General features: G+C 35.8%; 1 protein-coding gene across 2 annotated transcripts; it reads right to left on the bottom strand.

The window, feature by feature from the left end:
- Positions 1–26,952: 26,952 nt before the first annotated feature.
- Positions 26,953–46,136, bottom strand: LOC110657606 (uncharacterized). Of its 2 annotated transcripts, none has more exons than XM_021814875.2 (10): positions 45,966–46,136; positions 45,812–45,870; positions 45,679–45,719; positions 45,519–45,550; positions 41,923–41,951; positions 28,433–28,469; positions 28,169–28,216; positions 27,802–27,878; positions 27,374–27,447; positions 26,953–27,296 (listed from the first exon to the last, which is right to left on the bottom strand). In XM_021814875.2, the coding sequence occupies exons 1-10, from the start codon at positions 46,047–46,049 to the stop codon at positions 27,277–27,279; spliced, it is 501 nt and encodes a 166-aa protein (XP_021670567.1). In that variant the 5' UTR covers positions 46,050–46,136; the 3' UTR covers positions 26,953–27,276. The 2 variants fall into 2 exon arrangements, with proteins under 2 accessions (XP_021670567.1, XP_021670565.1); XM_021814873.2 differs by having other exon boundaries at positions 28,160–28,216.
- Between the last annotated feature and the right edge of the window lie 25,953 nt (positions 46,137–72,089).

The following is a 72,089-nucleotide window of genomic DNA, read 5'->3' on the forward strand; positions in this document are numbered from 1 at the left end:
TGACTAAGTTACTACATAAGAATGTAAAATTTGACTGGAATGACAAGTTCAATGCCAGTTTTGAGAAGTTGAAGGCTAAGTTAACAGAGGCACCAATGTTAACACAGCCAGTAACTGGGAAGAACTTTGTGGTCTACAGTGACACCTCTCATAATGAGCTAGAGTGTGTTTTAATGCAAGAAGGAAAAGTGGTCACCTATGCTTCCAGGCAGCTAAGTTCACAGGAAAAGAACTACCCCACCCATGATCTGGAGTTAGCAGCAGCAATTATCTTCGCATTGAAGATATAGAGGCACTACTTGTATGGTGAAAAGTGCTACATATACATAGACCGCAAAAGTCTGAAGTACTTGCCAACCCAGAAAGAGCTCAACCTTCGACAGAGGCGATGGATTGAGTTCCTGAAGGACTATGACTATGTGATAGATTATCATCCTGAGAAGGCAAATGTGGTTGTTGATGCTTTGAGCAGAAAGTCTATTGCAGCATTGAGATCCTTGAATGCCCACTTATCTTTAGCTTATGATGGAGCTATTTTGGCTGATTTGCAAGTAAAGCCAAATCTGCTATAGCAGATACAAGATGAGCAGAAGATAGATGAGAAGTTAATGGCTATCATGGGCAAAATCACAGAAGGGAAGGAAACTGAATATGAGGCAAAAGAGAATATGTGTTTGTACTACAAGGGAAGAGTATGTGTACCAGATGATGGGGAATTGAAGACAAGTATTCTGAAAGAGGCACATAACAGTGTTTATACTATGCACCTAGAGAGTACCAAAATGTATCATAACTTGAAGCCTCATTACTAGTGGCCTAGTATGAAGAAGGATATAGCTGACTATGTGATTAGATGCCTGACATGTCAGCAAGTCAAAGCAAAACACCAAGTTTCATCAGGTTTGTTACAGCCTATAAGCATACCTGAATGGAAATGGGATCGAGTCACCATGGATTTTGTTAGTGGTTTACCTCTCACCTAGAAGAAACATGATGTAGTATAGGTGATAGTAGATAGATTGACCAAATCAGCGCATTTTCTACAAGTCAAAACTGACTACTCACTGGAGAAGCTAGCAGAATTGTATATCAGTGAGATAATCATGGAATCCCAATTTCCATTATATCTGATAGAGACTCGAGGTTTACATCCAGACTTTGGAAGAAGTTTTAAGAAGTCTTGGCCACAAAACTCCATTTTACCATGGTTTTTCATCTTCAAACGGATGGACTGTCAGAACGGGTGATTCAGGTAAACTTTAAAAACTCATTGAATTATTATAAATATTAAAATTAAAATGATAATAATAACATGAAGTATGTGGTAGGTCCTTGAGGATATGCTAAGGAGTTGCGTTATTGAGTTTGAGGGAAGTTGGGACAGATACCTCCCACTGGCATAATTTACTTATAACAATAGCTACCAAAGTAGCATTCAGATGGCTCCTTATGAGGCATTGTATGGGAGGAAGTGTAGAACACCACTGTGTTGGACAAAACTTAGTGAGGATAAAATTGTGGGACTAGATCTAATAAAACAAACTGAAGAAAAGGTGAAGTTGATAAAAGCCAATTTGAAAGCTGCCTCAAACAAATAGAAGTCTTATGCTGACTTGAGGAGAAAAGACATAAAATATGAAGTTGGCAACAAGGTATTTCTCAAAGTATCACCATCGAAAAAGGTATTGAGATTTGGGAGAAAGGGTAAGTTAAGCCCTAGGTTCATTGGCCCATATGAAGTCATTGAATGTGTGGGTCCAGTGGCCTATAGGCTAGCTTTACCACCAGAGCTAGACAAGATCCATAATGTGTTTCACGTATCTATGCTAAGAAAATACAGATCAGACCCTTCACATGTCATATCAATGGAAGAAATTGAAATACAACCAGATTTGACATATGAAGAGGAACCAATAAGGATTCTGGCTTGGGAGGTGAAAGAATTGAGAAATAAGCAAATTCCACTCATGAAAGTGCTTTGGAGGCACCACAACACTGAAGAAACAACCTGGAAAAGTGAAGAGATGATGAGACAGCAGTTCCCTCAACAGTTTGCAATAGGTAAATTTTGAGGATGAAATTTTTATTAGAGGGAAAGAGCTATAACATGCTCAGTAGTCTGTACATTCTACTGTCCTGGTGACTAATGTTTGTCCAGACAGCCAGAATATCTGGAACTATATTTAAGCTAGAGTGAGGAGCCATAAATAACCTAAATAATGACAAGAAAAATTAAGAAAAAATTTAAGAAATAAAATACAAAGAGTTTAAATGAGCCGAAGCTACGGCGATGGGTAACCCTAATGGGAAACGACTGTGAAGACAGTTAGCCAACCTAGACCCATGAGAAACCGTGTGAAATAATTATTTAGGACTTAAATGAAGGATTATTGAGGTTTAGATGACAGTAGAGTATCAAGAAAATTATGTCAATCGATACAGACAATTTTAACTTGATAAACAAAACGAATGGCATTTTGGTCATTTCACCCTTAGAGATGATTTTTAATCAACTTGTCCATTTAAGTAAGTGAGGTTTATGACATAAAATATGAATAAATGTTGATGAAAATTTAATTAAAAATGAGTAAAAAAAAAAAGAAGAAAGAAAGATAAAACAAAATGAAATTAAATTAAAATTATTACCTAAGCATGATGTAATGATGATGCAATTAAAAATTTTCTAGCCAATCAAATTTAGACAAGCCTAAGTATAAAAGCAAAATGGAGATAAATTAAATCAAAAATCAATTTCTTCTTCTATCTTCCATACTTGGCCGAACCACCTCCATGGGAGCTTTCTTCCATTTTCATCTCATCTAGCCCAATTATCTAGCTTTTCCCACCATATTTTCCCTAAATTCCAACATTAAAAATTATCCTAGAGTCTTGCTAAGGTGTTTGGCTACCAGAAATTGAAGAGAAAGTAGAGATTTGAAAACCTTGGGAACTTGCTACAAGAGGTTAGTGCCAATTCTCACCTTTCTCTTTCTTTATTCATTGTTAGGGACTTAAATTAAGCTGCAATTTGTTGAAATTAAACCAAAATATGCATGTTAGGGCACCCATGAGTTTTCTGCAGCCATGGATAAGAGATGGTCTTGATGATTTTTAATTGAATTAAAGCTGATTTGGGATGAGTTTGATGAGTATACATAGATTAGAACTTTAATTTCTATGTGAAGTATGAGATTGAGACTTTGAGAATTTGGGTTTGAGCAAAAATTAGGGTTTTACCAAATTGTTATTGCATTAGTGTTCTTAAGGTCTATTAGTGACCATTTGACATAGTTTGACCTTAAAATAGAAGTGATTGTGGTATTGAATTATGACTTGGAGGTGCTGCCCTTTTGTTAGAAATTCTGGACTTTGAGTCCAGTGGGTTTTGAGCAGCCATAAGTTGAATTGTGTAGCTTCAATTGGTGTAAGGCCAATTGAAGATAAAACTAGGGACATAATGCCACATTTTTCATGAAGAGACTCTACCCAGAAACCAACACAAAATGACCTAAAATTTGTTTGAATCTGGGTAACCAAAATCTGGACCTGGAAAAATGACCATATGAATAGTGATTGTTTAAATAGCCATAACTTTGTGTAGAGAGGTCAAAATGACCTGATTCTTAAACTCATGGAAAGCTTATATATAATAGAACAACTTTCATGAAGAACAGAAACCCAAATTCTGACTAAAACCTAATCAAATTGCTAACCAAAATTAGCTCATCAAAATTGCCAGAACCAAAGTTTGCCTAGAAATTCTGGACATGGACCAATCCGGCCAGTTATGGTAAAAAATACCATAACTTGAGCTACAAAACTCCAAATGGAGTGATTCAAAAAGTTAATTAAAGTAGAGACATTAAGGAACAACTTTGATAAAGAAAGTTTAGCCAAAATCCCACTGTAGATTGGTCCAATGGAATAGTAAACATAGATGACAAAATCTGAAATTTTGAAATTATTTCTAGAAAGCTTTGAATTGCAATTGGCAACTAATGCCAACAAGTTTATAACCCAAAATGTGGTACTCTTATAAAATTAGAATTTGTATACCTATTAATTATGAAATAATCAAAGATTTGTATGAATAGTAATGTGAATAGTAACCACAATAACATCAAATGCAAAGAACCAAAACCTAACTTTGCTAATATGCCCTTGTATGCCTAGTATGATTGGTTTGGATAGCTTGGCATGCCAATAGGGTTTTGACTACAGTACTACCTATGGCTTCGTGCCATTTCATAATTTATGGCTCTTATTTCCATTTTGTGATATTATGGCCTTTGGCCATTTTGCTATTCTTTGACATACACAGCTTTATGCCCAACTAATTTTATTGCTTGCTAGCCATTCTGTTGCACACCTAGCAGACACTATGTGACCGATGGTGTGACGGCCCGAGGTACTTAGTACTCAGTGTTAGTTTACCCATTTATCCAGTCCAGTCAATTTATATAGGCTGCTTGGGCAAATAAACAAAAATAAATAAAAATAAGTCTTAAAAATTTACAGCTAAATAATAGACATAAAAACCACTAAATTATGAATATTATAAAAAGTTACCAAAAATTCACTCTGTGTGAATTATTAGCATAATTTTCTTGTATTTAATTATTTAGTTTATTTTTATATTATATTGGAACCATTAAGCTTTTTGCTTAGCGCGTCGCTTTTTGCCACGCATAGGTACTGAAGACCAGGAGCAAGAGCCCAGTAGACCATAGACTGGGATTACTGTGAGAGTCCAGATCTGCACTTGTGTCTGGTGTCACTTCTTCTGCAGTGCATTTTGTTAGGACCCGCTAGGTTTGTTAGTGATTTTGTATTTTATAGTTAGACATTCATTTTCTCATGTAAATTATGAACTTATGTAATTATTTGTAAATTATGTAAATTAATAAAATTGAGTATTATATTTTTGAATGTGACTATCATTTTATTTATTTATGTATGAATGAAATTTGTGAGTTTGAATAAATGAGATGAAGTATTGGAATTATTAAAAATTTATGTTATTGAGATTATATTATTGAGATTTTAAATAGGTGGGATTCGTCAAAATTGTGAATAATTTAGGAAAAACTCTTTCAGTTTCTCTGGTTAATAAATTGACCCCAAATTAATAAAATATAATGTGAATACTGGGAAATGTAATAAGATAAGTTAAGGCACTCCGACACCGAGTGTGACATGCCTTGCTCAGTTGCAGTGTAGATGAGTATGGGGTGTCACAAGGTGTACCAGGATCAATTCCTATAGTAAGAGAATTTCTAGATATGTTTCTAGAGGAGTTACCTAGGTTGCCACTTGAAAGGGAGATAGATTTTGAAATTAATCTTGTGACTGGCACTAGACCTATATCTATCCTTTCTTACAGGATGGCTCCTATAGAGTTATAGGAGTTAAAGGAGCAATTGTAGGATTTAGTTGATAAGGGGTTCATTAGACCGAGTACCTTTCCTTATGGTGCTTTTGTTCTGTTTGTGAGGAAGAAAAATGGATCCCTAAGGTTGTGTATAAACTACAGACAGTTGAATAAAGTGACCACAAAGAGCAAATACTCTTTTCTCGGTATTGATGAGTTGTTTGATCAGCTAGCATGACTAGTTATTTCTCTAAAATAGACTCAAGGTTCGGATATCACCAGTTGAGGATCAAGGAGATAAATATTTTGAAGACTGCTTTTCAAATCAAATATGAGCATTATGAGTTTCTTATTATATCGTTTGGGTTAACTAATGCACCAGCTACATTTATGGATCTTATGAATAGGGTATTTAGACCTTATCTAGATCACTTTGTGATTATCTTTATTGATGACATGTTAGTGTATTCCAGAAGCCCCGAAAAGCATGCACAGCATCTAAGAATGATTCTTTAGACGTTGAGGGAGCATCAGTTGTATTCAAAGTTTTCTAAGTGTGAGTTTTGGCTAAAAAGCGTATCTTTCCTGGGACATGTAGTGTTAGAGAAGGGAAATGAAGTGGATCCTAAGAAGATTAAAGTGCTGGTAGATTGGCCAAGGCTAACTATAGTGACTGAGATCGAGAGCTTCCTAGGTTTACTGGGCTATTATAGGATATTTGTGCCTAATTTCTCCAAGATGGTTTCTCTTACAACTAGGTTAACTCAAAAGAATAATAAGATTGAATGGAGTGATCAGTGTGAGGAGAGCTTCTAGAAACTTAAGGAATGTTTGATTTTAGCACAGTGTTGGCTTTGCCTTCAGGCAATGAAGATTTCATTATTTACTATAGGTTTGGGATGTGTTCTTTTGTAGAATGGTAGAGTAATAGCTTATATTTTGAGGTAGTTAAAGAAGTATAAAGCTAATTATCCCACTCATGACTTAGAGATAGCAGATGTAGTCTTTGACCTAAAAATGTGGAGGCACTATCTATATAGGGCTAAATGTTAAATTTTGATGAATCATAAGAGTCTCTAGTACATCTTCAACCAAAAAGAGCTGAATCTTAGACAAGAGAGATGGGTAGAGTTGCTCAGTGATTATTACTGTACCATCCAGTATCATCTGGGGAAGGCAAATATTGTTGCAAATGCCCTCAGCCAGAAATCATTTGGCAGTTTAACTCATATATCTATAGAAAGGTAGCATATCTTGAAGGAGTTGCACTAGCTGATTGGAGAAGGGTTGTAGCTGGAGTTATTAGTTAAGGGTACTTGGATAGCTCAAATGAAGGTGACACCAATTTACTTAAGATAAGTAGCAGAGAGGCAACACGAAGACTACCTGAGCTGATAAAGATAGCTAAAGTAATGCAAGCGGGGGAGACATCTGAGTTCCGATTTGATGAGAAAGGAGTGTTAAGATACGGTAGTAGGTTATGTGTACTAGGTGATATTGGGCTCAAGGGATACATTATGAGAGAACCTCATAATGCTAAGTATAACATCCATCCTGGAGCCACCAAGATGTATCAAAATCTAAAGGTGTATTAGCGGCCTTTCATGAAGAAAGAGATTGCATAGTTTGTGTTTGCTTACAAAGTCTGCCAGAGAGTGAAGTTGAAACATTAGACAGCCACTAGTAGACAAAAAAGCTGTCACACCCCGGCTTAGTGGGCCCCAGCTCAAGCCCCTCTATGGGTGGCCATCTTGCCGGCGTACCCCTCTAGAGCCGCTTTGGTGGAGTTCAATCCCTTCGCCCTGCAGAGCTAGGATTCGAACCCATATCACCTCACGGGTTTGCTTCGCCTCTTACCAATTGAGCTGCAGCTCAATTGGTAAGAGGCGAAGCAAACCCGTGAGGTGATATGGGTTCGAATCCTAGCTCTGCAGGGCGAAGGGATTGAACTCCACCAAAGCGGACAGTACCGATTTGAGTTGCATCGCCGGCCTCTAGAGGGGTACGCCGGCAAGATGGCCACCCATAGAGGGGCTTGAGCTGGGGCCCACTAAGCCGGGGTGTGACAAAAGCTATGCAAATCTCCATAAAAGTGAAATGCTTTTCCAAGAGGGGGATATAGTGCTTCTAAAGGTATCTTCGATGAAAGTTGCCATCTGATTTTGGAGGAGAGGCAAACTAGCTATGAGGTATATTGGACCATATGAAGTGTTACAAAGGGTCGATACTATATTTTATAAGCTAGCCTTGCCACTAGAAATGGAGAGGATCCATCTGGTGTTTCAGGTGTCTTTGTTAAAGAAGTATGTGGCAAATCCGAACAAGGTTATAAGTGAACCCAACATAGAAATTTTAGAGGATCTTTCTTATGTCAAACGACTGGTACGGATTGTGGACACATAGATAAGGAAGCTCAAGGACAAGGAGATACCAATGGTCAAAGTCCTATGGAATTGCCATAACATGAAAGAATGCACGTGGGAGACTCGTGATTCCATATTACAATAATATCCTCAACTGTTGTAGGTATGATTTGTCTATATTATGCTTTAAGTGTTTATGTTGTTATGTGTTTTTTTTAACATTCGAGAATGAATGTTCTTAATGAGGAGAGAATGTAATACCCACCATTTCTTGACATCAAAATTTCTATTGTAAAAGAAATATTCTAGCGAATTCAAAGATTCTACCAATAAGAGAATGATGGTAAAAGTGTATATATATGTATGTGTGTGTGTGTGTGTGTGTGTGTGCAAAATGTATTTAGGAATGAAAATATTTTAATGGTTTTGACCAAAGAAAAGCTTTTAAGAGTGTTTTGGGCAGAAGAACTTTTAGCAGCGGAAGCATGGACTTTCGGCAGCTGAAGTCCCTTTTTACTGTTCAAATCCCTTTTGAATAAAATGGACTTCATTAGTCAAAATTATGATTTCCAGAAGCCAAAAGTCCCTCAACAGTGAGGGTATAAAATGTCAATAGCTTGTCTTTCTATCTAAAGGTCTTCTCTTTGTCTCTCTTAACTTTTGAGACATGCAAAGGGTTTTTTAGGAGATTGTCTTGGCAATTTCATGTTTTGAAGCTTGATTCTTCTTCGGGGAAGCCTGGTGGAAGTGGATTGAAGTTAAGATCACATTCACCTTCTTCTCAATTCAAGAAAAAAGGTAAGTTCTCTTGTCTCTTGATCTTTTAAAAGGATCTAAGTCTATTCTTGCAGGCTAGGTTGTTGGGTGTGGTTGCATATGGGGTTGAGAAGTTTGAATTCATGAAAAAATTAAGAAAAAGGGGTTTTACATGTTGAGGTTTTGGATGAAAGTATGTATTCCATGTTGTGTTTTCATAATTTTATTGTTAAATGAGGTGTGGTTCTTACTTTCTATCAAGTTTAAGTGTTTATGGACCTTGAATGGTTAGTTTCCTTAGTTAAACCTAAGGATTTCTTGAATTATGGGACTCTTGAATTTGCATGAACCTCAAATTTAGGTTTCCCTTTATGCATGTGTATTTGGAACTTGTTTCCATTGTTTTAGGCCTTAGGAATGTGTTTATAGGTTTGGATTGTGTTTTTGAGCCTTGTGGTATGTTTTAGAAGTTTGGGAGGAGAAATTCTGTAGGTTTTTTACTTGGAAATCCTAGAAATTTCTAGGTTTGACTACTAAAAATTATTATTTTGGTAGTTAAAGCATGCAGTTTCTAGGGAAAAATCTGGAGAAATTCTAGGTTCGACAGCTGAAGTCCAAGACTTCGGCAATCGTAGTGGCTACAGCTCGAAATGGGCACCCAATGTTCAAAGGTTTGGCACCCAAAGTCCAAGACTCCAGTAGCCAAACTTAGTTCTACCAGCTTTATTTCTCCTTTAGTTCTAAGGTTCTAAAACATGATTTTATGTTTCCTAATAGCCTAGAATAAGATGTTTGATATGTTTATAGAGTTCTAGAGCTTCGAATAACTCCTTAGGTTCCTATATATATTGTCACATCTTACCCCTCCATAAGGCATAACATGTTCCCGTAGTATACATAATGAATTATCGAACTTCGCCTACTGATAACCCATTAAATACACTACAAGAGATTTTAAACAATTTCTTATGTCTTTTTACAGTAGTGAGCACTTTTAACAGGTTTTAAAACCTTTTACTCAAAGTTAAATTACATAACAAATTTGCAATATCAATAGATTCTATAAAAATTTCAGCAGAGTGCCGTCTGTATTTTGAACAAAACAGTTCTTCAAAAACCTGTAAAAAGCACTTCCAATATATTTGTTTCAATCCCCAACTCCAATAATAGTTCAACTCAAATCAATTTTCACAACCCAATTCAACTCAATTTCAGCAATTTCAACAAAAATAAAACACAACTAACTAAGTAATTTAAAAGCTGAGATAAGATAATTATAATACAATATTGATAGGCCAAAATATAATTTACAACTTTATTTGTACAACTTAAGTTTATAACTGCTCAAGACCAAGTATAATATATATATATATATATATATATATATATATATATATATATATATATATATATATATATATATATACAGTTCACATACATTACAATAAAATTACAAGGAAGTGGTATACTCAATATACCCGGCAAAATCTCAAAAGTATAGTACAAGCAGCCTACTCTGCTGCTTTATCTGTCTGTCTACCTGCAACAGCAATGAAAAAGCTATTGTTGAGCCAGTGCCTCAGTCGTGCACAATATTAAGAAAATGCAATTTAAAACCATAAACCATAAATCTCTTAAACTGTGGATACTTAAAATCATAATTAATTTCAAAAGACAGAGATTGTCATAAAGAATTAAATTCCATTTCACAATGTCTCAATAAATACTAACAAATCACACACACAGCTTAATCATTATTCTAAAGTCCAATTCGTCCCAAAAGCCAATGGCTAATGAGGAATAACATAGCTAGCTAGCAATTATATGAGTACTCATCCTATTCATCCTCAACTGGCACACACCTCAACACTTCAGCCAGAGAGGGGATTCAAAGCCAATTCATCCCACTAGACAAGCTAGTGAGGAATTCAATCAAATATACATGATAGTTGTGGTTTCAAACCATTAGCAATATTTTTCAAGCAATAAGTATCCATCAAATTTCATTCAAATAAATTTTCCACAATTTAAGCAATAACATATAAATTGTCATAATTTATTTCTAGTGAAAATTCAAAAGAAATAACTGTTGTGCACAAACCTCTGATGAGTAGCCTATTGGCCTTGACTCAGTGGTTCTTTCCCCTTCCCCGAGTCTTTGCTAACTGAAACACACAATTTAAAGTGTTTTAGTACTCATTTAAATTATTTCTAATAATAAGGTTCAATAATTAAATTTTATTAATACTATTACTTTCATTAGTCAACCTATAATGTTGACCTTTGATGCACTCTAAGTGAGTCAATTTTAATGTTCCCAATCTGTCACATTTTATAGTCTCTAAGTGTTGGTATATGTTACCAATTTCATTTTAAAGCTTATTGCATTTTATTACCATTTTCCAGATTTTATATGCTAGATTGCTCTAACTAAATGTCTTATTTCCCTTAGTTTTTAGGTTCTGGTCGAAAGAGCAAAATTATAGATTTATATCTTAGTGACATTTTGGCACTAATTGCATATCATTTGGAGTTTTCTGGACCAAGTTATGGTCATTTTGCTATTGCTGGTCAAATTACTTTTTTATTGTGAACTTAGGTCATTTTTAGGTCCTTTTCAATTCTGGCAGATTTTATACCCGAACTTGTGCAAGCATTTTGACTTGCTTATGGTCATTTTTGGGTTTGGTGGTCTTAACCAAAATTGTAGCCCATTTCTAAGCTTTCTAACGATATAAATTTCAGGTCATTTGGACCTGTGTACAAGGAGTTATGGTCATTTTCGTAAATACTGTTCAATTGGTCAAATTTCAGGATTACAATGTTACCAATCCGGATTATGTCAGTTTTCATGTCACTTTTCGGACAAAATTTAGGTCCACTTTCTCCATGAGAGTTGGCCTATTTTGTGTCTAGTTTTACCTCCAATTGGCCTCATACCAATTGGGGTCACAATTTCACACTTACACTCAATTTAGCTACTGCCCTTGTATACTTCCCTCAAGACCAATCACATACATTTTTACTTGGTAAATCTCATACCAATTCTGGTTTGGTATGGTACCAAATCCATTCCTCACTTCACATTATAGTTAATTTGGGCAGTATATAACCAATTGACAATACACCAATTACACTTCCGATTCATAAAATCTAATTCTAATAATATATACACATAATCACTCCTAACCATTACATATAAATTCACTACTAAATTACATACACATTTAGCAATCTTTAAGATCACAATTCATCAAATAACTTCATGAATTCAAGCATTCATCAAGAAGTCTCAAGGCTGCCGAATTGCTCCAAAATGCAAAAGTTTCCCATAATTGCTTCAACACCAATTTTTCACTTGCTCAATCATCACTTACACAAGAAGTTAACTTGCTAACACCATAAATCACATTAATTAACATTAATTCTCCACAAATACATCTAAGAATAGTTCATTAAATATACAATTCCATGGCTTTCCACTTAAGCAATTACACAGAAATTTTCAAATTCAAAATCAATTTCCAATTCAAGTACTCAACTTCAACATACACCTACAATTAACCTACTAGAACTTTTATTTACTTCAAACATCATCAATTCCCATCAAATTCTTGTGAAAACAATTCAAAGCCCTTTAATCACCATGGCTGCTGAAAATGGAGCACCTCTGTAACACATCAAAACCTTCAATTCCTTCCATAAATCCACTCACCACAACACCAACATAAACTTTAACAAAGAAAGGAAGAAATATGGGACATGTACCTCAAATTAAACTTGTCAAACTTCTTCAAATCTCTCCCTTTTTACTCCCAAAATGCTGCCCAAGGTGTGTACTCCAACTTTAATGAAGAACACTTGATGTTTGGATGGCTTGAACTTGAGTGGATGAAGCTCCACACATGGGACAGTAATGGAGTTTCTTTGGAATGGAATGGGTTCGGCAATTTGAAGATGAAATGAGGAAGAAGAAGTGAAGTGGCCATCCTTGTCTTTATATACTTCACTTAGTGGAGCACTAAGTCTAATTAAGCATTTAATTAATCTAAGTTTCCATAATTATAATTAACACCCTAATTTTTCACTATTTACATTTCATTTCTAATTTTCATTTTTCATGGGGTTTTCAAACTTTAATTTCATTTATTTTTCATGGAAATTTAGGTCAAAAGCCAACTCGAGGTGTCAATTGACCAAAATGCCCATATTCGATTTGTATTCCCGATTTTTCGGTAACACCGATTTTTGTCGGTTTCTCGATTTTTCATTTTTCTTTGTACTAATTAATTAAATTTTCTTCAATATTTTCTAACGCAATTATACCACAATAGATGTTTGTTTAAGTCTCAAAAATATTTCCCAGGGTTTCTCACGGTCTAGGGCTAGTCAACGGTCATCGCCGCAACTTCCCGGTGCGGTCACCCATCGCTAGGGTTTTTAGCTCGTTTAACTTAATCACATTTCATTACTCTTATTTTTCCTTTATTTTTCTTGTATTTTCCTCTATTGTATTTCATTATCTTATTTCTCTTCACTAACATTTAAGTATAATTCTAGGCATTCTAACTGTCCGGACAGACACCGGTCATCGAAACAGTAGAATGTACTACCAAATATAGGGGTGTTACATATATAGGATTGAACTTTAGGGATTTGGGAAGCTAAGGATTTGAGGCTAGCTATCGTTCGCGTTAAGTGGTTGCTAGGCTACAAGAGGTGAGTAACTCTAACCTTAATAAACGTAAATTCTTTAAATATGATTCATAATCATCCATATGCATTATTTCATTGTTTACTAGGTTGTATGTATTTAGAACACGAATATATTGCATTTTTGCATAATTATTGTTGATGCATGATGGAATTTGGATAATCCACTGATTCCCCTATGTTATGTATATGTTATATTTATGATGTGATCATGCATATTCTGTGGTGGTAAGACCAAATGAGGCCTAATAAGCCCATGGCACATTACTTTATGTGAAAGTCCTGAGGAGCCTCTGTATGAGTCGGATATATTGAATATATTAAGCACAAGTCCTGAGAAGCTTCTATCTGAGCCGAACATATTGGATCTAGGGAATCACTAGTGACAATCCATCTTATATGGAATGTTTATGATGCAAAAACTCATTTGGATGATGTATTGTATATGTATGATATGAATGATATAATTAATTGATGTTGGTTAGTTTATTCACTGAACTTGTGTAAGCTTACCCCTTTCCCCTAACTCGAGGTACAGGAGTGTAAGAGTAGAAGAGTCCTCTGTAGCTTGAGCAGTAAGAGTAGATGTAGAGTGTTAATATGTATATTGTATGTTTAGTGGACATGTAATATATAAAGGAATAGTTAATGTTTTAGTATTCAAGTTTTTGATAGATGTTGTATCTTAAATATAAATGATGCAATTATTTATGTTTGAGATCTAAGCTAACTCCTCATGTGAGTATGTATGTGTTTCAAATTCTGAACCAATTTTATGTTAATTATGAATGAGAAAACTAAAGTGTAATGTTTGGAGTATGCTTGGATTGTGAGATAGAGGAATATGTCCATGCTTAACAGATTTTTAGGCTCGTTATGTGTTTCGGCAACCTTAAGCTGATCTGATCCTTAGCACTAATAACAACCCTTAGGCTAGGTCATTACAAACTAGGATGGAAATGTGACACCCCTTACCCGTCTATAGTATATCCGAGTAAGATATGTCACACGGTGTACCGGAACACTCTACTTTATCTCAATCATTTTTATTCTTCCTTAATTTACTTTTATCATAGTTTTGAATATAATTTATGAAATATAATTCATTTAAGTCATTTATTGAAATTATAATTTATTTGAGGTTCCGAAAATTTTATAGAAAATCTGGCAGAGTACCGGCTAAAAATGGAGAAAACAGTTCTTCGGAACCTGTGAAAAACACTTCCAATAATCATATTCAATCATTCTCAAACTCCAATATCAAAATCTCAATATGTTTTTCAACAACATTTCCATTTCTCAATCATTCATCTCATGTAATAATCATGTAAAAGTCATAAATAAATATTCACTTTTTCATTCACAAACACAATTTCCATTATTTACATGAACATCAAAATACATTACATAAGTTTCAATTACACAAAAGAAAATAAAAGTTAGTTACAAAATACCAAAATGAAACCTAGTGTCTTACCAATGCACTGAAGATGGTGAGGTAACACGGACACTATGCAGAACTGCAGGAGGTCTCACCCAGCCTGTGGTCTACTGGGCTCTCGGTCAGTATCTCCAGAACCTACGCATGGCAAAAGCAACGCGCTAAGCAATAATGCTTAGTGGTGCCAATAATAAAATAAAAAGAAATAATAGGAAGTAAATATGCAGTGAATGTATCGGTGTCTTATTGCAAATAAATTTTCGATGAGTATTTGTAGTCTTACTTATTTTGTACTTGTTATATTCATTATTTCATTAAATTTATCCACTTTCATTTTTGGTTGCCCAAGTAACCTATACTGGATGACTGGACTGGATAAACGGGTAAACTGGCACTGGGTATCTAGTACCTCGGGCCGTCACACCATCGGTCACATATGCATCTCCTGGTGTGCAACAGAACAGCTAATAAGCTGTAATAACAATAGGCACAAGGCCAAATATCAACACAATGTCAGAATGGCTAAAAGCCATGAAATCACAGAATGGCATAATGCCATGTGCAGTACTGCTAACTGAACCCTATTGGCATGCCAAACTATCCAAACCAATCTTGTTAGGTATACTAGAGCATTTGATACTTTTGAATTTTACAATTTTTGAATTTCAAGTTTTGGTGTTACTATTCCCTTCATTAGTCAACAAAAATGTTGACTTTTACATAGAAAATAGATACATTGGTTTTAACACTCCCAACATACCACATTTTACATTCAAAATTTGTTGGTATTGGTTAACAATACCATTTATAAGCTTAAAATTAATGGAGCAGAATTTTCAGTTTTCATACCCTATCTTTACTGTTCCATTAGTTGTTGTTGCAGTGGGAATTTGGAAAAATGATAAACATGAAAGTTGTTCCTTATTTTGTCTAGTTGAATTTCTTTTTTTGAATCACTCCATTTGGAGTTTTGTAACTCAAGTTATGGTCCAAAAAACACAACTGGCCGGATTGAAAAATTTCAGAACTGACCATATCTACTGTGCAGTAAACAGTAACTTCCACTCTCTTGTTGAATAGGTTCTGGTCATAATTTGGGGTAGAATCCTTCATGAAAGTTGTTGGTCTATATCTCAGCTTGTTACTGGTAAAATTTCAGGTCAATTGAACCATTCTACACAGAGTTATGGCCAAATGAACAATCACTATTCATTTGGTCATTCTGCAGAAACTGGTTGCAGGACACCCGGGTTGAGGCAAGTTTTGGTCCACTTGGTTTGTTCTTTTGGGCATGGTTTCTTTACCAAAGTTATGCCATTATGTGTCTAGTTTCATGTCCAATTGGCCAAATACCAATTGAACGTACACAGCCCAAGTTGTGGTTGTCCAAACAGGCTGGACTTACATCCAAACCTGCTGCTCTCACTAGGCAGCATACCAAATCAGTTTTCTAATGCTATAATTCACTCCAAGTTATGGTCAATTTCTCTCAAATGGTCACTAATTGACCCTTAGAATGTTCATTCAACATTACATAAACAAAGTCCAAATTTCTCTTCAAAACCCTAATTCCCCATTCCAATTCACACAACATGCATTAGTTAAACACACTAATTCATTATCAATTTGTATATACACTTCAAACACCATCTCTAATCCATTATAAGCCCATCAAAACAATCAAATCCCCACTCCCAATTTACCTCTACCCTAGCATGCATAATTCCCTTCAAATCCCACAATTTCTTAGCCTAACTTAGTGCCTTAACATGATTATCCAAAGAAAAAAAAAAAAGAAAGATGGCACTAACCTTGTTGGAGCTAACTCCCAAGCTTGCAAAAACTTTCTTTTCCTTCTTATTTTTGCTGGTTAGAGAGAGTTTAAGGTGCAAGGAAGAATTTTTGTGAAGTGATTAAGTGAGTTTATAGTGAAACTTAGTGGGGTGTGAAGCTTGATGAAGTTTTAATGGAGGTTTGGGTTAAGGGCAAGAATTCGGCTGGTTTGAGGGAGAAGAAGGCAGATGGTGTTTTGATTTTTTTGGTCTCGATTGTCTCTTTTTATTAGTTAATTAAGTGGTTGTTTAAATGTAATTGGTGGAAATTTTTAAATGACATCATAATGATCTCATAATTTGCAATATATTTCATTTTCTTTTCTTTTCTTTTCTACTAACTTCAAATTGATTTTTCATCAACATTAATTCATATTTTATGTCATATAATTTATGTACTTAATTGGACAAGTTGGTCAAAAATCACCTCTGAAGGCGAAATGACCAAAATACCCTCCGTTTGGCTTAACAGGTCAAAATTGTCTGTACCGATTGAAAAAATTTTCTAAATATTTTCTTGGCATTCTAATGCGATAGGAACCTCAATGACCCTTCTCTAGAGTCCAAAAAATTATTTTATGAATTTTTCCCCGGGTCTACGGCTCCTAGTTGCGAGAACCGCAACTTCTCACTAGGTTACCCATCGCTAGGGCACCGGCTCATTTAACTTGGTTGTATTTTATTTCTAAAATTTTTCCTAAATTTTTCTTATTAATATTTGAGTTAATTATGGTTCCTCACTTTAGTTTAAATATTTTTCCAGACGTTCTAGTCCTGGGACCGACATCGTCACCGGGACGATGAGAATGTCTGAGTTGCTACAGGGAGGAGGGTGTTACAACTCTTCCCCTCTAATTTAAATTTCGTCCTCGAAATTTACCTGATGCAAACAGTTGAGGGAACTGTTGCCTCATCGTCTCTTCACTTTCCCAAGTTGCCTCCTCAGTGTTGTGGTGCCTCCAAAGCACTTTCACCAGTGGAATCTGCTTATTCCTCAACTCTTTCACTTCCCGAGCCAGGATCCGTATGGGTTCTTCTTCATATGTCAAATCTGGTTGTACTTCAATTTCTTCCATGGAGATGACATGTGAAGGATCTGAGCGATATTTTCTTAACATAGATACGTGAAACACATTGTGGATCTTGTCCAGCTCTGGTGGTAAAGCTAGCCTATAGGCGACTGGACCCACACGTTCAATGACTTCATATGGGCCAATGAATCTAGGGCTTAACTTACCTTTTCTTCCAAACCTCAATACCTTCTTCCACGGTGACACCTTGAGGAACACTTTGTCGCCAACCGCGTATTCTATTTCTTTTCTCTTTAAGTCGGCATAGGATTTCTGTCTGTCTGAGGCAACCTTCATATTGGCTTTGATTAGTTTTACTTTCTCCTCAGTCTGTTTCACCAGGTCTGGCCCTACCAGTTTGTCTTCGCCTAATTCAGTCCAGCACACTGAAGTTCTTCATTTCCTCCCATACAGTGCTTCATACGGGGCCATTTGGATACTAGCTTGGCAGCTATTATTGTATGCAAATTCTGCCAGTGGGAGGTATCTATCCCAACTTCCCTCAAACTCAATGACACAACTCCTCAGCATATCCTCAAGGACCTGACATATATTTCATGTTATTATTATCATTTTAGTTCAATATTTGTATTAATTCAATTGGTTCAATTGTTTACTTGGATTACTCTTTCTGATTGCCCATCCGTCTGAGGATGGAAAGCTGTGCTGAAGTGGAGTTGTGTACCTAAGAACTCATGCAACTTCTTCCAAAATCTCGATGTAAACCTTGGGTCTCGATCAGATATGATGGAAAGTGGAATTCCATGCAATCTAACTATCTCACTGATATACAATTCTGCTAATTTCTCTAGTGAGTAGTCAATCCTAACTGGCAGAAAGTGTGCTAACTTCGTCAATCTATCCACTATCACCCATACTGCATCATGTTTCTTCTGGGTGAGAGGTAGACCACTTACAAAATCCATGGTGACCCAATCCCATTTCCATTCAGGTATGCGTATAGGCTGTAGCAAACCTGATGGAACTTGATGTTCTGCCTTGACTTGCTGACATGTCAAGCATTTAGTCACATAGTCAGCTATGTCCTTCTTCATACCAGGCCACCAATACTGAAGCTTTAGATCATGATACATCTTTGTACTTCCTGGGTGCATAGCATAAACACTGGCATGTGCCTCTTTCAGAATACTGGCTTTCAATTTCCCATTATCTGGTTCACATACTCTTCCTTTGTAGTAGAGACACCCATCTGCTTTCAACTCATAGTCAGTTGCTTTTCCCTCTGAGATTTTGCTCATAATAGCCATTAATTTTTCATCTGCCTTTTGCCCATCTAAAATCTGCTGTAATAGGTTTGGCCTCACTTGCAACTCAGCCAAAATAGCTCCATCTCGAACCAAAGATAGACGGGCATTCAATGATCTCAAAGCTGTGATGGACTTTCTGCTCAAAGCATCAGCAACTACATTTGCCTTCCCAGGATGGTAGTCAATTACACAATCATAGTCCTTCAGGAACTCAATCCATCGTCTCTGTCTAAGGTTGAGCTCTTTCTGGGTTGGCAAGTATTTCAGGCTTTTGTGGTCCGTGTAAATGTAGCACTTTTCACCATATAAGTAATGCCTCTATATCTTCAGTGCGAAGATAATTGCTGCAAGCTCTAGATCATGGGTAGGGTAATTCTGTTCATGTGGCCTTAGCTGTCTGGAAGCATAAGCGACCACCTTTCCCTCTTGCATCAATACACACCCTAACCCATTATGAGAGGCATCACTGTAGACCACAAAGTCCTTTCCTGACACTGGCTGTGTTAACACTGGTGCCTCTGCCAACATAGCCTTTAACTTCTCAAAACTGGTCTGACACTTGTCATTCCAGTCAAATTTGACGTTCTTGTGTAACAACTTGGTCATTAGAGCAGCTATTAAGGAAAATCCCTTTACAAATCTCCTGTAATACCCAACTAGCCCCAAGAAACTTCTTACCTCAGTTGTATTCCTGGGAGGCTTCCATTCCATCACTGCTTCTATTTTCTTGGGATCCACTCTAATCCCATCAACTGACACTATGTGTCCAAGGAATGCAATTTCATTTAACCAGAAGTCACACTTGGACAACTTAGCATACAGCTTCTTTTCTCTCAGGGTTTGCAGAACAATCCTCAAATGCTCATCATGCTCTTCACTGGTCTTGGAATACACCAAAATATCATCAATAAAGACCACTACGAACCGATCTAAGTGTGGATGGAAGATACGGTTCATAAGGTCCATGAATGCCGCTGGTGTATTTGTTAGGCCAAAGGGCATCACTAGGAACTCATAATGCCCATATCGGGTTCTGAATGCAGTCTTTGGCACGTCTGCATCCTTCACCCTCAACTGATGATACCCTGATCTGAGATCAATCTTAGAAAATACTCCTGCTCCCTTCAACTGATCAAACAAATCATCAATTCTAGGCAACGGATATTTGTTCTTCACAGTCACTTTATTCAACTGCCGGTAATCGATGCATAACCTCAAAGTCCCATCCTTCTTTTTCACCAACAAAGACCGAGCTCCCCATGGTGACACATCAGGCGTATGAACCCCTTATCAAGCAACTCTTGCAACCGAAGTTTTCAACTCCCTCAATTCGATGGTGCCATCCTATAAGGAGCAATGGAAATGGGTGTTGTACCGCAGTTGTCTCAATAGCAAATTCAACTTCCCTTCTCGGTGGCAAACCGTGCAATTCTTCAGAAACACATCTGGAAGTCCTTTGTGGATATGTCACACAGATCCGGCTTAGCCGCCTAGTATCCACCACATGTGCTAAGTAGGCTTCACACCTTTTCTCATCGATTTTCTTGTAGCTATGGTGAGATGACATTGGACAAGAAATCATCCTTTCCCCACAATCGTGATCTCATTACCCCGTGAGTTTTCAAAGAAATCCTCTTCAGTTTACAATCAACTATTGCCTGATGACGTGACAACCAGTCCATTCCCAAAATCACGTCAAACTCATGGAAAGGCAACTCAATCAGGTCTGCCAAGAATTCATACCCCTGAATCCTTAATGGGCAACCCTTGTATACTTTGTTCACCACTACACTGTGGCCCAATGGATTAGTGACCAGAATGTCTTGGTCACTCTCCCCTACTAATATCCCCCTTTCTATAGGTAAGTTGATGCAGATGTATGAATGAGTGGATCCTGGATCCACCAATGCATGCACAGATGTATTGTAGAGGGAGAACGTACCCCTGATGACGTCCGGGGCATCTTGCTCCTCCTGAGCTCTCATGGCATAGGCTCTGGCAGGTGGTCTGCTCTCAGGCCTCTCTGCTGGCTCAGATGCAGGCCTCTGTGATGGTCCCACTGCCTCAGATTTGCCAGATTTCCTACCCCTTTGTGGTGCAGGAGTAGGTCTGTCTGCTTGTGTTGGAGCAGCTGTAGTAGTTCTGCGTGGACAGTTCCTCAACTGATGCTCTATTGACCCACATCTTAAGCAGGCACCAGTCACTCTCCAACACTCCCCCTTATGCCACTTCAGGCAATGTGGACATGCAGAAGTTGCTGGGGCTGGTCCCCTGAACCCCATCCCTGGAGAGCTGCCCACTGATGGTGTGGACTGACCTCTCCTAGGGGTAAACTGTGGCCTGGGCCCCTGAGACTGACCCTGACCTTGTGGTTGACCTGAACTCTGTGCAGGTGGACCCTTGAACTTCTTCCCAAATGCAGGAGATGAACTAGACTGACCTGGGCCCCTCTTCTGCTGTCTCTCTCTTCTGGTCTGCTCACTTATTCTAACCTTTTCAACCTTTATTGCAGCTTCCACTAACTTGGTGAAGTCGGTGATTCCCAAGGCAGTGATCATGATCTTTATGTTGTCATTTAATCCCTCTTCAAATCTCTTACACCTTTCGGCCTCATTAGGGACTATCTCCCTTCCATAGCGGCTTAATCTGACAAATTCCTTTTCATACTCGGCCACTGTCAGCTGTCTCTGCCTCAGGTTAATGAACTCTCTTCTTCTCTCTTCCAGGTATACACTACCCACATATTTCTTCTTAAATTCGGAGAGGAAGAAGTCCCAAGTTATTACTTCTGGCTGTACTTCACTGGACACAGTATCCCACCATTCATATGCATCATCTTGCAACAGAGATATGGCAGCTTCTAGATTTTGTTCTGGAGTGCAGTGGAGTTGTTTTAAAACTCTGCCTGTTCTGTTCAACCAATTTTCTACCGCAATGTAATCATCTTCTCTCTTGCCTAAGAAGTCCACTGCTAAAAATTTTCTCAATTTTTACTGGTGTGATTTTGGTTTTGGAGGTGGTGGTGGTGGTGGTGCTGGCATTACCCACCATTTGTGCAAGAATTCGGCCATTTGGAACATGGCTCGTGGAGGCCGAGCAGCTCGCTTGAGTGGCGGAGTTCTCCCCTACCCCCAGTCTCAACTGCTGCAGGTGGAGCATGACTCTCCACTTCCTCCTCAACTGCCCTCTGAGATGTAGGGTCCATATCCTATTCAAAATAACAAAGACAAACAGATCTGCATTAGTGTCACCTCAACTCTTACAAATGCAATGCATGGTATGGACTCAATCTAGGCCCAGACACGCCTAAACCGTGCTCTAATACCACTAAATGTGACATCCCTTACCCGTCTACAGTATATCCGAGTAAGATATGTCACACGGTGTACCGGAACACTCTACTTTATCTCAATCATTTTTATTCTTCCTTAATTTACTTTTATCATAGTTTTGAATATAATTTATGAAATATAATTCATTTAAGTCATTTATTGAAATTATAATTTATTTGAGATTTCGAAAATTTTATAGAAAATCTGGCAGAGTACCGGCTAAAAATGGAGAAAACAGTTCTTCGGAACCTGTGAAAAACACTTCCAATAATCCTATTCAATCATTCTCAAACTCCAATATCAAAATCTCAATATGTTTTTTAACAACATTTCCATTTCTCAATCATTCATCTCATGTAATAATCATGTAAAAGTCATAAATAAATATTCACTTTTCCATTCACAAACACAATTTCCATTATTTACATGAACATCAAAATGCATTACATAAGTTTCAATTACACAAAAGAAAATAAAAGTTAGTTACAAAATACCAAAATGAAACCTAGTGTCCTACCAATGCACTGAAGATGATGAGGTGACACGGACACTATGCAGAACTGCAGGAGGTCTCACCCAGCCTGTGGTCTACTGGGCTCTCGGTCAGTATCTCCAGAACCTACGCGTGGCAAAAGCAACGCGCTAAGCAATAATGCTTAGTGGTGCCAATAATAAAATAAAAAGAAATAACATGAAGTAAATATGCAGTGAATGTATCGGTGTCTTATTGCAAATAAATTTTCGATGAGTATTTGTAGTCTTACTTATTTTGTACTTGTTATATTCATTATTTCATTAAATTTATCCACTTTCATTTTCGGTTGCCCAAGTAACCTATACTGGACGATTGGACTGGATAAACGGGTAAACTGGCACTGGGTATCTAGTACCTCGGGCCGTCACACCATCGGTCACATATGCATCTCCCAGTGTGCAATAGAACAGCTAATAAGCTGTAATAACAATAGGCACAAGGCCAAATATCAACACAATGTCAGAATGGCTAAAAGCCATAAAATCACAGAATGGCATAATGCCATGTGTAATACTGCTAACTGAACCCTATTGGCATGCCAAACTATCCAAACCAATCTTGTTAGGTATACTAGGGCATTTGATACTTTTGAATTTTACAATTTTTGAATTTTAAGTTTTGGTGTTACTATTCCCTTCATTAGTCAACAAAAATGTTGACTTTTACATAGAAAATAGGTACATTGGTTTTAACACTCCCAACATACCACATTTTACATTCAAAATTTGTTGGTATTGGTTAACAATACCATTTCTAAGCTTAAAATTAATGGAGCAAAATTTTTAGTTTTCATACCCTATTTTTACTGTTCCATTAGTTATTGTTTCAGTGGGAATTTGGAAAAATGATAAACATGAAAGTTGTTCCTTATTTTGTCTAGTTGAATTTAGTTTTTTGAATCACTCCATTTGGAGTTTTGTAGCTCAAGTTATGGTCCAAAAACCACAACTAGCCGGATTAAAAAATTTCAGAACTGACCATATCTACAGTGCAGTAAACAGTGACTTCCACTCTCTTATTGAATAGGTTCTGGTCATAATTTGGGGTAAGTTCCTTCATGAAAGTTGTTGGTCTATATCTCATCTTGTTACTGGTAAAATTTCAGGTCAATTGGACCATTCTACACAGAGTTATGGCCAAATGAACAATCACTATTCATTTGGTCATTCTGCAGAAACTGGTTGCAGGACACCCGGGTTGAGGCAAGTTTTTGGTCCACTTGGTTTGGTCTTTTGGGCATGGTTTCTTCACCAAAGTTGTGCCATTATGTGTCTAGTTTCATGTCCAATTGGCCAAATACCAATTGAACCTACACAGCCCAAGTTGTGGCTGTCCAAACAGGCTGGACTTACATCCAAACCTGCTGCTCTCACTAGGCAGCATACCAAATCAGTTTTCTAATGCTATAATTCACTCCAAGTTATGGTCAATTTCCCTCAAATGGTCACTAATTGACCCTTAGAATGTTCATTCAATATTACATAAACAAAGTCCAAATTTCTCTTCAAAACCCTAATTCCCCATTCCAATTCACACAACATGCATTAGTTAAACACACTAATTCATTATCAATATGTATATACACTTCAAACACCATCTCTAATCCATTATAAGCCCATCAAAACAACCAAATTCCCACTCCCAATAGGCTGCCAAAATTTATCTCTACCCTAGCATGCATAATTCCCTTCAAATCCCACAATTTCTTAGCCTAACTTAGTGCCTTAACATGAATATCCAAAGAAAAAAAAGAAAGATGGCACTAACCTTGTTGGAGCTAACTGCCAAGCTTGTAAAAACTTTCTTTTCCTTCTTTTTTTTGCTGGTTAGAGAGAGTTTAAGGTGCAAGGAAGAATTTTTGTGAAGTGATTAAGTGAGTTTATAGTGAAACTTAGTGGGGTGTGAAGCTTGATGAAGTTTTAATGGAGGTTTGGGTTAAGGGCAAGAATTCGGCTGGTTTGAGGGAGAAGAAGGCAGATGGTGTTTTGATTTTTTTGGTCTCGATTGTCTCTTTTTATTAGTTAATTAAGTGGTTGTTTAAATATAATTGATGGGAATTTTTAAATGACATCATAATGATGTCATAATTTGCAATATATTTCATTTTCTTTTCTTTTCTTTTCTACTAACTTCAAATTGATTTTTTATCAATATTAATTCATATTTTATGCCATATAATTTATGTACTTAATTGGACAAGTTGGTCAAAAATCACCTCTGAAGGCGAAATGACCAAAATGCCCTCCGTTTGGCTTAACGGGTCAAAATTGTCTGTACCGATTGAAAAAATTTTCTAAATATTTTCTTGGCATTCTAATGCCATAGGAACCTCAATGACCCTTCTCTGGAGTCCCAAAAATTATTTTATGAATTTTTTCCCTGGCCTAGGGCTCCTAGTTGCGAGAACCGCAACTTCTCACTAGGTTACCTATCGCTAGGGCACCGGCTCATTTAACTTTGTTGTATTTTATTTCTAAAATTTTTCTTAAATTTTTCTTATTAATATTTGAGTTAATTATGGTTTCTCACTTTAGTTTAAATATTTTTCCAGACGTTCTAGCTGTCCGGACCGACACTGGTCACTGAGATAGTAGAATGTACGGAGTTACTACAGGGAGAGTGTTACAAGAAATGTTCATGATCGTTGCTCTACCTTAGCTTATCTTATCTTCCCTGGTCAAACGCCAATCAGTTGGTCCTCTAGGCAATAAAAGACAATTGCTCTCTTGTCAACTGAAATGAAATATAAGGTCATTGCCACCACTATTGCTAGGCTCAATAGGATCCAAAAACTTCTACTTTCCATCCAACACACCAATAGTTTATTGTGACAATGTCAGTGCCACATACCTATGTCAAAATTTTTCCACAATTGCATGAAGCACATTGCTATAAATTTTCATTTCATTCGAAAGCAAGACCAAAATTCCAAGCTTCGTCCTCCATGTTCACTCAGCTAATCAGCTTGCTGACTCTCTGACAAAGACATAAACCAAGAACTCCTTTCAACAAACACTTTCCATGATAAAGGTTGTTGACATTACCCCTATCATTTGGGGGCATATTAGCACCATTTTAGATTCCAATATTACCCTTTAATCAATATGAATTTTTCTATTTTTCTGTGCATATTTCTTTCCTCATTTTGTGTATTGTCTTGATTTCAGTTGATTTACTATATTTAGATTAATATTGTATTAAGCAAGATTGGATCCTAAAATTATGGGATGTGACTCTTGTTTCTATTGTATATAAATACCAGATCAATGAAATACAAAAGCAAGCATTTCCATTATACTTATAATTGACCAATGATTGATATGTTAATAAAGAGGCATTTCATGCTTAGTCATTTAAAAATATTATTTAACCAATTTCATTTCTAATCTACATCTTACTTCCTAATATGCATATATTTCTTATTAATGTTTAGTTTGTAGACTATATAAAAAATAATAATAATAATCCTTATTTTAAGTATAAATATCATGGTTTTGAAATCTGGTTTAGTCCAGTTAATCGAACCATAAAATCCAAGAATCGACCCTTCAAACAGTTTGCTTCACTCTTAAATCCCATGTGATTTCAAAATTAGCAAAAATCCAAAGAATCAGCCAGTCGCCCGGTTTAACGGTTTGAGCGAATTTTTATTAATTTTTTTTATTCACCTAATTTGATAAAAATGATAGTGTTTTAGGAAATTTAAGATTATATAATTGAATTAGAACTGATTTGCATGAGGGAAAAAAATTTGTGGCTTGAATATTTAAACTATAACAATTGTAACTTGAATCTTGTACCATAAAAAAAAAAAATGATTTATGGGTGTATTCATACACTTGTCTACATAATTATTTCTTAAAAATAAAATTTAAAAAATAAATAAAAATAAAAATATTAAAAATAAAAAATATATTTAATACATCCAAAACTTAATTAATTATTGATTCTTGTGTTCATTATGTCAAAAGTCTACCCACCAGCCTCACGCATCATTTCAGAAATTTATTTAACAATGTTTTGTCCCAAATTTTACCCCACTAAATAAATGATATTATTCTATTTGATTCAAAAATTAAATATCCTGACTCTTTAACCTAAATTTTACAATTTTAATGATAGAAAAGAAAATAAAATAAAATTGTCCATTAAATTTTTTTATTTATTTTTAAATTTAATTTTTCATTTTTATTTTAATACCTACATCAATATAGCAATTACTTTTTGTTTCGCTTATTATTTGGTATTGCAAAATAATAATTCTTTTCATATAAAAATAAAATTATTGAGATTCATATATTTATCTTTATTTTAGTGTGTATACATATAACCACTCGTACATATTTCCCCATTGACAAATATTTCTGAATCTGCCACCATGAATGGCTACTCTTCAAATATTTCACAAATCCTTGCAAGAATTGCATTGGCAACAAATAAGAATCTCAATCAATTTAGGTTTTCCATCTGCCATGCACATGAATTAACATACACCAAAGCGTCCCACGATTTGTTACATTATCAAAGACAACAGCAGCTGCTCACCCAATTATTATATCAACATGTACAGGAACTTCACAGCTGCACTGTTGGTTTCATATTCTACAATTGGCAGCTGCATGAAGTGTAGCATTAACAAATCTGACCATTTTTATTAACTATTTCATGTTCATATCAAATTCATCTACTTACTGCAGTAAACAAACTGATTGAGATCAAGAGTAACTCTGCCTTGCTTAGCTGTATCAAATGAATTAAAAAGATTCCTGCAATGAACCAGAAGATAAATTATATTGTTCATTGGCTAGCATATGAAAGGTTGGAATTTATTGCCAAATAAGGTTGCGAGTGTAAAATGGCAGATTTCTATTTCTAGCTCAAGCAGCTTCAATGTCCTGTGAAATTGACATAAGCCATAAAATTTTCATGTGCGCTTGCATCTGGATCATTTGTTTGAATGTAAACTTTAAAGACTGAGGAAACCCATTGTTGTTGGATCCATATTCCATGCAAAGGCACAATTTATCCAAACAAATTTTTTATATCCAATTATCCATAACAAACTTACTGCAGGCTATTCAATGTAATGAATGCACTATGGTGTATCTATGAAAACCCACCGAGCAGACTGCAGAAAGATACAGAGAGAAATAAAGTCATCCAGACGAAATCTTCCGTTCTTCTTTTGGTCAAAGCTCTGAACCATAAATAGGAGTTATCATTATTTACATGTTATAACTAATTAAGGTAAGAACTATTTTCTAGGTCAACAACACATAAATTAAGAATTCAAAATAAGTTAAAAATATATTTACAGAACAGAAATCTCACTGACAATCTAGTTCGATCTATTAGAAGACATTGAATTCACACCATATGACATAAAACCTGATCTTGAAAGAGTGATATGTTTTATCTGATAGATCTTTGTAACATAAATTTATGATCTTAATTACAATATAGAGTTAGAAGCCTTACCTCACAGACCGTGTAAAAAGCTGGAGAGTCTAGCGTGAAACCAATTTTCACCAATGCCTGTAGTCAAGCTTCAATAATGAGAAACCATGTCTTCCATTTCAAAGAAATATCTATTAGCAATCAAAAGTGCGCAAGAAAAATCATAACAAGATTAATATGACAATAAAATTACAAAGTTATTTTAGCAGGATAAATAATGTCATTAATCAGTAATCACTCATGTAAACTTCATTTATTTGGTTGCAACGTAGAAACTATTTCTTCAGAAACCACCTCATACACATCATCAGGAAGAAGATACCCACGATCCCTGTAACAAGTAAAAAGTGAGACTATTAAGATAGCCATAAGTTCACGTCAAATGAATGTTAAGAGTAAAGAACAACGTAACACAATTAGATGGATGATTATACATCAACCAAAATATTGACCCAAACACGAAAATTCTGTCACGAATTATAAGAAGAAATATAGGAATCAGATGTAATGAGAATAAGCATAATTCTAGAAGTCTTAGAAGAGTGCAGACGGGATTAGTTTGGCGGGAGCAGCGAAGGGAGAGCAGCATAAATACTCAGTGCAGCAATATTGTAATTCATTCCAAGAATTATCAAGAATACAACTTCTTCTTCTCCTATTCTATTCTCTCTATCTCTTCTATCTCTCTATCTTCTGTCTTCTATCTCTATTTTCCTGTTCTACTACATTCTTCTCTGTTAGGGATTCATAACCCTAAAATTGGTATCAGAGCTTTGCATCCAAGAAATCAGTGGGCAATTGAGTTTTGGGTGTCGCAATTATGACCAGGTCGGCTGTAGTGAGTCAGGAGATGGCTAGGATTGCACAATTGGAGGTACAAATGAGGAATCTGCAGGAGGCTACTCAGAGGAATATTGATGAATTGAAGTATTTCAAGAAAGAAATGAAGGAAGAATTAAACAAGACTTCTCTGAATAACAATGTTATCCTGGAAGAATTGTGAGCCCTAATAATCACTCGTGGTGGTAAAGAACAAGGGAAGCAGTAGTTCAAGTTAAGAGCAGAGTAAAAAACAGGGGATTACAAGCCAACCCTGTAGTTCCAACGATAGTTACCTGGATCGCGGTACTCTTGAGTCGTGGTACAAGTATAGCATATGCGATACGCTACTTTATGAAATATAAGATATGCATGGAGTAGGCTTAGTTAGTACGCTAATTGGATTTGTGGTACGCTAATTCGGTTTGTAGAGTGCAAATTTTATTGTTTAATATGTAAAATATATTTATATGACAACTTTTAAAAAAAAATTTACTTAGCATAATGTGTAATAAAAAATTAAAATATTAATTTAATAAAAATTTACCAAGAGAGTATTCCTTGGTGCATAATGTTTATGGATGATATTGTTCTGATAAATGGGACGCGAGAATGAATCAACAGTGTTATGGAAAGTCAATCACTATGTTATGGAAAGTCAATCACTATATTATTTCTCTGTATATTTTGTATTCTGTATTCCTATTTAGGATTTCTTATTTAGGATTTCTTCCTAATTAGTAGAACACAATTATAGGAATCAATTGTATATATATACCCATATACAGATTAATTGAAATAAATGAGAATCATCTCTTTCTACATGGTATCAGAGCAGGTCATCAATCTAGGGTGACTATTTGTTCTCACTACCCAGCTCAGGAGAGACCTTGGCCGCGGACCGGCCGTTTCAACCCCGATCAACATCGCCGGCATCGTCTCAACCCCCTCATTCCACCACTGTGTGTTGTTGCCTGATCCAGTATAACCATTAAAGGACTTCTGAGGTTTGGCTCTCAGATCCTATTTTGGTATTTGCTTGATTTGTGATTTTGGGTTATTTTGCTACTATAAGCACTTTGGATTAGCGTTTCGGTTAGTTTTCTTTGTCTCAACAAATGGCAGACAATAAGAATGTTATTTCTGATGTGATTCCGGTGATGACTAAGATCACGGAACACAAACTTAATGGTTCGAATTACATGGAGTGGAGTAAGACTGTTAGGGTCTATTTGCGTAGCATTGATAAGGATGATCACCTTACTAAAGATCCACCCACTGATGATACACGACAAACTTGGCTAAGAGAGGATGCTCGATTGTTTTTGCAGCTTCGGAACTCGATTCATAGTGAGGTAATTAGTTTAATTAATCACTGTGAATTTGTTAAGGAATTGATGGATTACTTAGATTTTCTGTATTCTGGTAAAGGGAATATCTCCCGTATTTATGATGTTTGTAAGGCATTCTACCGTGCTGAGAAAGAGGATAAGTCTCTCACGGCTTATTTTATGGATTTTAAACGGGTATATGAGGAACTTAATGTATTGTTGCCTTTTAGTCCTGATGTGAAAGTTCAGCAGGCCCAATGGGAGCAACTGGCTGTTATGAATTTTCTTGCAGGCCTTCCTTCAGAGTATGAGACTGCTAAATCTCAGATCCTCTCCAGTTCTGAGATTTCCTCTTTGCATGAAACGTTCACACGGGTCCTTCGTACAGAGAGTACTCAATCTTCACAGCCTGCCAGTAGTGCTCTTATTAGCCGTAATCCAAATGGACAACAGGGTAATAGAAGAGGAAGTAGAGGAGGAATTACAGGCAACAGAAGTAATCAGCGTAATAGAGAGACTAGTTCTAATCAGGACTCAAGAGGAGTCATTTGTTATTATTGCCATGAGCCTGGCCATACAAAATATAATTGTCCGCAACTTCAGAGAAAAAATCAGCGATCACAGATGGCAAATATGGCGTGAGAGAATTCTCTGATATCTTCCTCTCGAAAACTATTTTGGTATCTACAGAGGATTTTGCACAATTTTCCCAGTATCAGGCATCTCTAAAGCCTACCAGTTCCCCTGTCACTGCGATCGCTGAGTCAGGTAAATCCACTACATGCCTTGTGTCTTCTTCATCCAAATGGGTTATTGATTACGTACGACGGATCACATGACAGTAATTCTAGTCTTCTATCCGCTTTTCAGTCTAATCTCACTTCCTCTCATTACTTTAGGCGATGGTTCTACTTCTTGTGTCATGGGTTAGGCTGAATCGAACCCGACTTCGTCAATTTCTTTGTCTTCTGTTTTGTGTCTACCAAAATTCTATTTTAATCTACTTTTTGTTAGTAAACTTACTCGTACCTTAAATTGTTCTGTTTCCTTTTTTTCTGACCAGTGTTTGTTTCAGGATCTTACGACGAAGCAGATTATTGGTAGAGGACGCGAGTCAGGTGGTCTCTACATTCTGGAAAATCATGTACCGAGGTCGCTTGTTTGCTCCAGTACCTTAACATCTCTTGAAGCTCATTGTAGATTGGGTCATCCTTCTTTGTCTACCATGAAGAAGTTGTGTCCTCAATTTCAGTCTTTATCAATACTAGAATGTGAGTCGTGTCAGTTTGCAAAACATCATCGTTTGCCTTCTGTGTCTAGAGTCAATAAACGGGCTTCATCTCCTTTTGAGTTAGTTCATTCTGATGTTTGGGATCCTTGTTCTGTTACATCTAAAACTGGATTTCGTTATTTTGTTACTTTTATTGATGATTACTCTCGTGTTATCTGGTTATATTTAATGAAGAATCGTTCTGAGTTGTTTTCTATCTTTTGTGCTTTTTGTAATGAAATCAAAACTCAATTTAATATTTCTGTGCGCATATTAAGAAGTGACAATGCCAAAGAATACTTTTCAGCACAATTTCAGCCTTATATGACACAAAATGGCATTTTTCATCAGTCTTCCTGTGTGGATACCCCATCCCAAAATGGCGTGGCCGAAAGAAAAAATCGTCATCTTCTTGAGGTAACTTGTACTCTTCTTTTTCAGATGAAAGTACCTAAACACTTTTGGGCGGATGCAGTTTCTACGGCATGTTTTTTGATCAATCGTATGCCGTCTTCTGTCCTTAATGGGAATATTCCTTATACTACTTTGTTTCCTACAAAATCTTTGTTCCCTATTGAACCCCGTATTCTTTGTTGTACCTGTTTTATGCGTGATGTTCGTCCACAGGTTACTAAATTGGATCCAAAATCTCTCAAATGTGTCTTCCTTGGGTACTCCCGACTCCAAAGAGGGTACCGTTGTTTCTCTCCTACTCTTAATCATTATCTTGTTTCTGCAGATGTCACATTTTTTGAGTCCACTCCATTTTTTCCTCCATCATCTGTGTATGAGAGTCAGGGGGAGGAGGATGATCTCTTAATATATACTATCCAACCAATGTCTAGTCCTCTCCCACAGCCTGTTCCTTCTGTCTCTAGACCTACTCGACCTCCCGTTGTTCATGTTTATTCCAGGAGATTGGAGATTCCTGACTCAGATCCTCCACCAGCTACTTCGTTGGGAGATCTTGTACCTCATACTGATCATGATTCTGATCTAGACTTACCCATTGCTCTTCGTAAAGGTAAACGTTCATGTACTTACCCTATCTCTTCTTTTGTTTCTTATAATCAATTGTCTTCTTGTTCTCGGTGTTTTGTTACTTCTTTAGACTCTGTTCCTATCCCTAATACTGTTGATGAGGCACTGTCTCATCCTGGCTGGTGTGATGCTATGAAAGAGAAAATGGAGGCTTTAGATGCTAATGGTACATGGGAACTATTGCCTTTGCCCACTGGTAAGAAAGCTATTGATTGTAAATGGTTATATACAGTAAAGGTAAATCCTGATGGTTCTGTGGCTAGGTTAAAAGCACGCCTTGTAGCAAAAGGATATGCTCAGACATATGGGGTTGATTACTCTGATACTTTTTCTCCTGTAGCTAAACTTACTTCTATTCGCTTGTTTATCTCTTTAGCAGCTACATATGATTGGCCCCTGCATCAATTGGATATCAAGAATGCTTTCCTTCATGGTGATCTTCAGGAGGAGGTGTATATGGAGCAACCACCTGGGTTTGTTGCTCAGGGGGAGTTGGGTAAAGTTTGTAGGCTTCGGAAGTCTCTTTATGGCTTGAAACAAAGTCCTAGGGCATGGTTTGGGAGATTCAGTGAAGCAGTACAGGAATTTGGTATGCAAAAGAGTAAGTGTGATCACTCAGTATTTTATAGGCAATCTGAGGCTGGTCTAATTTTCTTAGTAGTCTATGTGGATGACATTGTCATCACTGGGAGTGACTCTGCAGGTATTTCATCTCTTAAAACCTTCCTCCAAACTGGTTTGGACCAAAGACTTGGGATTGTTAAAGTATTTCTTGGGTATCGAAGTTATGAGAAGTAAGAAGGGTATTTTCTTGTCTCAAAGAAAATATGTCCTCGATCTATTGACAGAGACAGGAAAATTAGGTGCTAAGCCTTGTAGCGCACCAATGACTCCAACTTTACAATTGTTAGCAGGGGATAGTGAGTTGTTTGAAGATCCAGAGAGATACAGGAGATTGGTAGGAAAATTGAACTACCTTACAGTCACTCGTCCTGACATTGCTTATGCCGTTAGTGTGGTAAGTCAGTTTATGTCTTCCCCAACTGTTGCTCATTGGGAAGCCTTGGAACAAATCTTGTGTTATCTGAAGGGCGCTCCAGGAAGAGGTTTCTATATGGTAATCATGGGCATTTGAATGTTGAATGTTTTTCAGATGCCGACTGGGCTGGATCTAAGGTTGACAGGAGGTCAACTACTGGATATTGTATTTTTATTGGAGGAAATTTGGTGTCTTGGAGAAGCAAGAAACAGAGTGTAGTTTCTCGATCTAGTGCTGAATCCGAATACAGAGCTATGGCATCATCAGTATGTGAGGTAATGTGGATACTTCAATTACTAGATGAGACAGGTTTTAAGATCTCCCTGCCTGCAAAATTGTGGTGTGATAATCAAGCTGCTCTTCATATTGCTTCTAATCCGGTGTTTCATGAGTGGACCAAACATATTGAGATTGATTGTCACTTTATTCGTAAAAAGATTCAACAACAGATCATCTCAACAAGACACATAAAAACTGGAGAGCAGTTAGGAGATATTTTCACGAAAACTCTGAATGGAGCTAGAATTGACTACATTTGTAACAAGTTGGGCATGATTAACATCTATGCTCCAACTTGAGGGGGAGTGTTATGGAAAGTCAATCACTATGGAAAGTCAATCACTATATTATTTCTCTGTATATTTTGTATTCTGTATTCCTATTTAGGATTTCTTATTTAGGATTTCTTCCTAATTAGTAGAACACAATTATAGGAATCAATTGTATATATATACCCATTTACAGATTAATTGAAATAAATGAGAATCATCTCTTTCTACAAATAGAAAGATAGAGCTTTGAAGAAATACAGTAGAGTTAAAGGGCTTTAAGTTAAGTAGAACGAAGACAGAATACATGCATTGCAAGCTCAGTGAAGGCCAAACTAGTGATAGGGAAGGAGTTAGTTTGGATGGAGTGGTACTGTCCCAAAGTAATCACTTCAAATATCTCGGCTCAGTCCTTCAAGTAGATGGGGGATGTGAGGAGGATGTTAGTCATAGGATTAAAGCCGGATGGTTGAAGTGGAAACGTGTCACGGGAGTTTTATGTGATCGCAAGATTCCCAATAAGTTGAAAGGAAAATTTTACCGTACAGTCATACGACCGACTATGTTATATGGTAGTGAGTGTTGGGCACTGAAAGAGTCGTATGCATCTAAGATAAGAGTTGCATAGATGAGAATGTTAAGGTAGATGAGTGGTCATACTAGACTAGATAAAGTCCGTAATGAGAGTATTAGAGAAAAGGTAGGAGTGGTGCCAATTGAGGATAAGTTGAGAGAAGGGAGATTGAGGTTGTTTGGTCATGTGAAGCGTAAACATACGGAGACTCCAGTTAGATAAGTAGAGCACATTAGGTTAGAGGATAGAAAGAAAAAAACGGGTAGACCTAAATTGACTTGGAGGAGAGTAGTACAACATGACCTAGAAGCATTACACATTTCTGAGGATTTAACCCAAAATCGTTTAGAGTGAAGAAAGCGAATCCATATAGCTGACCTCAAATTTTTGGGATAAAGGTTAATTGAGTTGATTTTAGTATTAATTTAATAAAAATAAGTAATTAATATAATATTTTTAATATAATCCGATATTATCCATTCAAAATTTAAAAATCATTTTATTATTATGATTAATTATTAAAATAATATAATTTTAAATATTTAAAAATTTAAGTAGTAATTACTAATATTTATATTTTCTAAACACTCTTCCCTTTTCAATAATAAATTAGTCAAAAATATTTACTATATATTAAAACTTTCTCAAAACCCATAGTCCTACCTACCCACTAAAAGAGGAAAGACCAATCTTTCATTTAGCCACAGAAAGGACAAAGTCAAAAGAGCCACATTTTGTCCCTAGCGCCCTTTCTTCTTCCTCTTGCATCAGCCTGTGATTTTTATTTCTTCTCATCACTACTTCTACTGCTGCTTTCTCTTCTTGTGCACAGGTTACTGATTTATTCATCTATGTCTACCTTTCTCTTTCTTCTTCTCCTTTTTTTTTTCTATCTTTACTTTCTTACCGAAGCCACAATTTGAACATCTCAGATCGCGTCCCTTACCAATTTGGAATACAAACATTCTGCGAATTGGAACGCATGACCCAGATCTTGGTACCGATAGGAGGCTAATGAATCTGGTATCTATGGTTCCAACAGCACTTGTAATTCAATCAATCCTTGTAATCCAGTCAGTTCCTGTGGATAATAGGGGTTTATTACCTAAGCCTAACATAGAAGGTATGTCTCAATTGTTGCCTAAGATTGAGTTAGTTACTTTTGAAGTTAAAGAACCTAGAGCTTGGTTGAGGAAGTGTGAAGTTTTTTAGGTGCATAAGGTGCCTAAAGATCAAAGGGCAGAATTAGCAAGACTATTTCTTTTAGATAAGGATGATGCTATTAGTAGTATGCCCTAAAGCATATCATGAAATTTATATCTTGTAAAATTTTATTCCCTTTTAATGGCATTTATATTTTCTTTTAATATAAATTGTTTATATTTAATTGAAAATATCCTTTAACAGCTTATTAGATGTTCCATTCTTAAGATGTTAAGAATATGAGTGATGAAATATTCTAGTATAAGTGTTATAAATTTTGATTCTCAATCTAGAATACCTCATTCGACATGATTTATCCAGATGGATTGTCACCCTTATTTGTTTCCATGGATTAGTATGAGATACTAATGAGATGGAATGGTAAGTCTCATACCATATGAGAAACATGGTGGACACTTATGAAATAAGTAGACTGAACCAATGATACAAATATGATATATACATGGAATTTACTCTTATCAATACCTTATCATATAGATCATAATAGTGCATATAATCTCTTGACTTGAGATAACATGGTTATTTTGTATATAAGTAATTTGAGTTTTATACCACTTACATACTCGTACTAGGTAGGAGTATACGGGTGTGTGTTGGCTCCGACTAGTTATATATAGAGATAGGTGTTTAGTCAAGATAGGATCCGTTACCCTAAGTAAATAGAGATAAAATCCTATGTCCATTTAAATTATTCTTGATAAGCCAAGTTCCTGACCAGGACAGATAGACTTAGTTACAAAGAGTTTCTGATTGAAAAGTCTTATTAATCAAGAATTAGAATTAAAATAAGGACATATGATTCTAAGTAATAAGAGTTTGATATAAACCATGACTCTAGTTAGAATTGAGATTTTGTAACGGAGAAATTTTAGTGCATGGTATGTATGATAAAGGTTCATGACTTAAGGATTAATTCATAACTGATTGGGTAGTCATAATACACTATGTTAAGTGTCAATCATGATTTATGAGAACTAAAAATGAAAAAGAAAATTTTATTTTAAGTATGAAATAGTTCCAATAATATTAAAGAGTTGATATTATTCTCATTGCCAATTAGTGATGAACCTAGAAAATCATACACATAAGAACAACATAATACACATAAGAACAACATAATCAAAGCACAATTAATTTGATTAATTGATTAAATTGTTTAATTAATTAATCAAATTAATATTTCTTTTAGTTTGCAATTAAATTGGAAAGTCTCTAGCATGACTTGAAACTAAATTTATTTATAGAAAGTATTCAAGTAAATATTTAAATTGTTTAAATATAAACTTGATTAATTTTTCATAAGGTAAGAAAAAGAAATTAATTTGGTTATTTTGACTTAATTTGACTTGGTCAAAGGAGAGAGAAAGGGGTGGCTTTTCCATAATACTTTTAATTAAAATTTTGATTTCCTAATTATCTCATTTTGACAAATGGCCTAATAAGAATTAGAAAACTCATTTCATTATGGAATTGAATTTGGACACTTGTAAAATTATTTATAATTAGGGAAATTAAAATATTTAAAAGTAAGAAAGGAGAAAAGAAATATCATCTTCTTCTTCCTTTTGGCCGTCCACTTTCTCTCTCCCAAAACACCAAAATTTCATCTTCTTCATTCTTTGAATCCCTTATTCAAGAGAGATCAACTGTTGTAACTCTTGAATTAAAAGTTGAGAAAATGTTATTCTTCACTTACATAAGATTAAACCTTGAAAAACCTAAACTCCTTATTTGTGCAACCTTGGCCGAATCAAAAGGAAGTGCAAAAGAGATTTTTGGTTCATTCAAGATAATTTTGATCAAGTTGTTTGTGTGGACAAGCTGGAAGATCAACAATTGGTGATCTTCACTACCTAGATTAGGTGTTGTAATTTGATTCTGCGCCTTAAGGGTAAAATCCTTAAACTTTAATTGTTAATTTTTAAGGCTTGTGTTTCTTAATGGCAATTAAGTATGTTAGCAATTAAAATATAATCTCGTGTTGCATGAAATCCTAGGTATGAGAAATTTTAAATTGCTAATTTTACACCCCTTGGTGTTATTTTCTTTCAATTGGTATCAGAACCACCCTAATTTACCATTAGGAAACTTAATTTGCCACCCTAATATTAGGCCTTACAAATATCCCCATTATTAGAAGGCAGAGATTGAAAAATTGATAAAAGATATGCTCTCTTCTTCCATCATTCAAACTAGCACTAGCCCCTGTTCTTTTAGTTAAGAAGAAAGATGGGACACGGAGAAGACTTAATAACTTGACAATTAAAAATAAGTTTCCAATCCCTATTATTGATGATTTGCTAGATGAATTGAATGGGGTTGTGATCTTTTCTAAGTTAGATTTGAGGGCTGGTTACCATCAAATAAGGATAAAGGTGGAGGATATTCCAAAGACTGCTTTTAGGACACACCGTGGGCATTTTGAATTTAAAGTGATGCTTTTTGGGCTCACTAATGACCCTGCTACATTTCAAGCCTTAATGAATCACATTTTCCAACCCTTCTTGAGGAAATTTGAACTGCTATTTTTTTATGATATATTAGTTTATAGCAGGGATATGGGGAGTCATTTGGAGCATTTGGAACAAGTGTTTAAGGTGTTGCAGGCCCAAAAGGGTTATACTAAACAGTCTAAATATTTCTTTGGGCAAACAGAAATTGAATATCTTGGGCATATCATCTCAAGGCAGGGGGTTGCTACTGATCCAAAGAACTTACTGCTATGGTAAACTGGCCTGTTCCTACTTCAGTCAAAGATCTCTAGAGTTTTTTGAGACTTACAAGCTATTATCAGAAATTTATCAGGAATTATGGGGTTATCTGTTAGCCTCAAAATGATTTATTGAAGAAGGATTCATTTCATTAGAATGCTATTGCTCAAAAGGCTTTAGAAAAGCTTAGGGAATTGATGTCTACAATTCAAGTTTTAGCTCTACCGGATTTTTCTAAGCCATTTGTAATTGAGACAGATGCTAGTAATTGGAGAATAGGAGCAATGTTGCAACAGCAAGGGCATCCTATTGCCTTCATTTCTAAGGCTTTTGGGCCTAGGAGTAAGGCTTTATCTGTGTATGAGAAGAAATTGTTAGCTATCAATTTTGCAATAAGTAAATGGAGACATTACTGAGAACAAGGTCAGTTCTTTATCAAAACTGATCATGAAAGTATTAAATACTTACTGGAGCAGAGGTTACATACTAATTTATAGCAAAGGGGCATTTGTAAGTTGTTGGGATTGGACTATAAGATACTGTATAGAAAGGGAATTGAAAATAAGGTAGCAGATGCTTTGTCAATAAGGCCTGCAGACTTCCATTCTTGTGCTATTCAATCTGTGGTAGTTCCTACTTGGATGCAGCAATTGGTGGAGAGTTATGAAGAGGACGATAAAGTGAGAGTTAATTCAAAAGCTCTCTTTGGACCCTAATGCTGTTGCAAGCTATCAGTTGAAGAATGGTGTGCTCTATTACAACCATAGGCTGTATGTAGGGAATTCTACAGCTTTGAAGCATACCTTGTTGCAAACTTATCATAATTCAACTGTGGGAGGACATTCAGGGGTTAATGTCACTTATTTGAAATTGAAGAGGTATTTCTTTTAGCCTGGTATGTTGAAAGAGGTGATGGAATTGATAAAGTCTTGTGATGAATATGCAAAATGTAAGGGTGAAACATGCCCTTATCCAGGGAAGTTACAACCTCTTCCCATTCCTTCCCAAGCTTGGTGGGAAATTTCTATGGACTTTATTAAGGGTTTCCCAAAGTCAAGAGGTAAAGACACTATTTTGGTAGTAGTTTGCAGCTTAACAAAGGTGGAATACTTTATCTCTCTATCACATCCTTATATAGCAGCATCAGTAGCTCAAGTTTTTCTAGACATTGTCTTTAAACTTCACGGGGTTCCTCAAGTAATTACTTCAGACGAAGATAAAGTCTTCACTAGTCTATTTTGGCAGGAATTATTCAAGCGTTTAGGGTTTAAATTGGATATGAGTTCAACTTATCACCCTCAATCAGATGGCCAAACTGAGAGGGTGAACCAGAGTATTGAAGCCTATCTAAGATATATGGTTCACTTGAAACCTGCAACATGGGTGGACTGGTTATCCCTAGCAGAGTGGTGGTATAATTCCTCATTTCATAGTGCTATCAAAATGTCACCTTTTGATGCCCTATATGGGTATGCCCCTCAATTCTTGCCCATGTTCCCTTTTGATGGTGTGAAGATAGGAGCTGTAGACACCTTTATCAATGACATGCAGCAGCTTAGCTCTCTTCTCAAGGCCAATTTACAACAGGCTCAGAACAGGATGAAGCAACAAGCTGACAAGGGCAGATTTGAAAAGGAATTCTCTGTTGGAGATTGGGTATATCTAAGATTGCAAACCTATAGACAAACCTCAGTGGCACTAAGGCAGAATTTGAAATTATCTACCAAATTTTATGGGCCATTTCAGGTAATTGCTAGGGTGGGCAAGGTGGCTTACAAGTTACAATTGCCATCTTTTTCTACAATTCATCCTATTTTTCATGTTTCAATGTTGAAAAGAAAGATTGGTGAGGGGGTTACTTCAATTACTAATTTGCCAATTCTATGAGAAGACCAGTTTGTAGCTTTTCCTGAGAAGGTATTGCATACTAGAGTGGTTCCTAAGGGAGATCAGAAGGTGGAATAGGGACTCATTAAGTGGTTTCAATTGCCTAAAGAGGATGCCACCTGGGAAGATAAAAGTTCTATCACTGCTTAATTTCCAAAACAACCACTTTCTTGGAGACAAGAAAGTGCTAAAGGAGGGGGCATTGTCACATACTATAGAAGAAAGTATAATAGTAATAGGAAGGGGAATATTGGAAGGAAAGAAAGCTAGAGTGTATAACTGATTCTGTAATAGATTTGGTTTGACTTTAGAGAAGTAGTTGTTGAGTTTGAGATATAAATTCTCAAACAAGCTAATCTTGTATTTTCATTCAAGAATATCAAAGAAATAATACTTCTCAATTCTCTCTCAACTATTTCTCTATTTTCTCTCTCCCTCTTCCTTTTCTAATTCTTTCCCTACTTCTCCTATAATTCTCTGTTAGGGTTCCCTAACCTTAACAGAGTGGCATGATGTAGGGGCTCATATGGAAGAGTTGAGGGAAATAGAAGATACTACTTTGTCTGTTCAAGCCCTAGAAGGTAGTCCTGAGACAGAAACTATAAGGATGTTGGGCATTCATAAGAATAGACAACTAGTGGTCTTGATTGATAGTGGTCGTATTACTAGTTTCTTGGATAAGAAAGTGGCTCAAGAGTCAAAGTTGGATTTAGTGCAGTTTCCTACTACTACAGTGCAGTAACTGTAGCTGATGAGCGCAGTAACTGTAGCTGATGAGCGCAGTAACTGTAGCTGATGAGTGCAGTAACTGTTGTGAACACAAATGTCAGCAATTTAGGTGGAAAATACAGCACTATGAGTTTAATTTTGATTTTAGAATACTGGAGGTGGGAGGATTTGACATAATATTGGGGGCAGACTGGTTGAGAAATCACAATCCAGTGCTTTTTTCAAGCATTAAAATAATAATACTAATAAAAAATTGAAACATACTTAGCATTTCAGACAATCAATAGTGATGATATATTTGTTACCAATGAACTGCCAGGAGCCAAATGTAACATTGACCAAAACTGATGAGAAATCATGGCGACGTGAACTACAGAACCTTCAGAAAGCAACGTTTGACTAACAAATTCTAACTATCAATTCAAAATCAAAGATAATTACAATATCTATAGGTATTTGTATGCCTTCAAAAGGCAAGAGTAATTAGAGCCATAAAAAGAGAAGGAAAATGGTTGCCATGACTAAGGATATAAGTACCTAAACTAGTTTATGTTGGCATTTTTATGAGATTAGAGATAAAATTAAGTTTCATTTCAAAAATACTAAATTACCTCTCTAGGTCTGAGAAGGCATGTTGAACCTGCAAAGAAATAGAAAAAAATATATATATATTTGTGAAATTCAAATAGAAAATCACAAAATCTTGAAGATATGCTTCATTCTTCATTAAGAAGATATATATAATGAAAAGATAATTGATTTTTCAGCCGCCCCAAAAAAAAAAAAAAAAAAAGAGTAAAAACAATAAATAATATGCATTGACCTTTTGCTCAACAAAGAACTTCTCATCGAAACAACAAAAGGGTTGAAATAAATGCATAAAGCTTCAGTTTGCATATCATTAACATCCCCAAACAAAAGCTCTGTAGAACAGTCGAAGTGCTATGTTGAGGTGGATCAGCCACCAATTTCGTTCACTTTTCAACAGATGCTTTTTCTACTCATCAAGGCAGCTTCCAATAGAGAACCAATTGACTATGACTGCACTATATACACCTATTATCAACATATTGCCATATATAGCATCTGTATTCACTGTTCTTACTGTCAATGGCCTGGCGCAGTTGTCCAAAGGATCAACACTCCATGTGTTAAATTATCATGGAACCCATAATTAAGAGACTTCTCAAATAGAATCATAAGATGCTTTAATAGTGTTGGCCCATTCAAACCTTTTAACATTTAAAATCCATTTATCCTCTTGTTTTGAAAAGAAATTCCTATGCTTGACTAATGTTTAATCCGGCCCAGACTAAAGAAAGTCTTCATGAAATCTATGAATAGCTTTTGCCAACTGAAAGGTGGAAAAATATTGGCAAAGATAAAGGAAGAGATATGTCAAGGCTTAAATCAAGTTAGGCACATAAAAGATGACACCAAGGTTTTGGTAAAGGGAGAGAACATTAAAGAAAGGTGAAAATAAGAGAATGTACATTTAGCTTACAGATGTTTATCCTAGGCTATTTGATGTAGGAAATCTTAGAGATTTTAGGACTACTTATTTTAGAAGAAAATATAGAATGTAATAGTCTATTTTATCTAAAAATTTTATTTCTATTTAACTAGAATTTTTATTTGATTTGTAATTTTGATTCCTAATTAGAACTGGATTACGTTTCTAATCATAATGTAATTAGGGGTCACAAAAACTCTAAAAATAGGGCCTAGGATCTCCATGGATTTAAATCGCAGTCATGGATTATGGAAGTAGGCCTGTAATAGCCATAACATAATGGTAATGGCCTATTGCTATGAAAACTTTTTTTTTTTTAAGAAAATGGCAAAATTCCTAAAATGAATAGATATTTAAAGATAAAACTAAACTAAGATAAACAATTAAATAATAAACATAAACACATCAAATAAAGACATTAAATCCATGGAGATTAAAAATAGACAATAACCTATAGATTAGGCAAACTAAATTTATTTGTATTAAATTTTACCTAGCCCTAGTCTAAATTTATACTTACAAAACATTAATGAAGCCTAAAACTTTTTTTTTTATGTTATTTTCCAAAGATTTATTATTTTACTAAAAATAATTCCAAAAATAGCTAAAAATTAGGGAAAAAATAGACAATAACCTATAGATTAGGCAAACTAATACTTCATAATATAAATTTCATAAACAATCTAATATAAAATATAATTTTCTACAACAAATGAGCAAAAACACTAATAACAAATAATTCACCCTTTACAAAATATGGATGCAGAAAAGTGATTAATTACTCTCTTTCACTCTAAATAAAACTTCACTAATTGATGATCTTAGCTCAAGTAATGAATATTTGTAAATGATAAAAAAACAAATTGAAAGAAATAGAAGGGTAAGTGTAGAAACCAGAAAGAAAGAACTTGTGTTCACGTGAATAATGATCGTTACCATAACTTAACAGTCAATAATGGCAGTTAACGTTATGCAATAGACGTAATGACCATTACCAATACCAAGTTTTTTGTTGTTGTTATTGACATGGCTAACAATACCCCCCACCAACCACACCCCCTTCCCTTCCCCTTCTCCTCAAACACCTATATTTAGCAACCCTTATTTAAAATCATGCTAGGATCTCTGCATAATTAGATGTTTTATTATGATTTTTTACTATTGTTTTGAGCTAATAAATTGAGAATGTGTTTCTCTTTCATTTGAGAATTTGTTTCTCACTCTCAAACACCCAATACCTATTGGTTCTGCATCAATACTACTATGGCAATCATCTATTAAAATTCTATAAACTGCCAACTAATATACTTATAGTTACTACCATTTAATTTTTACAGCACTCAAAGGCTCTAAACACCTCCTAGTAAGGATGATTTGGTACATGTAATTTTTAAAATTATGCCAAAATTCAGCAAAGTTTGTTGCCCAAAAATTGGACATTTCCCCTGTTAAAGGCAAGGAAATTTATACAATAATACCACAGCCCTTAATGGGCACATAAACAAATCAGTTTATTTTTAAGTTATCTTCCTATCTATCTCTAATTATTATTAATCGGACTGCACGAAAGGGATGAGTTGAGTTGCTTGATATTCAATCAACAGCACTAATTATGAAATTGTATGATATATTCTATGTTAGATTTTAACTACCAAGTTGAGGATCTATATAGAAAATTCAAAATACAGTAAATTTGTAATGTGAGGAGAATTTTTGAATTGGATAGACAAAAGATAAAAAATTTTAAACATTAGATTTTATCCTATAGATTATCAAGTTAACCAGGAAGGTTAACTGGTTTCAGGTCACATATATCTTTTGTATGGAGGAGAGGGGCGTGAAATTTAATGGTATAAGCTATTTTGATGGACTCTTTAATTTTAACTGAATAGAAAACCTAGCAGATCTTAGTATTATATTGGAAAAAAGAATGCTAATTACACTAAGAGGATTAGAACATCAGAAGTCAAGGTAGCATTAGAGAATATGAAAATGGGTAAAGCATGTGAGTCCAATGGAATACCAATTGAAGTTTATTAGCATATTGGGGAGGTAGGATTGATAGATTGAATATCATCAATAGAATGTGCTTGGCTTTTTCCCCCTTTCTAGCAAGACCCTCTATTCCCAAGACAAACATGTATGCATGAGATCAACAAGTCATAGCTTTCTGCCTGCACAGAAATACCATTTGCCATTACCTAGAACTTGATAGCAACTATAAATTTTGCTTAGGAACCAGGGTAAAAGAAAGGAGAGTTCACTTGGACCAAATGCCCAACTTTCTTGCACAAATAAATATTACCCAAGGTAAAGTGATAAAAGGAAGAAGAATTTGCTTCAGCCAAAAAGCCACTATTTCTCAAAAAGCAAAAACTTCAACCATATCAATTATCATTTCAACTCAAGTGTTTCTGCAAGACCAGTTAGTCTCTGTCTTCATTAACAGAAATCATCTCCCTGAACAAGTGTAGTTTTACAAAATATTGTAGAATCCAACATATAACTTTAGTACTTAAACTCTAAGCAGGTTTACAAAATATCATAGAAAAGAAAGTAACATTCGGTGCGTATATGAGTGCAGATAGCAAACTATAGTTTCATTTAATAATTTTCAATCTCTCTCTCTCTCTCTCTCTCTCTCTCTCTCTCTCTATTGGAATGGAAGAAAGAGTTGATCATAAATGCACTAACCTTTAGAAGGAACTTATTAAGGGCCACAAATTCTGAAAAAAAAAAAAAAGGAAGAGAGAGAGAGGCGGGGAATTTAATCAAATAAAAAAATAAAAATTGAAGGAACACAAAATGGAATCTTAATATAATTTTGATATTTACAAATAGGCAAATAACATACCTTCAAAGCTCATAGTCCCATTTCTATCAAAATCATACATCCTGCTAAAACAAGAATCAAGCTTTCAAGCATATATTTCAATATATAATCTAAACAGAGAAAGAACAGTAAGAATTGAAAGGGAAAAGAAGACCTGATCATTTGTTGGACAATAGAGAGAGGAAATTGGAGATTACCAACGGCTAAAGCACTCTGCTAGTGAAGGGAAAGATCAGAATTAACTGGAAATTTAAAAAAAAAAAAAAAAAAAAAAAAAAAAGCTCAAATAAAATCGAGAGAGAAAGGACCATGAGCTGAGTTGCAGTGATGCTTCCGGTTTTCTCCGAGTCGACTCGCTCGAACCACTCTCGCAGAATCGTCGTGTTCTCCATTTTCCTGCACCAAATTAGGAACCTAGTCAAATAGCCGTTCTTTTGTTTTTTAATTGGTGACAGAAAAGGGTGAGGGTGCGGGTGCAGGTGCAGGTGCAGCGGTTTTTTGGTTTATATTTTTTATTTTTTTTATAACTTTTTTAACCTCTGCTTATTGGGGAGAAAAAGGGAAAAAATTATTTTTTAAATTTATTTATTTATTTATTTATGTATATCTATATTTATATTATAAATAAAAATATTAAAGGAGAGAAAATATTGATTTTACTCAAATTATTTTTTATTATTGATAGTATTTATAATTTTATTTTTATTATTTAATTTAATTTAAAAATTTTTATAAATTTTAAATTTTTATAACTTAAAGTTTAATTATTTATATAATTTTAAAGTTTATATAAATATAAATTTTTTAATTCTACTATTATTTAAATTCTACTTAATTAAGTTTTTATTATAATATAATTTAAAATAAAATTTTATAAAAATATTTTCATAATTTTTATTATTTATAAAAAATAGGAAATATTTTTTATATAAATAATTTTTAATGAATATTAATAAATTTTTATCTCTATCTTAACTTAAAAAAAATATTTTAATAGAATAATATTTAAATTTATGTAAAAGAGAAAAAAATCATTTTTATCAATTAAATATATAAATTTTTTTATTAATTTTTAAAATTTTTTTAATTTAATTTCTTATAAATATATTAAGAAAATACTTCATATAAAATAAATTTATATTTTTATTTATAGATATATTTCTAAAATTTTTAATTATTGATTAATATAAAGGTTAATACATTTTTGGATAAGCTATATATATAAAGAAAAATAGTATAAAAAATTAATATTCATTTATTTATAAAACAAATTTAACTATAATATGCAATATATAATAAAATTATATGAATCTAAAATTTTTAAATAATGTATAATTTTGCATATAAAATAAATTACATATATGAGAAAAAAATTAAATAGATAAATATATACTATTTAAAATATTGAATTTAATTATAAAATTAATATAATTAATAGAACGACTAAATTTATAATACTACTTTTTATTTTAAAATGATATATTATTATTAAAAATTTAAAATTTAAAAATATTAGTACGTGTATATATAAAAAATATAATATTTTTTTAATATTATAATTTTATTCTAAGTTGATAAATAGTGCATGTATAAAAAAAAATTAAGAATCATTATCAAGTGTATATACAAAAAAAATTAAGAATCATAGTTTAAATATAAAATTATTATTTTAATTTAATAAATTTATGTTTAAATATAAACACAAATTAAAATTTGATATGAAAATAGTTCAATTTTTATACGAATACAAGTATTACATTAGTTAATATAATTTTATTTTTTTTTTTAGATTTAATAACTTTTTTATTAAAATTTAACGTTTATTTTAAGAAAAAATAATTATAAAAAATTTAATTTAAATATACATTATAAATTAGTTTGATAAATTATTTCACTATAAATAAAATAAATATTTATAATTTTTTACTATAATTATTGCAAATAAAAATAATAATATATTAATGTCAATATTTTTTATTTTATTAACATAGATATTTTTATCTTTTATATAAAAAGATTTTTAGTTATTAATTTATTAGTGTGAGTATATTTGCCAATCTTATTTTAAAGTTTTTCTCCAAAGATATGAAATTATTTAAAATATTATATGTCAAATAAAAAATAATAATATTGATATTTATTGATATGGATATTCATAATTAATTTTAACAAATAAAATTAAAAATCAAATCGAAAATAATTAAAAATAAAAAAATAATATTATATGAAATTATACCAATTTGAATTTATTTAACTATTATATATAAACACTTAAATAAAGTTATAAATTTAAATTTTTCACATCAATTATATATGTTTTATAAAAATTTTAAAATATTAAAAGATAATTAGTATTGATAAACTCAACATTCATTATTAAAGAAATTTAATATGAAAATATATGAACAAATAAAAAAATAACTAGTAAAATTTATATATTTATAAAATATTAATTATAAAATTATATTATAATAATAAATTTTTCATAATAAATTTCACTTCTATAATTTTTTATCTTCATTGATATACTTTCATTTTCATTATTTTAATCTAAACGTTATAAGTGAGCATATAACATATATGTTATAAAAATATTATTATATTATATTATATTATCATAATAATAATTAATATATTATAATAATATTATATAATATAAAAATTAATAAAAAAATTTGTATAAAAATATTAAATTACATGTGCAAACAACGAGTACAGAAAATGTGCAATGCACGTTTTGAAAAAGAAAAAAAACTAGTAATATATAAATATATGAAGGAAGGTGGAAACATTATGATTTTCCAAAACACTCTTCATTATTTTTATTATTTACAACTGTTTTTATTATCTAATTAATTTTAGAGTTTATATAAATTTAAAATTCTTACTCATATTGTATTTAAATTCTACTTAATTAATTTGTAAATATCAAACTAGATAGCAATTTTGACTATTTAGACTACCCATTATGATGAGAGATTTAATTTAAACTAATTAAAGACATTGAAAATAAAAGAAAACAAAGCAGTAAAGTTAAATTTAGAAAACAATTCACTAAAACAATTTCATAATTAAGATTTCACACTTCAACCTTATTATGGACTTAACCTTACCTGTTTAACAAATTGAGAATTATTACTTTGATGGAAATTAATCCTAAGATATTTTAAGTCCTCTCTCAAAGCACCTAAGGTGTATTTTAATTAATCTGAATCCTACTTTCATGGCGATCAATCTTGATTAAAACCTCTTTGATTAATTATGAAACTTCGCAAAGTATTTTAGCATATCTCTAGGTCAGATTTCCTAAATTCAAAATTCTGATTTTCAATGCTAATCTTCACATTTCAGTTTTTCAATTAGTATTTTATATCATGACTAAGTGGGTATAGATACATAATATGCATTAAGAACATAGAATATTAAATCAAAGAATAAAACTAAAATTCATTAAATAACTTTAATATAGATCCATAACAAAAATTACAAGTAATACTCTCCTAACCCTAGAATTAAACAAACTACTCACTTATAGTGCATTTAACAAACATAATTAAATTAAAATAAAAGAACATAAGACAATTGGAAAAAATAAAATAAAAGAACTCAAAACAAAGATTTGCAGCCTTGAACTTTTAAAACTTCAACTGAGAGTCCTTCTCCTCGAGCTTTGATGCATATTCTCTCCAAATTGCTTAGAAAACTAGGGTTTGAAGGTAAAGCCAACTCTCTTGCCTATTTTGGTCTTCTAATATTTATATCAGGTACTTAAAAGTCATGTTTTAGAGTCCCAAAAGCCTTAGAAGTCTGTGTTGGAACGAGTGTAGCAGAATCCAGGTCAAAGCAGAATTCTGTCTAGTGCAAGGCACACGGCCCTAACCTGTGTAAGTCTCTGGACAACTTCATACTTTATGTTTTAGGGAGGACAGTAAGTTACATGGGGTCATGAATGTTACACGAGGTCTGACATATGGCTTTGTGTTGTGTACTAGAGTCCTTCCATGCTCTTACAGATTTTCTTAACTAGGGTCTTACACGGGTTATGCTTCTGGCTTACATGAATCGTGTACTATTGTGTAGCATGCCTTCTTAACTTTTTTGACTTCTAAACCTATTCATTTAACTTCTATGTCTTGGATCTCCATTAAAACACCTGAAAATGATATAGAAAATACAAAATTAAGCAGAGATTAACAAACTTAATAGAAACTAATGAACCTAAGTAAAATTTACATAATTAACTATCTAAATGCTATGAAATGCAACGCAAAGGTACCTTAAAATATCTATATAGTACAGATGTATCAAATACCCTCAAACTCAAACTTTTGCTTGTCCTCAAGCAAAATAAAACTTTGAAAACTCATTAGGGTCCTTGATTTTCCTTAGAAACACAACTAAAGACTTAACTTACATATAATTGAACTCTTTACACTCTTCTACCAATTTCTCTACCTTCAAGGCTTAGAGACATCAATGTTTGCTTGTTAGAAATCCATTTCCCTCATGGAGTTTCAACCAATCACTCCACTTACAAGGCCATTAATAAGTCACAAATAACCTATTTTACTAGGATAGATTTGAGAAACACTTATTTACCTCAAATTGCCTCTATTATAGATTATTGTGATGAAATGAGGTGATATATCTCCAACCTTATAAACATACCTCAATTTTCTATCTCCACTAATATAGCATATACTTTTTAAAAGATCAAAAGATCTTTAATAATGTTGTAATAGGTTTAGAGGATAATGACTTGGCTGCCAATAAAAAGGCTTTAGGGAATGCAAGTATGAGGATTGCTATCATACAAAAGTTCCAGATATACTAGGTTTATTTATTTATTTATTTATTTTGCATGAAAAAGAGAAGCGTTTTCTTAATGACTTCGTTTTAATGCCAAGTATGCTTGTTTGATGCTCAATTTGGGACTTCTTTGATTATTTACTTTATTTGGCATTTGTGTCTCCGTAGTACTTACTCCCAAACTCATTATTTTTTATGGGTTGGAAGGGTATTTCTTTGATTTTTTGACTACATACTTGCACTTCTTTTGAGTTTGTGTCCTCTTTCCATCTTCTTCTCTTCTTTATACGCCTAGCATACCTTTCACCTATGCATTTTAGCTTCCTCATAGGGTTAGGACAAGTGTTTAGGCTAGGCGCTAGGGCAATGTTGTGGGTTATCAAAGAAATCATATAAGGGAATAGATGTAGGCTCAAATTGGCTGCAAGGAGTGAAAATTTGATTTAAGATGGCTAAGGTTGTAATGAGTTTATAAACAAAGAATGCCTTAATCATCTCTTTATCAAGCATATGCTACAATTTTACCTCAATAGGTCTAAGAGATATGTTTTAGGGTTGGTGAGGTATATCTAGGCTTATTCATATTTTAAAAATTTTCTCCTAATTTTACAAGTTTAATGTGACAAACTAATGGCTATGAAGGAGTTTAATTAGTTTGACTTCATTTAAGCAATGAATTTTTCACAAACAATACATTGAAACATTTTTACCTATTTGGTTGCATCCATTCCACTTTTCAAGAGAGATCAATTATTAGCTTGTTAAGGTTTTTAGTTATAGTTCTAAGATAAAAATTTTTGAAAAAGTTTAAAAATTGAAAAAAATTTCTGGATTTTGATACATAAGTATGATAAAGGTATAATAAGGCAATGTAATTATTAAATGTTAAATGTCTAAAATGAAATGCAATGCATGAATGCACCCCCAAACTCAAACTTGACATTATTCTTAATGACAACATATTATGAGAGGCATATGTATTAAGAGAGGCATATGAACATAGAAGCAGAGTTTGTACAAAATAAACCAACTAAATTAGGTAGTAACCAAAACTAAGGCCTAAGCCTATACAATATCTCAAAATCTATCCTAAGTCTAAAAAGTCTCTGATGGTGAGGAAAGTGCCCCCTCATCCTGCCTCTCAAGGATCATGTCCAGTTTATTGTGGGCCTCCTAGAGGCTATCCTTTATAACTCTTATCCTGTTGGATAGGGTAGTCTCTAATGTCCTCAATCGGTTGTTGATAGATGTCTCTATCTTCTACAAGTGTGCAATGACTGTGTCTGTGTTAGTAATATGCCCTAGAACATATCATTTAGTATGTATCTTGTACATATTTTTATTAATAAAAGGCATTTCCACTTTTCCGTTTACATAATATATTTATGTGTAATAGAAAAAGTCCATTGATATTTTGTTAGAAATATTATTCTTAAGTTGTTAAGAATATGAGTGACAATATTTTTAGCACAAAGTATCATAAATAGGTTCACAATCGAGGATACTTCATAATAAGGACATGACTTATCCAGAAAGATTGTATTCATATTTATTCCCAAGTTATTTATATGAGATATAAATAAGATGGAATGGTGAGTCTCATGCCATATAACAAACATGATAGGCACTTATAAATGATAAGTAGGCCGAACTAGTGACACTTATGACAAGCACATGGAGTTTACTCTTGTCAATGTTTTGTCATAAATCATATCAGTGCATATAATCTTTAGACCTGAGATAGCACTGTTATCTTGTATATAGGTAGTTTGAGTTTAATACTGCTTTCATGTAACACCCCTAAGTTCGATAGTGCGTTCTACTGTTTCGGTGGCCAGTGTTATCCGGACAGCTAGGATGCCTAGAACTACACTTCGTTATGAGTGAGGAGACATAAAATAATGAAATACAAGAAAAGAAAATACAAGAAAAACAAAGGAAAAATAATAGCAAAGAAAGGTAACCAAGTTAAGCGAGCCGAGAACCCTAGCGATGGGTGACCGCACCGGGAAGTCACGGCGTAGACCGTTGACTAGCCCTGGACTGCGGGGAACCCTGGAAAATATTTTTAGGACTTAAAGAGGCCCCTATTGAAGTATAAATATCATTAGAAATATCAAATAAAAATTAATTAATTTGTACAAAGAAAAGTGAGAAATCGAAAAACAGACAAAACCCGGTGTTACCGAAAAATCGGGAATGCAACCCGAACAGGGGCATTATGGTCATTTTACATCCCGAATTGTCTTTTGACCTAAATATCCATTAAAAATAAATAATATTACACTTAGAAAATAAAATGAAAAATTAGTTTAGTGGTACCTAATGCAAATAGCCAAAAGTGGAGTGAAAATTGTGTAATTAGCACTTTAAGCTTATTATATGATTAATTTGAGTAAGTGGACCACTAAGAATTATAATATGGATTAAATATAATCATAAGTGGGCAGATTTTTCCCACTCAAACTTCATCTTCCTCATTTATTCATCCATTGCCGTAAGGAAGAACTCCTAAAGCCCTTCCATGGCCACCCCATTTGCATGGCTTCATTACACCCATTTTCAAGCTAGATTTTGATTACTTGTCTTCATTAAAATTTATCCCCACTTCACAAGGAAGAAGTAGATACCAAAATCAAGAAGTTTAGTGAAGGTTTAGCAAGTCCCAACAATAGGTAAGTTTGAGATTTTGAATATTGCTTTGTTAAACTTTGTATACATGTTATGGGTGTGTGCTTTGTGAAGGAATTTTTAAGTTTTGAGAAGTTCTTGATATATCCAGTTTGGACAGCCATGGAGTTGTATATTTGATTATTTATTCTTACATTTATTTGATGGGAAATTATGTTGAGTAGGGTGATTAATGTCCTAGTAAGTTAATTCCATGTATATATGTGGTGATTGTGCAATTGGGATGGAAGTTGACGAATTATGGGACACTTTGGCATTGTGGAGCATTTCGGCAGCTTTGGGACTCCTTAATGAATGTTTGAGTTCATGGAGATATTGGATAAATTGTGATATTGAGGATTGATGAATATGTATGTAAATTGGTTGTGTAAAGTGTATGTAAGAAATAGAAATGTTTATGTGTATTTGTGGTTGTATTTAGACTTTATGAATTAGAGTTTTATTTGGTGTATTGAGAATGTTTGTATTCTACCCAAAATGATATTAATGTGAAGTGGTAAATGGTTTTGGTAATGTACCAAAACATAATGGGGTTGAGAGGTGGAATTGTAGCAAGGTAAATGTGTAATGAATAGATGTTTAAGCAATATAATTAAGGGCAGTTTGCATTTTAACCTATAAAACTAAATGTGTAACTCCAATTGGTATTAGACCAATTGGAGGTGAAACTAAGCACAAAATGTGCCAACTTTCATTGAGAAAGCATACCAAAATTCTGCTTGCAAGGTCGCATGAAAAATGACTAATTCGGATTAAGTGCAAATGAGGCCTGAAAATTGACCAATTGGGCAGCAGTTAGTGTTTAGGCCATAACTCACTCAAAACAGGTCCAATTGACCTGAAATTTTAACCATGAATAGTTAAGACCCATACCTACAAGTCTTATGAAGACACCAAAGCCCAAAAATGACCATAAGCAAGTCAAACAGCTTGCACAAGTTCGGTCCAAAAACTGGCCGAACCAAAGTTGACCAAAATTGACCTAAAATGACCTAATTTGATGCCATTTGACCAGCAATAGTAAAATGACCATAACTTGGTCTACATAACTCAGAATGACCTGAAATTTTGCTCCGCGTTCCATAAGACATAGATCTACAAGTTTGTAGTTTTGATCAAAACCCGAAAACCGAGGGAACTAGGTCGTCCGGCTAGGTCAAACTAGTATACCGGAATCTAGCAAGTTGCAATAAAATGCACTAAACAAGGAAATGAAATTGGTAACGTGTACCAACCCTAAAACACTATCGAATGTGACATATTAACGACACTAAAACCTAATTTACCTAGAACGCATCGAGGGTCGGTATATTAGGTGATTAAGCAAATAATAGCTTTCAGTGAATTACTTATCGAACATTATCGTTAGAGACAATTTAATTTAGTACTGAAACACTTCAAATTGTGTTTCTCAGTTACCAAAGACTCAGGAAAAGGGAAGGAAACACTGAGTCCAAACCAAGAGACAGTTATCAGAGGTTTGTGCACAACAGCTATTTCTTTTGAATTATTTTCAATTGAAATGAATTATGACTATTTGTACATTATTGTTTTAAATTGTGGAAATGTGTTTGAATGGATATTTATCGCTTGAAAAGTACTGTAAATGGTTTGAAATTGTGAGAAATTGTTTGAATGATATTGATGGATACTTATTGATTGAAAAGCATTGGAAATGGTTTGAAACCACAGCTATCATGTATATTGATTGTATTCCTCGCTAGCTTGTCTAGTGGGACGAATTGAATTCCCTCTCTGGCTGAAGTGTTGAGGTGTGTGCCTGTTGAGGACGAATTGGATGAGTACTCATATTTTTGCTACCTAGCTATGTTATTCCTCATTAGTCATCGACTTTTGGGACGAATTGAATACCTCATTAGCCATCGGCTTTTAGGACGAATTGAACTTTGGAACATGATTAAGCTGTGTGTGATTTATTGATATGTATTGTGAGATTGTGAAATGAATTTAAACTCTTATTGACATATACTATCTTTTGAATTCAACCATGATCTGACTTATTGAAATTTATTGTGATATTGAGAAATGGAGTTTAAATTCTTGTTGACAATTACTGTCTTGAAATTAACTATGGTTTTAAGTATCCACTAATTATATGATTTATGAATTGTGATTTAAATTGTATTTGGTTAATGTTGTGCACCACTGAGACATTATCTCAGCGATAGCTTTTTATTGCTGTCGCAGGTTACAGGGCAGCAGACTAGGCTGCTAGTACCTACAGCGAAAGATTTTCGGGTATAACGAGTATACCACATTTTGCATTTTATACTGTAATGTATGACCATTGTATGTATATATTGTTTTTGGTTTGAGCAGTTGTAAATTCAAATTGTACCTTGAAGTTGTAAAATAATTATGAGATATTTTGACTTGTAAAAATTGTATTATATTTCTTGTATCGCAGTCTTTGAACAATCACTGTGGATTTGAGTTGAGAAATATGTTGTGTTGAGAAATATGTTGGAGTTGAGATTTGAAAATCTATTGAAGTGCTTTTTACAGGTTTTCTGAAGAACTGTTTTATCCAAAATATAGATGGCACTCTGCCAAAATTTTTACAGAAATTCCAAATAATTCAAATGTGTTAGTTCTATCACTTCAGTTTAAAAAGGTTTTTAACACCTGTAAATAGTGCTCACCACTGTAAAAGAAGTAAGAAAAGTTTTTAAAATCCCTTGTAGTGTATTTAATGGGTTATCAGTAGACGGAGTTGGTAATTCATTAGATATACTACGGGATCATGTTATGCCTTACAGAGGGGTAGGGTGTGACATGTTTTAGTGGTATCAGAGCAAAGTTTTTAAATTCTATTTTCACATGTTATTTGAATATTCTTTCTTCATAGTACAACTGCTCAATATCATTGTTTGATACATATAGTACATTACATTATAAATATGCACTAACGGGAGTAAATCTCCTTGTGTTATTTGCTTAGGAGGTCTAAGATCCTCGCATTGACCATGGAAGAGGGTGATCGTTCAGTCGATCAATCTATAGAGGCTGAGGTGCAAGGGGATGCCCCAGCCCTACATAATGTCGATGGTTCAAGAAGACCGGCCCTGCGATCTGCAGTTCTTGCTCGATTCGCTCAAGAGATGGTCAGCATGTTCCAACAAATGGTCGGTAATGTGCCTACTCAAGTCCCAAAGATGCACACCCGATGGTACAACCACGCCTCCTACTAGGCAAGATGACAAATTGATGAAGTATGGGGCTACAGAGTTCAAGGGGCGATAGATCCTCTAGAGGTCGAGCTGGTTAGAAAAGATGGATAGGGTATTCAAGAAACTGCATTGCACGGAGGAGCTCAGATTTGAATACTCTGTATCTTTGCTACAGGGGGATGCTTATGACTGGTGGAAAACCATTCCCCACAGTCTGGTAGAACCTGCAGTGCTAACATGGAATGACTTTCTCAGGGAATTCAGACAAAAATATGTCCCTGATGCTTATGTAGACCAGAAGCTACAAGAGTTCCTAAGTCTGAAACAGGGGAGCAGATCAGTGGCTGAGTATGAAAGAGAATTTTCCCACCTGAGCCATTACGCAGTAAGTTTACTTTCTACCAGCAGGGAGAGATGCAAGAGATTTGAAACCGGCTTGAAACCCAGTATCAGATTACAAGTAGTCGGCTTCAAACACAATAACTTCTCTGAACTTATTTCTCAAGCTCTAGAGTTAGAAAGAATTGAGTCTGAAGCTGCTCCTGAGAAAAAGAAATCAGAGAAGACAGAGAAAGAGGGAAAATCAAGAGAAACGAGTTCCAAAGTGGTCCTCTTGGAAAGAGGAAGAACTATGGGGACACAGCAGAGGTGGTAAGAAATCTAGTAGGGGAAGATATTCAGATGAAGCCTCCCTATCCGGGTCAGCAGAGTACCAGAGGTTCCTACCCTCCCCGCCAATGTGAGACATGTGGAAGAAATCATGGTGGGATCTGCTACAAGGCTATTAGAGCTTGTTATAATTGTGGAGGCATAGGACACTTTGCCAAGGACTGCACCAGTAGTCGCAGAGTTGGACCACTTCCTACTACTGCAGAAGGGTCAGTTCAGAGCCCTGTCACTAGAAGTTCACAACCACCCAGCAGAGGTAGAGGTAGGGGTAGAGGTAGCCCAGCAGGCAGCCAAGGCACAGTGAAACAATCAGAGCAAGACAGTGCTCCAGTCAGAATGTATGCAATGAGACAGAGGGAAGAGGCCGAGACATCTGATGTTGTGGCTGGTACCTTCTCAACTTTTAATCAAGATGTATTTGTGTTATTTGATCCGGGTTCTACCCATTCTTATGTGAGTGCTAGCATCATTGATTGCATTGCTGTTCCATGTACAAAAATGGACTTTGAGGTGCTAGTAACAAGTCCGCTAGGACAGGAGGTCAGGGTTAATAGAATGTATAGAGATTGTCCTTTGGTGATCCAAGGACACACTTTCTGTCGATCTCATTGAAATGCCCTTCAGAGATTATGATATCATCTTGGGCATGGATTGGTTAGCTAGGCATCATGCCATGATTGATCAGTAGGTCAAGACGATCACTTTTGGCCTTCCTCGATGCATGATGTGGTAATACATGGGGAAAGGCGATTATTGCCATCAAACATCATTTCGGCCGCACTAGCCGTAAAAATGATCGAGAAAGGGTGTGAAGCCTACTTGGCACATGTGGTAGACACCCAAGTGGGGAGTCCGGCATTGAAGGACATCCCTACAGATATGACTTTCGGATGTGTTTCTGATGAATTGCCGTGATTACCTCGGAAGAGAAGTGCAGTTTGAAATTAATGTTATGCCTGGTGTGGATCCAATCTCCATAACGCCATACAGAATGGCACCAGCAGAGTTGAAGGAGTTGAAGATACAATTGCAAGAATTACTTGAAAAGGGCTTCATCCGCCCTAGTGTGTCACCTTGGGGAGCACCAGTGTTGTTTGTTAAGAAGAAGGATGGTACTCTCCACTTATGCATTGACTACCGACAGTTGAATAAGGTGACAAAAAAGAACAGGTATCCATTGCCTCGCATTGATGATCTGTTTGATCAGTTGAAGGGTGCAGCTGTATTCTCCAAAATTGATTTGCGATCTGGTTATTATCAGTTGAAGGTGCAAGAGCAGAGTATTCCAAAAACTGCTTTCAGAACTCGGTATGGCCACTATGAGTGTCTAGTAATGCCATTCGGGTTAACAAATGCTCCAGCTGCTTTTATGGATCTGATGAACACTATCTTCAAACCATATCTCGATCAATTTGTGGTGGTGTTTATTGATGACATTTTGATATATTCAAGGAATGCAGAGGAGCATGACAGACACCTGCGGATTGTACTGCAGACTTTAAGGGAGAAACAGCTATGTAACACCCTCCCGGTAACTACTCCGTACATCCTACTATTCCGGTGACCGGTGTCGGTCCGGACAGCTAGAATGTCCGGAAAAATATTTAAACTAAAGTCAGGAACCATAATTAACTCAAATATTAATAAGAAACACTTAGTAAAAATTTTAGAAATAAAATACAATCATGTTAAACGAGCCGGTGCCCTAGCGATGGGTAACCAGAGGGAAGTTGCGGTTCTCGCAACGAGGAGCCCTAGACCCGAGGGAAAAATTATAAAATAATTTTTGAGACTTCAGAGAAGGGTAATTGAGGTTCCCATGGCATTAGAATGCCAAGAAAATACCTAGAAAAATTTTTCAATCGGTACAGACGATTTTGACCCGTTAAGCCAAACGGAGGGCATTTTGGTCATTTCGCCTTCCGAGGTGATTTTTGGCCGACTTGTCCAGTTGAGTAAATAATTAATATGACATAAAATATGAAGAAACATTACTAGAAATTAAATTGAAAATGAGTAGTGGAGGAAAGAAAAGAAAATGCAAAAAAATGGCTATTTATAACATCAAAGTGATGCCATTTAAAATGTTCAACCAATCACAATTAATCTACCATTTGACTAACTAATAAAGAGACAAAATGAAGACTAAATAACCATAAAATCCAGCAGCCACCATCCTCCCCAATTGCAGCCGAAATCAACCATGCCCTAAAACTCCATTGCCAACTTCCATCAAGCTTATTTTCTCTCTTCTTTTCACCACTAAACCCTAACTTCACTTCATTAAAACTTTACCCCACATCTTAAACAAGCTCTAGGAAGCCAAGAAGGAGAAAGAAAGTGAGGTTTAAGAGCTTGAAAAATTCTGCCACTTGAGGTTAGTGCACTTATACCTATTAAACTCTTTATTTCCATGATTTTGGACTTGAACTTAGTAAGATTTGTAGTTTAAATGAACAAAAAAACCTATGGGTATGAACACTTGAATTTCGGCAGCCCTAATAGAGAAATGGTTTTGAATGTTTTTAATGGGCTTAGCATGAGTTGGAGATTGTATTCAAGTTATATATTTACATATATGTTGAACTAGGGTGCTAATTGAGGGTTTATGGGTAAAGTGCATTGGACATTAGGGTTTCGAGGCATGAAAATGTGACTTGGCTTATTAAACTGTTAAAGAACAATCTAATGGTCAATAAGTGACCATTTGAGGTATGTTGAACACAATTTGGACTGAAAAATGGTATGGTAAACTCAAGGTGTAAACTGCCCTAAGACAGCAGCAGAGGAACTAAAAATTTAGTCCCTTTGCACTGCCATAACTTGGGCTGTGTTAGTCCAATTGGTGTTTGGCCAATTGGACATGAAACTAGGCTTATAATGGCACATTTTTGCTGAAGAAACCATGCCCAAAAGACCAATGCAAGAGGACCAAAACTTGGCCCCAATCCGGATACCCTGCACTGAATTCTGCAGAATTGACCAAATGAATAGTAACTGTTCATTTGGCCATAACTCACTGTAGCTTTGGTCAATTGACCTGAAATTTTTACAAAAACAAGTTAAGACATAGACAAACAACTTTCATGAAGGAACCTACCCCAAATTATGGCCAGAACCCATCCAAACAAGTGGTTCCAGTCACTGTTCATGCACTGTAGATATGGTAATTTTCTGCAGAATGCACATCCGGACAGCTTGGATTTTTGGGCCATATCTGGAGCTACAAAACTCCAATTGGAGTGATTCAAAAAAGGAAATTCAACTAGACAAAATAAGGAACAACTTTCATGTTTTACATTTCTTCAAATTCCAACAGTACCAGTGTGATTGACTCACCAAAACTGAAAATTCTGCTTGTGTTGAGTTACACTTTGAAATGGTATTAACACTTAATGCCAACAAGTTTTAAACACTAAATGTGGTATATTGGGAGTGCCAAAGTCAATGTACATATTTGCTATCAAAAAGTCAACATTTTAGTTGACCATAGAGGTGAATAGTAACACCAAAACTTGAAATTCAAAGATTGAAGAATTTAAAAGTTTCAAATGCCCTAGTATACCTAACAAGATTGGTTTGGATAGTTTGGCATGCCAATAGGGTTCAGTTAGCAGTACTGCACATGGCAAAAATGCCATTATGTGATTTCATGGCTTTTAGCCATTCTGACTTTGCATTGAGACTTGGCCTTGTGCCTGAGATTATTCTGACTTAGTAGTCGTTACATTGCACACTGGGTGATGCATATGCGACCGATGGTGTGATAGCCCGAGGTACTAGATACCCAGTGCCAGTTTACCCGTTATCCAGTCCAGTCGTCTAGTGTAGGTTACTTGGGGCAACCAAATGAATAAAAGTGAACAACATTAATGAAACAATGAATATATCAATACCAAACAAAGAAAGCATACACATTCTATACACATTTATTTTCTTGCTATTTTCTTTTATTATATTATTGCACCACTAAGCATTATTGCTTAGCGCGTTGCTTTTGTCACGCGTAGGTACTGGAGATCCCGATCGTGAGCTCTGTAGACCACAGACTGGGTGAGTCCATCCGGCAGTTCTGCTCAGTGTCCGTGTCACCTCGTCACCTGCAGTGCATTGGTAGGACACTAGATGTCATTTTGTCATTTTGTAATTAACTTTTTATTTTCTCATATGTATTTGGGATTTATGTAATGTATTTTGAGGTTCATGTAAATAATAAAGATTTATGGTCATGTATGGTATTAATTTGAGTATTTAATGGTTGTTTATATATGAGAACCCTGAGAAAGGGATGTTTTGAGAAATGAAAAGGTTGTTGAGTGACAAATTATTGAGATATTGATATTGAGTTTTGTTGATGATATTGGAGTTGAGAATGAATGAAATTGTATATTGGAAGTGTTTTTAACAGTTCAAGAACTGCTTTCTCCATTTTTAGCCGTACTCATGGATTTTCCTTAAAATCTTCGGAACCTCAAATGAATAATACTTTTGATAAATGGTTAAAATAAATCATATTTCATAAATTAACTTCAAAAGCATGACACAAATTAAGTAAGGTATATTGGAGTGTGCCAGTACACCGTGTGGCATTACTTACTCGGGTATACTGTACACGGGTAAGGGTGTCACATTTAGTGGTATCGAGCACGGTTTAGGCGTTTAGGCCTAGATTGAGTCCATACCATGCATTGCATTTGTAAGAGTCGAGGTGACACTAACGCAGATCTGTTTATCTTTCTTATTTTGAATAGGATATGGATCCTTCATCTCAGAGAGCCGTTGAGGAGGAAGTGGAGAGTCATGCTCCACTGCAGATGGCGAGACTAGGGGCATGAGAGAATGCTCCGCCCGACTCAAGCGAGCACCTCGGCCTCCACAGCCATGTTCCAACAAATTGCCGACTTCTTTAGACAAATGGCCGGGTAATGCCAGACCACCACCACCACCACCACTCCACAGTAAATCACACTTGGAGAGGCTAAGAAAGTTTGGAGTGTGGACTTCTATGGTAAGAGAGAAGATGACTCATTGCGGTAGAATTGGTTGAGCAGGCAGAGTCCTAAAACAACTCCACTGCACTCCAGAGCAAAACCTGGAAGCTGCCATCTCTTTACTACAAAACGATGCTTATGAGTGGTGGGACACCGTGTCCAGTGAAGTGCAGCCAGAAACTGTAACTTGGGATTTCTTTCTCTCTGAATTCAAGAAGAAGTATGTGGGTACTGTATATTTGGAAGAGAGAAGAAGGGAATTCATTAACTCGAGGCGAGATGCTTGTCGATGGTGAATATGAGAAGGAATTCGTAAGATTAAGCCGTTATGGAAGGGAGATAGTCCCTAATGAAGCTGAAAGGTGCAAGAGATTTGAAGAGGGACTAAATGATAATATCAAGATCCAGCTCACTGCCTTGGGAATCACAGAATTTACCAAGTTAGTGGAAGCGGCAATAAAGGTTGAAAAAGTAAGAATTAGTGAGTGGACTAGAAGAGAGAGACAGCAGAAGAGGGGACCGGGTCAGTCGAGTTCAGCTCCTGCATCAGGGAAGAAGTTCAAGGGTCCTCCTGTACAAAGTTCAGCTCAGCCACGTGGTCGAGTCGGTCTCGGGGCCTGCACCACAGTTCACCCCTAAGAGAGGTCAGTCCACACCATCAGTGGGCAGCTCTCCAGGGATGGGGTTCAGGGGACCAGCCCCAACATCTTCTGCATGTCCACACTGCCTTAAATGGCATAAGGGGGAGTGTTGGAGAGTGCCTAGTGCTTGCTTGAGATGTGGGTCGACAGAACATCAACTGAGGAACTGCCCACGCAGAACTACTACTGCTGCTCCAACACAAGCGAGCGCACCGCTCTGCACCACCAAGGGTAGAAGGTCCGTAAATCCAAGTCGTGGGACCATCTCGAGGCCTACATCCGAGCCAGAGAGGCGGATAATGCACCACCTGCCAGAAATTATGCCTTGAGAGCTCAGGAGGAGCAAGATGCCCCGGACGTCATCAGGGGTACGTTCTCCCTCTACAATACTCCTGTGCATGCATTGGTGGATCCAGGATCCACTCATTCCTACATTTGCATCAACCTACCCGTAGAAAGGGGGATACTAGTAGGGGAGAGTGACCAAGACATTCTGGTCACTAATCCATTAAGCCACAGTGTAGTGGTGAACAAGGTATACAAGGGTTGCCCGTTAAGGATTCAGGGGTATGAATTCTTGGCAGACCTAATTGAGTTGCCCTTCCATGAGTTTGACGTGATATTGGGAATGGACTGGTTGTCACGTCATCAGGCAATAGTTGATTGCAAATTGAAGAGAATTTCTCTAAAAACTTCAGAGGGTAATGAGATCACAGTTATGGGGGAAAGGACAGATTTCTTGTCCAATGTCATCTCAGCCACAGTTGCAAGAAGAATGATGAGAAAAGGCTGTGAAGCCTACCTAGCACATGTGGTGGATACTAGGCAGGCTAAGCCAAACCTGAGTGACATAACCACAGTGAGAGACTTCCCAGAGGTATTTCCTGAAGAATTGCCTGGTTTGCCACCAGAAAGGGAAGTCGAATTTGCTATTGAGACACTGCCGGGTACAACACCCATTTCCATTGCTCCTTATAGGATGGCACCTACTGAATTGAGGGAGCTGAAAACTCAGTTGCAAGAGTTGCTAGATAAGGGGTTCATACGCCCCAGTGTGTCACCATGGGGAGCTCCAGTGCTATTCGTGAAAAAGAAGGATGGGACTTTGAGACTTTGTATTGATTACCGGCAGTTGAATAAAGTGACTGTGAAGAACAAGTATCCGTTGCCTAGAATTGATGATCTGTTTGATCAGTTGAAAGGAGCAGGAGTATTTTCTAAGATTGATCTCAGATCAGGGTATCATCAGTTGAGAGTGAAAGATGTAGATGTGCCCAAGACTGCGTTCAGGACCCGGTATGGGCATTATGAGTTTCTGGTGATGCCCTTTGGCCTAACAAATGCACCAGCGGCGTTCATGGACCTTATGAACCGTATCTTCCATCCATACCTAGATCGGTTCGTAGTGGTTTTTATTGATGACATTCTGGTGTACTCCAAGACCAGGGAAGAACATGATGAACATTTGAGGATTGTTCTGCAAACCCTGCGGGAAAAGAAGCTGTATGCTAAGTTGTCCAAGTGTGACTTTTGGCTGAATGAGATTGCATTCCTTGGACACATATTGTCGGTGATGGGATTAGGTGGATCCCAAGAAAATAGAAGCGATGATGGAATGGAAGCCTCCCGTAAATACAACCGAGGTCGAAGCTTCTTGGGGCTAGCTGGGTATTACAGAGATTTGTGAAGGATTTTCCTAATAGTGCTCCAATGACCAAGTTGTTACACAAGAATGTCGATTTGACTGGAATGACAAGTGTCGCACAGTTTTGAGAAATTGAAGGCTATGTTGACAGAGGCACCGGTGTGCTGCAAGGTCCTAAAGGACTTTGTGGTCTATAGTGATGCCTCACATAATGGGTTAGGGTGTGTATTGATGCAAGAGGGGAAAGTGATCGCCTATGCTTCCGCATACCTAAGGCCACATGAACAGAAATACACTACCCATGATCTAGAGATTGCATCAATTATATTCTCACTAAAGATATGGAGGAATTATTTGTATGTAGAAAAGTGCTACGTTTACACAGACCACAAGAGCCTAAAATATTTGCCAACCTGCATGAGCTCAACCTTAGATAGAGGCGATGGATTGAGTTCCTAAAGGATTATGACTGTAATTGACTACCATCACAGGAAGGCAAATGTAGTTCTTGATGCTTTGAGCGAAAAGTCCATCACGCTTTGAGATCATTGAATGCCCGTCTATCCTTGGTTCGAGATGGAACTATTTTGGTGAGTTGCAAGTGAGGCCAAACACCTCTGACAGAGATATTAGATAGGCGTATGCGGATGAAAAGTTAATGGCTATTATGAGCAAGATCTCGGAGGAAAAGCAAGCGACTATGAGGTGAAAGCAGATGGGTGTTTGTATTACAAAGGAAGACTGTGTACGGATAATGGGAATTGAAGACCAGATTCTAAAAGAGGCACACACGGTGTATATGCTATGCACCGTGAAGTACCAAGATGTATCATGACCAAGCTTGATATTGGTGGCACAGTATGAAGAAGGACATAATCGACTATGTGACTAAATGTTTGACATGTCGGCAAGTCAAGGCGAACATCAAGTTCCATCGGGTTTGCTACACCATACGCATACACAGTGGAAATGGGATCGGTCACCATGGATTTTGTAAGTGGGCTACCTCTCACCGGAAGAAACATGATGCAGCATGGGTGATAGTTGATAGATTGACAAAGTCAGCACACTTTCTGCCAGTTAGGACTGACTACTCACTGGAGAAGTTAGCAGAATTGTATATCAGTGAGATAGTTAGACTGCATGGAATTCCACTTTCCATCATATCTGATCGAGATCCAAGGTTTACATCGAGATTTTGGAAGAAGTTACATGAGTCCTTGGGTACACAACTCCATTTCAGCACAGCTTTCCATCCTCAGACGGATGGGTAATCAGAAAGAGTAATCCAGGTAAACAATTGAAACCCATGAAATTGATACAAATATAGAACTGAAATGATAATAATAACATGAAATACTTGTCAGATCCTTGAGGATATGCTGAGGAGTTGTGTCATTGAGTTTGAGGAAGTTGGGATAGATACCTCCCATCGCGTAATTTGCATACAACAATAGCTACCAAGCTAGTATCCAAATGGCTCCGTATGAAGCGCTGTATGGGAGAAAATGTAGAACTCAGTGTCTTTGGGTGAATTGGGTGAAGACAAGCGGTAGGGCTGACACAGTGTAACAGTGAGAAAGGTAAAATCAATCAAAGCCAATCTCAAAGTTGCCTCAGACAGACAGAAATCTTATGCCAACCTGAAGAGAAAAGAAATAGAATATGGGGTTGGTGACAAAGTGTTCCTCAAGGTGTCACCATGGAAGAAAGTGTTGAGGTTTGGAAGGAAAGGTAAGTTAAGCCCTAGGTTCATTGGCCCATATGAAGTTATTGAACGTGTGGGTCCAGTGGCCTATAGGCTAGCTTTACCACCAGAGCTGGACAAGATCCACAATGTGTTCCATGTATCCATGCTCAGAAGATACCGCTCAGATCCTTCACATGTCATCTCTAGAGAAGAAATTGAAATACAGCCGGATTTGACATACGAAGAAGAACCTCTACGGATCTTGGCTCGGGAAGTGAAAGAGTTGAGAAACAAGCAAATTCCATTGGTGAAAGTGCTTTGGAGGCACCACAACACCGAGGAGGCAACTTGGGAAAGTGAAGAGTCGATGAGGCAACAGCCTCAATCAAGCTTTGCATCTGTAAATTTCGAGGACGAAATTTAAATTAGAGGGGAAGAGTTGTAACACCCTCTCGGTAACTACTCCGTACATCCTACTATTTCGGTGACCCGTGTCGGTCCGGACAGCTAGAATGTCCGGAAAAATATTAAAACTAAAGTCAGGAACCATAATTAACTCAAATATTAATAAGAAACACTTAGTAAAAATTTTAAAAATAAAATACAATCAAGTTAAACGAGCCGGTGCCCTAGCGATGGGTAACCAGAGGGAAGTTGCGGTTCTCGCAACGAGGAGCCCTAGACCCGGGGGAAAAATTATAAAATAATTTTTGGGACTCCAGAGAAGGGTAATTGAGGTTCCCATGGCATTAGAATGCCAAGTAAATACCTAGAAAAATTTTTCAATCGGTACAGACGATTTTGACCCGTTAAGCCAAATGGAGGGCATTTTGGTCATTTCGCCTTCCGAGGTGATTTTTGGCCGACTTGTCCAGTTGAGTAAATAATTAATATGACATAAAATATGAAGAAACATTACTAGAAATTAAATTGAAAATGAGTAGTGGAGGAAAGAAAAGAAAATGCAAAAAAATGGCTATTTATGACATCAAAGTGATGCCATTTAAAATGTTCAACCAATCACAATTAATCTACCATTTGACTAACTAATAAAGAGACAAAATGAAGACTAAATAACCACAAAATCCAGCAGCCACCATCCTCCCCAATTGCAGCCGAAATCAACCTTGCCCTAAACCTCCATTGCCAACTTCCATCAAGCTTATTTTCTCTCTTCTTTTCACCACTAAACCCTAACTTCACTTCATTAAAACTTTACCCCACATCTTAAACAAGCTCTAGGCAGCCAAGAAGGAGAAAGAAAGTGAGGTTTAAGGGCTTGGAAAATTCTGCCACTTGAGGTTAGTGCACTTATACCTATTAAACTCTTTATTTCCATGATTTTGGACTTGAACTTAGTAAGATTTGTAGTTTAAATGAACAAAAAAACCTATGGGTATGAACACTTGAATTTCGGCAGCCCTAATAGAGGAATGGTTTTGAATGTTTTTAATGGGCTTAGCATGAGTTGGAGATTGTATTTAAGTTATATATTTACATATATGTTGAACTAGGGTGCTAATTGAGGGTTTATGGGTAAAGTGCATTGGACATTAGGGTTTTGAGGCATGAAAATGTGACTTGGCTTATTAAACTGTTAAAGAACAATCTAATGGTCAATAAGTGACCATTTGAGGTATGTTGAACACAATTTGGACTGAAAAATGGTATGGTAAACTCAAGGTGTAAAGCGCCTAGATACAGCAGAGGGACTGAAAATTCAGTCCCTTTGCACTGCCATAACTTGGGCTGTGTTAGTCCAATTGGTGTTTGGCCAATTGGACATGAAACTAGGCTTATAATGGCACATTTTTGCTGAAGAAACCATGCCCAAAAGACCAAAGTAAGAGGACCAAAACTTGGCCCCAATCCGGATACCCTGCACTGAATTCTGCAGAATTGACCAAATGAACAGTGTTCATTTGGCCATAACTCACTGTAGATTTGGTCAATTGACCTGAAATTTTTACAGCAACAAGTTAAGACATAGAAAAACAACTTTCATGAAGGAACCTACCCCAAATTATGGCCAGAACCCATCCAAACAAGTGGTTCTAGTCACTGTTCATGCACTGTAGATATGGTAATTTTCTGCAGAATGCACATTCGGACAGCTTGGGTTTTTGGGCCATATCTGGAGCTACAAAACTCCAATTGGAGTGATTCAAAAAAGGAAATTCAACTAGACAAAATAAGGAACAACTTTCATGTTTTACATTTCTTCAAATTCCAACAGTACCAGTGTCCAATGGAACAGTGAAGTTGACTCACCAAAACTGAAAATTCTGCTTGTGTTGAGTTACACTTTGAAATGGTATTAACACTTAATGCCAACAAGTTTTAAACACTAAATGTGGTATATTGGGAGTGCCAAAGTCAATGTACATATTTGCTATCAAAAAGTCAACATTTTAGTTGACCATAGAGGTGAATAGTAACACCAAAACTTGAAATTCAAAGATTGAAGAATTTAAAAGTTTCAAATGCCCTAGTATACCTAACAAGATTGGTTTGGATAGTTTGGCATGCCAATAGGGTTCAGTTAGCAGTACTGCACATGGCAAAAATGCCATTCTGTGATTTCATGGCTTTTAGCCATTCTGACTTTGCATTGAGACTTGGCCTTATGCCTGAGATCATTTACAGCTTAGTAGCTGTTCTGTTGCACACTGGGTGATGCATATGCGACCGATGGTGTGATAGCCCGAGGTACTAGATACCCAAAGGCGGTTACCCGTTATCCATCCAAATGCCTAGTGTAGGTTACTTGGGGCAACCAAATGAATAAAAGTGAACAACGTTAATGAAACAATGAATATATCAATACCAAACAAAGAAAGCATACACATTCTATACACATTTATTTTCTTGCTATTTTCTTTTATTATATTATTGCACCACTAAGCATTATTGCTTAGCGCGTTGCTTTTGTCACGCGTAGGTACTGGAGATCCCGATCGTGAGCTCTGTAGACCACAGACTGGGTGAGTCCATCCGGCAGTTCTGCTCAGTGTCCGTGTCACCTCGTCACCTGCAGTGCATTGGTAGGACACTAGATGTCATTTTGTCATTTTGTAATTAACTTTTTATTTTCTCATATGTATTTGGGATTTATGTAATGTATTTTGAGGTTCATGTAAATAATAAAGATTTATGGTCATGTATGGTATTAATTTGAGTATTTAATGGTTGTTTATATATGAGAACCCTGAGAAAGGGATGTTTTGAGAAATGAAAAGGTTGTTGAGACCTGAAATTGACAAATTATTGAGATATTGATATTGAGTTTTGTTGATGATATTGGAGTTGAGAATGAATGAAATTGTATATTGGAAGTGTTTTTAACAGGTTCCGAAGAACTGTTTTCTCCATTTTTAGCAGATTCACGGATTTTCCTTAAAATCTTCGGAACCTCAAATGAATAATACTTTTGATAAATGGTTAAAATAAATCATATTTCATAAATTAACTTCAAAAGCATGACACAAATTAAGTAAGGTATATTGGAGTGTGCCAGTACACCGTGTGGCATTACTTACTCGGGTATACTGTACACGGGTAAGGGGTGTCACAAGCTATACGCTAAATTGTCGAAATGTGAATTTTGGCTGAAAGAAATCTCCTTTTTGGGACATGTTGTGTCAGCTGAAGGGATCAAGGTAGATTCCAGCAAGGTAGAAGCTATCCTTAATTGGAAGCCGCCCAGGAACATCACAAAAATTCGTAGTTTTCTGGGTTTAGCTGGATATTATCGTTGGTTTGTGAAAGGGTTTTCTATGTTATCTTCTCCACTGACCAAACTGCTTCGGAAAGATGTAAAATTTCAGTGGACTGATAAATGCCAGCAAAGTTTTGATGAGTTGAAGAGGTGTTTAACTGAAGCTCTAGTTCTCACTTTACCTACTCCGGGTAAAGAATACACAGTTTATAGTGATGCTTCTCACAATGGGTTAGGCTGTGTACTGATGCAAGATCGGAATGTCATTGCTTATGCATCACGCCAGCTGAAACCGCATGAGAGGAACTACCCAACACATGATCTGGAGCTAGCAGCTATTGTTTTTGCTTTGAAGATCTGGAGACACTATTTGTATGGGGAGAAATGCTATATTTACACAGATCACAAAAGCTTGAAGTACTTAGGCACCCAGAAGGAATTGAATTTGAGGCAGAGGAGATGGTTAGAACTCATCAAAGATTATGATTGCTTAATAGACTATCAGCCAGGGAAAGCAAATGTGGTGGCTGACGCCTTAAGTCGCAAGACTATGGCAAGTCTCAGAGTTTCTCCTTTGTCCATGGTATGTGAATTGAAAGCACAAAGATGCCGCTTTAGAGATTGATGATGAGGGATGATGAGTTGCTTGGCATGTACAACCGGTGTTGATTGATCGATCGTAATGGTCGCCAGAGTGATGAAAAATATCGGGTTACCGAAAGAAGTCCAAAGCAGGCAAGAAACCTGAATTCTCTGTGAGAGATGATGGTTTATTGCTACATCAGGGCAGAATGTGCGTTCCTAATGATGCTGAATTGAGACAGATCATTATGAAGGAAGCACATGAGTCTCCATTTGCTATGCACCCTGGTGGAACTAAAATGTACAGAGGGCTGAGAGAGCATTACTGGTGGATGGGTATGAAGAGAGATATAGTTGAGTTTGTTTCCAAATGCCTAACTTGTCAGCAAGTAAAGGCAGAACATCAAGTTTCAGCTGGTTTGTTACATCATTTGTCAGTACCAGAGTGGAAATGGGAACGAATAACTATGGATTTTGTTACAGGACTTCCAAGGACACAGAGTAGTCATGATGCAGTATGGGTTATAGTTGACAGATTGACCAAGTCTACTCACTTTTTGCCAGTTCGGATGGACTATAGCCTGGAAAGATTGGCCAGATTGTACATATATGAGATTGTAAAATTTCATGGAGTGCCAGTATCAATTGTATCTGACAGAGATCCTAGGTTCACTTCTAGATTCTGGGGTAGTCTTTAGAGAGCCCTAGGAACTAGATTGAACTTCAAAGACAAGATTCCACCCACGCATGGATGGCCACCGAGAGGGTTATTCAGATATTGGAGGATATGCTACGGGCTTGTGTGATTGAGTTTGAAGGTAGTTGGGATACACACTTGCCTTTGATTGAGTTTGCTTATAACAACAGCTACCAATCAAGCATTGGGATGCCTCCATATGAAGCATTGTATGGCAGGAAGTGCAGAACTCCCTTATGTTGGGATGAAGTAGGTGAAAGAAAGATGATTGGACCAGAAATTGTTCAGCAGACAGAGGAAAAGATCAGATTGATTAGAGATAGACTCAAGGCTGCATCAGCCCGTCAGAAGTCCTATGTTGATCTGAAGAGAAGAGATATTGAGTATGCGGTGGGTGATAAAGTATTCCTCAAAGTTTCTCCTTGGAAGAGGATTATGAGATTTGGCAGAAAGGGGAAACTGAGTCCTCGTTTCATCGGACCATATGAGGTTCTAGAAAGAGTGGGTCCTTTGGCATATCGGTTGGCATTACCTCCAGAGCTAGCAAGGATACACAGTGTCTTCCATGTGTCCATGTTAAGGAGGTACAGATCTGACCCATCTCATATACTATCAGTTGAAGAGATTGAGGTAAATCCAGACCTCTCATATGAGGAAGAACCCATAAAAATTCTGGCTTATGAGGTGAAGCAGCTGAGGAACAAACAGATACACCTGGTTAAAGTGCTGTGGAACCATCATTCAGGCCAAGAAGCTACTTGGGAACGTGAAGAGGATATAAGGAGACAGCACCCACAGCTGTTCAGAGACTAATGCCAGGTAAAATTTCAAGACGAAATTTATTTTAAGGGGGGGAGAATTGTAACAGCCCTAAGTTCGGTAGTGCGTTCTACTGTTCCGGTGGCCAGTGTTATCCGGATAGCTAGGATGCCTAGAACTACACTTCGTTATGAGTGAGGAGACATAAAATAATGAAATACAAGAAAAGAAAATACAAGAAAAACAAAGGAAAAATAATAGCAAAGAAAGGTAACCAAGTTAAGCGAGCCGAGAACCCTAGCGATGGGTGACCGCACCGGGAAGTCACGGCGTGGACCGTTGACTAGCC

The sequence above is a fragment of the Hevea brasiliensis genome, chromosome 1 (genome assembly GCF_030052815.1).
Source record: "Hevea brasiliensis isolate MT/VB/25A 57/8 chromosome 1, ASM3005281v1, whole genome shotgun sequence".
NCBI lineage: Eukaryota > Viridiplantae > Streptophyta > Magnoliopsida > Malpighiales > Euphorbiaceae > Hevea > Hevea brasiliensis.

Excerpts from the sequence above, each read along its gene's own strand:
- LOC110657606 (XM_021814873.2), bottom strand. The coding sequence starts at position 46,049 with ATGGAGAACACGACGATTCTGCGAGAGTGGTTCGAGCGAGTCGACTCG. Across the intron at positions 45,871-45,965 it reads TCACTGCAACTCAGCTCATG|AGTGCTTTAGCCGTTGGTAA; the intron begins GTCCTTTCTCTC and ends CTTCACTAGCAG. Across the intron at positions 28,470-41,922 it reads GCCTTCTCAGACCTAGAGAG|GGATCGTGGGTATCTTCTTC; the intron begins GTAATTTAGTAT and ends TACTTGTTACAG.